Raw genomic sequence first — 72,089 nt, 5'->3', positions numbered from 1 at the left:
ACATCACGTTTCCTTTACTAATCCTGAGTTACATCCTGTATTATACTTCAGAGCTGCACTTATTATTCTGCCGTGTACATACATTACATCACGTTTCCTTTACTAATCCTGAGTTACATCCTGTATTATACTTCAGAGCTGCACTCACTAGTCTGCTGGTGGTGCAGCTATGTACTTACATTACCATATTTTGTGTCCTGCTGTGATATTTTTAGGTTTGTATTATCATTTGCAGTTGGAGTCAGCTGGGGTCACACATAAATATTATTGTCTATAGGATTTCATGTGTTTACGGACACAAACCAGCAACTGAAGCTGCAGAGAATCTGCTCTGCAGGCCTTGAGGAGAGACAAATGCAGGCTCCTTAAAGGAGGAGTCCGGCGCACACTTTTATCATTTTATCCGTTCCGGGCTGCAAAATAAAAGAAAACAAGTTTTCTCTTACCTGCCAACGAGCCCCCGTAGCTGCGGTACAGGTGTTCGGTCCCCGAGCTGTATTCTTCTTACTTCCTGTTAGCCCGGCACGTCACACGGAGCTTCAGCCTATCACCAGCCGAGGCGGGACATCGCTGCGGCCGGTGATAGGCTGAAGCTCCGTGTGACGTGCCGGGCTAACAGGAAGTAAGAAGAATACAGCCCGGGGACTGAACACCTGTACCGGAGCTCTGGGGGCTCGTTGGCAGGTAAGAGAAAGCTTGTTTTCTTTTATTTTGCAGCCCGGACCGGATAAAATAATAAAAGTGCGCGCCGGACTACTCCTTTAACCCCTTAAGGACTCAGGGTTTTTCCGTTTTTGCACTTTCATTTTTTCCTCCTTACCTTTTAAAAATCATAACCCTTTCAATTTTCCACCTAAAAATCCATATTATGGCTTATTTTTTGCGTCGCCAATTCTACTTTGCAGTGACATTAGTCATTTTACCCAAAAATGCACGGCGAAACGGAAAAAAAATCATTGTGCGACAAAATCGGAAAAAAAACGCCATTTTGTAACTTTTGGGGGCTTTCGTTTCTACGCAGTGCATATTTCGGTAACAATTACACCTTATCATTATTCTGTAGGTCCATACGGTTAAAATAACACCCTACTTATATAGGTTTGATTTTGTCGCACTTCTGGAAAAAATCATAACTACATGCAGGAAAATTTATACGTTTAAAAATGTCATCTTCTGACCCCTATAACTTTTTTATTTTTCCACGTATGGGGTGGTATGAGGACTCATTTTTTGCGCCGTGATCTGAAGTTTTTATCGGTATGATTTTTGTTTTGATCGGACTTTTTGATCACTTTTTATTCATTTTTTAATGTTATAAAAAGTGACCAAAATACGCTTTTTTGGAATTTGGAATTTTTTTGCGCGTACGCCATTGACCGTACGGCTTAATTAATGATATATTTTTATAGTTCGGACATTTACGCATGCGGCGATACCACATATGTTTATTTTTTATTTTTTTTACACTGTTTTATTTTTTTTATGGGAAAAGGGGGATGATTCAAACTTTTATTAGGGAAGGGGTTAAATGACCTTTATTAACACTTTTTTTTTACATTTTTTCTGCAGTGTTATAGGTCCCATAGGGACCTATAACACTGCACACACTGATCTCCTATGCTGATCACTGGCGTGCATTAACACGCCTGTGATCAGCATTATCGGCGCTTGACTGCTCCTGCCTGGATCTCAGGCACGGAGCAGTCATTCGTCGATCGGACACCGGGGAGGCAGGTAAGAGCCCTCCCGGTGTCCGATCAGCTGTTCGGGACACCGCGATTTCACCGCGGCGGTCCCGAACAGCCCGACTGAGCAGCCGGGTCACTTTCACTTTCACTTTAGAAGCGGCGGTCAGCTTTGACCGCCGCTTCTAAAGGGTTAATACCGCACATCACCGCGATCGGCGATGTGTGGTATTAGCCGCGGGTCCCGGCTGTTGATTAGCGCCGGGACCGACGCGATATGATGCGGGATCGCGGCGCGATCCCGCTTCATATCGCGGGAGCCGGCGCAGGACGTAAATATACGTCCTGCGTCGTTAAGTGGTTAAGTGAATGTTTCCAGTCAAGAAGTCATGTGACAGGGGCAGATTACCCCAATATTCCTGTTATCTGATACCACTACACATGATTTCCAGAGACGCCTAATCCATGGTCTCTTGCTACTTGTCACTGGGCGATTACAGTGACCCCTCGACCTACGATGGCCCCGACATACGATAATTTCAACATGTGATGGCCTCTCAGAGGCCATCGCATGTTGAAGGCAGCATCAACATACGATGCTTTTTTATGTCGGGGCCATCGCATAAACGGCTATCCGGCAGTGCAGACTGCTTCAGCAGCCACCGGATAGCCGTTTACGGTGCCCCGTGAGCTCCGGTGATGTCTCTTACCTGTCCTCGGGGCTCCGGCGCGTCCTCTTCGGGATCCCCTGCATCGTCGGCGCTCTCCATCGACGTCATCACATCGCCGCGCATGCCGTCCCGTCATCCAATAGGAGCGTAGCGACGTTATGACGGCGACGGAGAGAGCGGTTGCTGGGGAAGTGTCGGGGACACCCTGGGGAAGCGGCGACAGCGATGGATGGCGACATCCCGGGCATGAGCGGTGACGGTCCGGAACGGCGGGGACAGGTGAGTACAACTTTCTCTAACAGTGTTCTACAACCTGCGGACCTCCAGATGTTGCAGCTGTCGGGGCATGCTGGGTGTTGTAGTTTTGCAACATCTGGAGGTCCGCAGGTTGTAGACCACTGTCCTATACTTTACATTGCACGGATCCCTCAACATACAATGATTTCAACAAACGATGGTCCGTTTGGAATGGATTACCATAGTATGTTGAGGGATCACTGTATTCATGTGACATCCGTATTGAAAAAGTATGTGTATTTTGCATTTGAAAAGGAATGGATAAAAATGTTGGATAAACGCAATCCCTGTGGTGTGTGTTCTTTGCTGAGTCTGAAGATGGTCCTGTACTAGGGTGTGGAGCACCTAGATTGAACACACAGGAGCCACCTAGTTTGTTCAATTTCCAGTGATCTGAAAGCTTGTTGGATAGTTAAACCCTGGGCAAGATCATCAACTCCAATGGGGATGCTGGACAGTCTATATTCTAAGCTGCCTAAAGAAGGAGTGGGGGAATTTTTGCAGATAATTCATTGCTGGGAGTGATCAAAAGCATCTGAAGACAATCTGCAGAAGGCTATGACAGAGACAGTTTCCAGAACAAGGGGGGAGAAAATTATCTTGTGGAGCTTCTACCGGTGCAGCAACATTTACCTGGGATTATACTCAGCCATAAGATCACTCAGCTCTGCAGCATACAGCAAATACATATGCATCACATATAACTAGAAGGCAGCAACTCATATGTCAACTACTGAAAGCATATAAGTCTGGAAGCACTGGTCTTGGTTAGCACTTATACCAGGGAGTACAAGTCTCGGGTAGCACTTATACCAGGGAGTACCAGTCTGGGTAGCACTTATACCAGGGAGTACCAGTCTCGGGTAGCACTTATACCAGGGAGTACCAGTCTGGGTAGCACTAATAACAGGGAGTACCAGTCTGGGTAGCACTTATACCAGGGAGTACCAGTCTGGGTAGCACTTATACCAGGGAGTACCAGTCTCGGGTAGCACTTATACCAGGGAGTACCAGTCTGGGTAGCACTAATACCAGGGAGTACCAGTCTGGGTAGCACTTATACCAGGGAGTACCAGTCTCGGGTAGCACTTATACCAGGGAGTACCAGTCTCGGGTAGCACTTATACCAGGGAGTATCAGTCTGGGTAGCACTAATACCAGGGAGTACCAGTCTCGGGTAGCACTTATACCACAGAGTACCAGTCTCGGGTAGCACTTATACCAGGGAGTTCCAGTCTCCGGTAGCACTTATACCAGGGAGTACCAGTCTCCGGTAGCACTGATATAAGGCAGGATTTACATAGGCTCAGTAGTTAATGCCTTTTACTTAAAGATTTAAATAATGTCTGTGAGATGGTAAGGGAATAGCGGCCCCAACAACCCAGATAGGTCATAAATTCTCTGTAATGTAGAACATATGTGAAGTATAGACAGAAATGCTGGTCATGAACAGGTTGTCTCATTAGCAAAATACCATACTTACAACAGGCAGATAAAGGGTTAAGCCTGTTTCTCCTAGGTAATTATGGGGGTGATGGACAGTTGACCCCTTCACATACCTGAGCTGCAGCCACGTGGGGAGGAAATGCTGATAAGGAATAATGAGGCCACACACTTGGTTCTGCATCTCCTCCTGTCTTCTCTAGACCTTTCTTAGTGCAAACCTACAGAGAACTCTTTTCTTACAGAACAAACCCATAAGGAACAGTAGGGGGCTCATATATTGATGAGTGCACCCACTGCTACTTATATGGATTTTCATGGGAAACATAGAGCTTCTGTGAACAAGGAAAAGTCAGGTCCATTATGCAGCGTTGTCATCGTCCCCCCACTCTTGCTAACAGCCAGTCCTAGCCGAGAGATCCCCTCAATAACCTCCCTATGCCTAAAAGGGTCACAGCAAAAAGAGCTGAAGGCTCTTCCCTGGCTTTTTCTGCTACCCTGTAACCTGTATCCAGGGGCAAAAAGCTGCAAAACTTGAAATGGGGCCCCAACATGAAAACCATCAGCTTCAAGTTCAGAGTATGGAAAGTTTATTCCAACATAGCATCCAAAAGAGGCCGCAACATTTTGTCCCTTACGGAGACTGTGGGTATTTGGCATGATCAGCAAATAGCTTGATAAAGACCCTCAATTTCTGTAAGGGTCGAAACGTTGTGGCTAACTTTGTAAGCTGTGTTGGAATATACGTTACACATTGGAATGGAGAATGGACTCTTCTGATTATTTATGCTGGATGAGAGTCTGTCTGGCTTGTCTGTGTGTCTGTGGAAAAATATCGGGATAATGTATGACATCACAGTACAGGATAATGCCTAAGGTAATGACACAAAAGTAAACTAATGTACACAGCAATGCCACAGTATTGCAACAATATGCACCTTTATTTCACAGTATAAGGATTATCCGCATAATGTAAGTATGAAGAAATTATCTTCATAATGATGTCATTGCACTTTTCTGCGACTTTTCATTTAAAACAATTTAGAAACATAACCAGGTGGTGTACTACCTTAGAAGAGTTTTTACAGTGGTTAGTGATCTATGAAGTGCAATTTTTTTGAACATGAGATCTTTTACACACTTCGGGTATGTTCACGTGGCGGAATTTCCAAAATTCCCCAGAAATTCCGTTCAGCAAAGCTTGCTTTGGATTTCCGGCGGATTTGCGGAGAAAATTCAGTGTTCTCAAGCCCCACTTATTTCAATGGAATTCCGCCAAACATAAGACTGGTCTTATACTGTATGTGAACATATCAAAAATATAACTCTATGCATACTACAAGTATTGGTCCACTTGTTGCGAACAAACTCAATCTCTATTCCACGACCTGTGGTTCAATCTGTGACTATGAATAATTTGTGACTAAATTGTGAATACATCATTAAAGGGGTTATCCAGGAAAAAACTTTTTTTTTTATATATCAACTGGCTCCAGAAAGTTAAACAGATTTCTAAATCTTAATCCTTTCAGTACTTATGAGCTGCTGAAGTTGAGTTGGTCTTTTCTGTCTATGTGCTCTCTGATGACACCTGTCTCAGGAACTGTCCAGGGTAGAAGCAAATCCCCATAGCAAACCTCTTCTACTCTGTGCAGTTCCTGAGATAAGCAGAGATGTCAGCAGAGAGCACTGTTGCACTGCCAAACAGAAAAGAACAACTCAACTTCAGCAGCTGATAATTATTGGAAGGATTAAGATTTTTTTTTTTATAGAAGTAATTTACAAATCTGTTTAACTTTCTGGAGCCAGTTGATATAAAAAAAGTTTTTCATAAATACCCCCTTTATTAAATTTCTATATGTGAAACATAAATCTTCTGACATCTGACAGGAAACTTCTGACATGCGGATGAGACACTGGACCCTGGGTTAGAAGGTCTGGTGATTCCGGAAGGACCCAGGGATCCGACAGTGACAGCTCTCTCAGCGCCGAAAACCAGGCCCTGCTTGGCCAAAAGGGAGCTAACAAGATTACTTGGGTTTTCTCCATTCTTATTTTCTTGATTATACTGGGAAGCAACTGAAGAGGAGGGAATATGTATACTAGTTCCCATTTCCAGGGTGAGTTAGAGCGTCCACTGCCCAAGGTCTGTCCTTCCGATTTAAAGAGCAAAATTCCCATATTTTTGTGTTTAAAGCCCCTTTCAAATGCACAGCAGACATGGAGACAATCTGCATAAGCGACTCGCTTCTTGTAGTGCCCTGGCAGTTTATAACCGACACTGAAGTTGAATTTTCTGAAAAAATCTTTATGTTTTCTCAGTACAGCTGGTTTTGTGCCTCCTTTAGAGCATAGTAGACTGCCAGAAGTTCTTTTGCGTTTAAAGAAAGGAAAGACTCTTGAGGATCCCAACGACCCTGAAAACTTAATTCTCCAGTATGCGTCCCCCATCCCCAAGGGCTTGTGTCTGTTGTGAGAATTTTTGTACTTTCTAGGACCCAGTCAAGGCCTTTGCTCAGATTGCTTTCTATTAACCACCAGAGAAGCGAGTCTTTGGTTTTGTAAGACAGGAGAAACATTATGTCTAGACTTTCTACTGCACCATTCCAACAGCTGAGTAAATTTTCTTGTAGAGCCATTGAGTGGAATTGGATAGCTGCAGTAAATAGGCCCAACAAAGACATCCCTTTTCTTATGGAAATGGACTGGCTAGTCAATACTTCCCTCACTGTGTTTTTGATTTTTTGAATTTTCTGGTCCGGAAGAAAAGACTTTTGTTGCTGAGAATCTAGGATTATACCTAGAAAGAGTTTTTTGTTTTCTGGGACCAGGGATGACTTTCCCCAATTTATAATCCAACCTAACTTTTTTTAGGATGGTAATAGTGTGATTTAAAAATTCTGTGACTTGTCTTTCCAAAAGGAAATTGTATAAGTATGGGAAAAATAAGCCTACCCCTTCTCGGATGTGTGCTGCCATCTCGGATATTATTTTGGTGAAAACTCTGGGGGCTACGGCTATTTCAAACGGCAAGGCCCTGAATTGTAGGCGAGTCAGTCCTGTTTCTAATTTTACTTCTGGTAATCTGGATGTATTGGGACATGTAGATACCCTTCTGTTAGGTATATAGAGACCATAAAGCAGTCTTTTGTTACGATCACCGGCCCCGCCATCAGACCTGAAGCAGATGTTCGCTCTGGGGCCTGATGAGAGCGGGGTGCTGCGTGCGAGATCGCGGGGGTCCCCAGCGGCGGGACCCCGCACGATCAGGCAACTTATCCCCTATCCTTTAGATAGGGGATAAGTTGTCAGCACGGTAGTACCCCTTTTAGCCACAAACCTCTGCGGGCAGAATTAGGCTGGGTTCACATCACGTATTTGCCATAATGTTTTCAATCCGTTTTTCTAAAGAAAACCGTATGGCAAAAAAATGGATGGAACAGTGTGGGAAAAAGTAAACCGTATGTGTTTTTAAACTGTACACTGTTTTTAAAAGTGCATACAGTTCCGTCCGTTTTTATTTAAAAAAAAAAAAAACATACGTTTTTGATAATTTTGTCCATTTTTAATGGGAGGGGTGTTGGGTGGGGACTTTTTAAAGAATTCTGTATCTCCAGTCTAATTAAATCTTGCATAGAAGATAATAGCGAGGGGACTTCAGCTGGAAAAACTTTGGCCACACATGACGGACAAGTCATCTTTTCATAGCCCCGATGTATCCTTGTTCTACGTGTATTACATTCAAGGTGTTTTTATTTCTTTGTCTATTTTCTATGTACATCACCCTAACATTAAATAAGACCAAACTAGGTATTACAAAAAAAGATCCCCAAAGTGAAATTGATACACTCACTCAGGAAACGCTGGCTACCGTGGAGAGGGTTTTTGCTGGAGTTTCAGCAGGGTCTCGTCTGGTGTTCTCCTTGGAGCTCATGCTTGCAGGCTGCTACTGCTGGCTGGCTTCCACTACAGCGGATGCTGTCCTGTGCGGCTGTGGTCTAAATACTATCAGACCTCACTTCCGCACTGAGAAACGCCGGCGTCTGACGTCACTTCACGTCTCCTGACCCTGTGACGTATATATCCGGTGCCGGCTCTTCCTCCCGCGTCACCCGTTACACAATGGAGACACATGCAGAAGGAACAGGAAGACTTCCTCTGTTACTCCGTCACCTGCCCGGACCCGCATGAGACCCCAGACACCAGCGCTGATCAGCAGGTAAGGGGCAGGCCAAGTGGAGCCAGACTATAATTCCCAGACTAGGGAGACTGATCAGGACTGCCCATACCCCGAGAATACGGGGATTTAGTATAGCTCCGGCGTGATCTCAGCATTTTATCTTACACCAGACGGGCTTCCTTAGGAACAGCAAACACACTGAGGCCGAGGAGGAGGGTTCTTCTTCTTATACTCAGGTGGTGCTTTCATGGCGACCGGGAAAAATAATATCACTAATGGATATCCAATTACAAGAAGGGAAAAAACATCAGTTGCTCATTTAGACCCGTTGGTGTCATCGTCTCCAACTGAACTATCCACCTACACTCCTTTTGGGCCAGGATTTTCTTTACATTGCCAAATCTTATTTCTAGATTAATTTTTTTCTCTACCTCTTACTTTTAGGTGTGTTGGATCACAGTAATGTTCTGCCTTAAAGTGACGAGGTAAGGTAGCAACCTACCCATGGAGTGGGATTCCCAAAGGGGTTCTTGGTTTTTGCCACATAGTGGCTACTTACCAAAATGTCTTTTAGACTTTTTCCTTTTTTGCTGTGAATGGTGCTCTCTCCGTAGTAATAGGGCCAAGATATGGTCCGTTTTCAGTATATTCCAATTTTTTTGGAATGCTGTCTGATCCCACTGACAGCTATAAGTTGTTATAAATCTTGTGACATTTCCCTGTTCCCTGTATCTTTTCTTTCCTTGCAATAATTCACTTCTTTGTTCTCTTTTTGCTCTCCTGTATGCATATTTTATATTTCGATTGCTATACCCCCTCTTTTTAAATCTTTCCCTCAAGTCGCGACTCTGATTTTCAAATTTTTCCTATGTCGAGCACATCCTCCTCATTCTTAAAAATTGACCAGAGGGAATTGCCCTGGCATGTAATAGAGAGTTGGCTGTTTTCTTTCTGAAAACGTCTGTGGAAAGGCTTCCATCCTGCTGTTTTTCCAATGTTATATGCAAATTTTACTGTTTGCTTGCTGTATTCTTACGTTAATTTCACGTTAATCTTGTTGTCATTTAATGACACCATAAATTGTTCCAACTCGGACACAGACCCCTGCCAAATAAACAAAATATCATCAATAAATCTCAAACAGCACTGCACATGGTCTACCCCCAATCCATCAGCGAAGCAATGTCCAAGAGACAGCAGTATGCACCCACTCATCCCACGGCGCAGAAGCTGAATGTGCTCCTGACCAAGTTGCTGGTGCTGCAGTCCCTCCCTTTTCAAGTGGTAGACTCTGCACCTTTCAGAGAACTGATGAACTGATGGTTTGTTCCAAGCCGTCTTTTCTTTGCGAAAAAGGCAGTACCAGCCCTGCACAATTTTGTGGAACAGAAGGTGGGCCAGTCCTTGAGCCTATCAGTGTGTACCAAAGTGCACGGCAGCGTCGACGTGTGGAGCTGTAACTACAGTCAGGGACAATACATGTCCTTTACAGCCCACTGGGTGAATGTGGTTCCTGCACAGCCACACCAGCAACTTGGGCAGGTCACGCCACTTCTGCCTCCACGTTCTCAGGCCATTGGTCCTGCGACAGTGTCGGACTCTGTCTCCTCATCCTCCACCGTGTCCTCAGCCTCCACTGCACGGACAAGTCTCAGTGCCCCTCCAGTATACCATGTGTACAGGACACAGCGGTGTCACGCTGTTCTTCACATGGTTTGCTTTGGCAAACGGAGACACACAGGGGAGGAACTGCTAAAAGTAATTTGTCAATAAATCGAATCATGGCTTTCTCCATGAAAACTGGAAATGGGTGACTGACAATGGGAAGAACATCTTGTCTGCACTGCGTCAAGGAAGCCTGAGCCATGTGCCCCGCATGGCACACGTGTTCAATCTGGTTGTCAAGCGGTTCCTAAAGTGTTCCTCCCATCTGCAAGACATCCTAAAAATGGGAAAGAAACTTTGCATTCACTTCTTGAGCTGCAGCTTCAGAACGGCATCCCCAAACATAGTCTGATTTGCGACGTTTCCACAAGTTGGAATTCCGCCCTCCAACAGAGGCCATCAGCAGAGAAACAGAGAAAGGCCATCAGCAATTTCTTGATGATCTAAGCAGATAGGGGTACTCTCCTGTGTAACTTCGATCAGTGGCAGCTCATATGTGACACCTGCCGTTGTCTCAGGCTCTTTGAGGAAGCCACATTATTAGTCAGTCGCCAGGATTACAGGATGAACAACATCATTCCACAGCTTAATTTCCTACAACAGATGATGGCTGGTCAGGGCTCTGGAGACGTGGCGCCTACATCTCACAGCCACATGAGCCTTGTGGGGGCAGAACTGGAAGAGGAGGGGGAGGAGGAGGGTGGGACAGTGGAGCAATGTGTAACGAAATGGGTGGTTTTTATAGTGGAGGAGAGGAGGAGCAGGAGCAGCCTGTGGAGCTACAGGGTGATGAAAAAGACGAGACAGAGGACACAGACACACCGTGGCAGTATGCAGTGGAGATGGAGGCAGGGAGTCCCTCCGAGTCACTTGCACAAATGGCATGATGCATGCTCGCTTGCGTAGTGACCGCCAAATTGTCACCATTCGGCAGCGGGATGACTTCTTGCTCTCCATCTTGATGGATCCTCGCTACCGGCACAAAATGGGGGCCTTTTTTTACACCCACTGAGAGGGAGGACAAACTGACCTACTACAGAGACATCCTACATAGTCAGTTGGCCAATGCCTATCTGCGCCATTGTCCATCCTCTCGCAGGTCTGACTCGGGGGCCCTCTGCACCCATGTTCCACTGCCATGGCTGCTGGGGAGGGGTGGGGTGGCAGAAGCAGTACCAGCTCCATCAGCAGCAGCCTAGAGTCTACAGTCGCTGATGAGTAGCTTTCTTCACTCGCATAGTGAAGCAACTCATTAGCAGCAGGTTGACTTGAGCAGGACCTGAACCAGCAGGTGTGGTGGCATACTTTGACATGACGCTGCCAACACACATTGAAGATCTTCTGGGCAGCCAAACTGGATTTGTGGCCGCAACTAGCAGAGTTTGCCCTGGAAACACTGTCCAGCCCGGCCAGTAATGTGCCATCAGAGTGGGTGTTTAGTGTGGCGGGGGCCATTGTAACCCCAAGGAGAACTTGTCTGCCCACCAAAAGTGTGGAGAGACTGACCTTTGTCAGGCTGAAGCAGGCTTGGATCAGCCAGTATTTCTACCCACCAATGCCTGATGCATCAGAGTAGATTGACCATGGTGCCACACCAGGACTTCACAAATATGGATACTGCAGAAAATATTTAAGGTGCTGCTCCCCAGTTACAGACATTCCTCCACATCAGACCACAAGTAAATATTGAGGATATGCATTAGCTAAAACTTAAGTTTTAATAATATTCTTAGGATAAAATATATGGACCCCAAATTTTTTTTTAATCAAACAAATGGAAAAGTCTGCAAAAAACACCATGTGCCACCTACACCACGAAGTATTGATGTGATGCAAAAACCTCTAAAAGGTGGAAGGGAACAAAGTATGGTCCATTGTACTTGCCCTAAAAAGAGCAGCCCCACACAGGAACCTCTCTCTATTTCCACCTGAAAATCCTGCTATTTCCCAGGGTTTTTAGGTGGAAACAGAGAGAGGTTCCTGTAAGGCCTTGGCAAGTGTTACTTGCCTTAAAAAGGGTGGTCCCTTTTTAAGGCAAGTAACACTTGCCAAGGCCTTACAGGGTCAGTGTTTACCACCAACATTTACACCAATGGACCACATGTTGTTCCACCTTTTAGAGGCAAGTGTTACTCACCCTAAAAAGGGCAGCCCCACACAGGAACCTCTCCCTATTTCCACCTAAAAACCCTAGGAAATGGCAGGGTTTTTAGGTGGAAATAGCAAGAGGTTCCTGTGTGGGGCGAGTAACACTTGCCAAGAAGGGAATTTATAGGGCGAGAGTAGGGTCCTACAGGGTCAGTTTTTAACCCCACCAGTTACAATGGACCATACGTTGTCCCGTTCCACCTTTTAGAGGTTTTTGCATCACATCAAACTTGGTAGTGTAGGTGGCACATGGTGTTTTTTACACACCTTTCCTTTTGTTTGATTTAAAAAAAATTTGGGTCCATATATTTTATCCTAAGAATATTATTAAAACTTAGGTTTTAGCTAATGGATATCCTCAATACTTACTTGTGCACACCAACACTTTGACAATAGAGAACGGTTTCTTCTGCCTACCTGCCTCATCTACAATTCTGATCCTGCCACCCACCGCCCCACTCTGTCACCGAGTCACTTCTAGGACTCCTGATGCTGCTGCTGTCGCCATCTCCAGGCCTTGTCATTCTGCCGCCATTTGGTCTCCTCATGCTTCTGGCACCTCCAGGCTGTGTCATTCTGCCACTATATGGTCTCCTCATGCTGCTGGCACATAAAATAAAAATGTTAAAATCTTCAATTTTTAAAAATATCTTTAATCTTTTCAATTGTGAGGCCCTATGGTCTCGTCAGGCTGCTGACACCTCTAGGTTCTTGTCATTGTGCCGCCATGTGATCTCCTTGTTATATTGATCTTCTAGTTCGACAGTTTTTTTTTCAAAGTAAACGCTTCAGGCACAAGGAACACTCAGTCAATTATACACTATTGGAGCTGGAATTACTGCTGCTGCTGGCACCAGACTTGTCCTCCAATGGGTCTACAAAAAGGATTTCAAGTTTGCTCATTCCAATTACCATGCTCTGTCATTGTGCCGCTGTGCAGCAGTGATTCTAATAGCGATGCCTGTAATCTGCATGTCATACTGAATAACAGTATTATATCACTACCTCAGCACACTCTCTATGCATGTTACGACAAGGCAAAGTGTTCGACACCCCTATTGAGGCTCTCTGTACCCCGGAAATAGCAGTTTTTAATAGCGATTCGGTGCAAATAAAGTTGGATCGAACCAATTTTTTGGGGGGGAAAATTAGGCCAATCGGGCAAACCAAAATTTTCAAAAATTCAATCATCTCTAATCGTCATATACAGTCATGGACATAAATGTTGGCACCCCAGAAATGTTTTAAGAACATTAAGTATTTCTCACAGAAAAGGATTCCAGTAACATGTTTTGCTATACACATGTGTATTGTGTATCCATTTGTGTGTATTGGAACTAAACCAAAAATGTCACATCAAACTCCAAAAATGGGCTGGACAAAATTATTGGCACCCTTTCAAAATTATGGAAAATAAGATTATTTCAAGCATGTGATGCAGCTCACCTGGGATAGTAACAGGTGTGGGCAATATGAAAAAAATCACACCTGAAAACAGATTAAAAGGAGAGAAGTTCACTTAGCTTTGCATTGTGTGTCTGTGTGTGCCACACTAAGCATGGACAACAGAAAGAGGAGAAGAGAACTGTCTGAGGACTTGAGAACAAAAATTGTGGAAAAATAATAACAATCTTAAGATTACAAGTTGTTACGCCGAGCGCTCCGGGTCCCTGCTCCTCCCCGGAGCGCTCGCGGCGTTCCTCTCTCTGCAGCGCCCCGGTCAGACCCGCTGACCGGGAGCGCTGCACTGACACTGCCGGCGGGGATGCGATTCGCATAGCGGGACGCGCCCGCTCGCGAATCGCATCCCAAGTCTCTCACCTGTCCCGGTCCCCAGCTGTCTCGTCCTGGCGCGCGGCTCCGCTCCTTAGGGCGCGCGCGCGCCAGCTCTCTAAGATTTAAAGGGCCAGTGCACCAATGATTGGTGCCTGGCCCAATCTGTCTAATTAGCCTCCACCTGCTCCCTGTCTATTTAACCTCACTTCCCCTTCACTTCCTTGCCGGATCTTGTTGCCTTGTGCCAGAGAAAGCGTTTACAGTGTTTGCCTTACCAGTGTACCTGACCTCTTGCTGTTGCTATTGACTACGAACCTTGCCGCCTACCCCGACCTTCTGCTATGTCTGACCTTGCCTCTGCCTAGTCCTTCTGTCCCACGCCTTCTCAGCAGTCAGCGAGGTTGAGCCGTTGCCGGTGGATACGACCTGGTTGCTACCGCCGCAGCAAGACCATCCCGCTTTGCGGCGGGCTCTGGTGAATACCAGTAGCAACCTAGAACTGGTCCACCGACAAGGTCCACGCCAATCCCTCGCTGACACAGAGGATCCACATCCAGCCTGCCGAATCCTAACACAAGTCCATCTCCAGAGCTCTAGATTTGCCTTTGCCCACAGTGCGCAACATTATCAAGACGTTTGCATCCCATGGCACTGTAGCTAATCTCCCTGGGCATGGACGTAAGAGAAAAATTTATGAAAGGTGTCAACGCAGGATAGTCTGGATGGTGGATAAGCAACCTCAAACAAGTTCCAAAGATATTCAAGCTGTCCGGCAGGCTCAGGGAGCATCAGTGTCCGCGCGAGATATCCGTCAACATTTAAAAGAAATGAAACGCTATGGCAGGAGATCAGGAGGACCCCACTGCTGACACAGAGACTAAAAAAGCAAGACTACATTTTTCCAAAATGAACTTGAGTAAGCCAAAGTCCTTCTGAGAAAATGTCTTGTGGACAGATGAGAGCAAGATAGAGCTTTTTGGTAAAGTACATCATTCTACTGTTTACCGAAAAAGGAATGAGGCCTACAAAGAAAATAACACAGTGCCTACAGTGAAATATGGTGGAGGTTCAATGATGTTTTGGGGTTGTTTTGCTGCCTCTGGCACTGGGTGCCTTGAATGTGTGCAAAGCATCATGAAATCTGAGGATTACCAACGGATTTTGGGTCGCACTGTACAGCCCAGTGTCAGAAAGCTGGGTTTGCGTCCGAGATCTTGGGTCTTCCAACAGGACAATGACCCAAAACATACGTCATAAAGCACCCATAAATGGATGGCAACAAAGCGCTGGAGAGTTCTGAAGTGTCCAGCAATGAGTCCAGATCTAAATCCCATTGAACACCTGTGGAGAGATCTTAAAATTGCTGTTGGGAAAAGGCGCCTTCCAATAAGAGATACCTGGAGCAGTTTGCAAAGGAAAAGTGGTCCAACATTCCAGCTGAGTGGTGTAAGAAGCTTATTGATGGTTATAGGAAGCAACTGATTTCAGTTATTTTTTCCAAAGGGTGTGCAACCAAATATTAAGTTAAGGGTGCCAATAATTTTGTCCAGCCCATTTTTGGAGTTTTGTGTGACATTATGTCCAATTTGCTTTTTTTCCCTCCCTTTTTTGGTTTAGTTCCAACACACACAAATGGAATAAACATGTGTATAGCAAAACGTGCTACTGCAATCCTTTTCTGTGAGAAATACTTCATTTTCTTAAAAAATTTCAGGGGTGCCAACATTTACGGCTATGGCTGTATTATCTCTGGAATTACCACAAGAATCCAAAGAAACAGGTTGGAGCGATTAAATGAAACCATAACTGATTAAATGAAACAATCACAGTTATATACGCAGTTTCAAAGTACCAGCCGTGTATACTTACACGTGCATGGCTTAATATTTTAGACAAGCATATTATACTAGCCCTCTGGGGTCAGGCCTGCACCACTGAAAGGGAGGACAAACTGACACACTACTCTGTCATTGTGCCGCTCTGCGGCCTACATAGGCTGCCGCCACCTCCAGACTGTGTCATTGTGCCACCATATGGTCTCCTCATACTGCAGCGACATCCAGGGTCTATCATAGTGTCTTGTTATGCTGCTGCCACCTCTAGGCTCTGTCATTGTGCCTCCATGTGATCTTGTCATATTGACAGTATTTTTTCAAAGTAAATGCTTCGGGCACCCATTACACTCAGTCACGAGCATGGGTGGTGGGGGGGGGGGGGGGTAGTTGCGCTGAGAAGCAGGGGCTGGGACAGGCGGTAGCTGGCCTTGTGGTGGAAAGCCAGCTTGATTTTAAGATACAAGTAAGAGCTTTTTCACTGCAGCAACTTATAGCAGTATGTGCCTACTCATCCAAGGGGGCAGAAGCTGAATGTGCTCCTGTCCAAGTTGCTGGTACTGCAGTCCCTCCCATTTCAAGTGGACACTCAGTCATGAGCATGGGGGTGCGCTGAGAGGCAGAAGCTGGGACAGACGGTATTTGGCCTCACGGTGGACCGCTAGCTCTATTTTAAGATACAAGTACGAACTTTTTCACTGCAGCAACTTATACACTGCAGCAATTATACACTATTGGAGCTGGAATTACTGTGGCTGCTGGCACCAGACTTTCCTCCAATGGGTCTACAAAAAGGATTTAAAGTTTTCTCATTCCAGTTACCAGGCTCTGTCATTGTGCCGCTGTGCGGTAGTGATTCTAATAGAAACGCCTGTAATCTGCATGTCATACTGAATAACATTATTATTTCACTAACACAGCACACTCCATATGCGTCTTACAACAAGGCAAAGTGTTCTACACCCCTATTGAGGCTCCCTGTAGCCCGGAAATAGCTGTTTTTACTTGCGATTCATCGCAAATAAATTCGTATCGAGCAACATTTTTTCGGAATATTCGGCAAATTGGCCGAATCGAATTTTTAAAAAAATTCACTCATCTCTAGTAGTCACAGCCCCGCCCCTGTATGACATCACCGATATCATTTCATAGTCATATAATGACACTGTGATCAGACATGAGATCCACACCTTATACTACAGTAGCAGCTATACATCTAATACTGCTGACAACCAGCCTCTATATCATGTCTGAGAGGTCACAGCCCCGCCCTCTGTATGACATCACTGATATAGCCTGAGAGGGGTCACGGATCAGGATAAGAAGACTCCATCAGTGGAGCAGATGAGGAGCCATGGATGGCTGCAGGAGACAGACCCTTGTCTCATGGTATTTTTAGAGATGAACTTTGGGTTAATCCTCCCCTATTTGGTGACGTCAGGAGATCAGACGCTTTTCCACTCCACAGTTTATAATCTCTGTAAACTGTTAATAGAAAAGGGTCAGTGACATCCTGATCAAGGAATGGAATAAAAGGACCGTGGGTAGACCGCATTACATGCTGGAATCATATGCCGGACAAGAAACTTGTAAGGTGGATGGAACAAGTCTAGGCCGACATCGTCTGCCCTCCTACTGGCTGTTAGTGCCTTATGTATCTGTAGTTTCTGTATGGCCAACGTGCATGTTGGTGGAGCCTGTGATCTGAACACCCAAAGCTTTTATTATAAGTGTACTGCCATTTCTACTGTGACTATACTGCCATTCCTACCATGACTATACTGCTGTTTCTATGGTGACTATGCTGCAATTTCTATGGTGACTATACAGCCATTTCTACAATGAATGTGCTGCCATTTCTATGGTAACTATGCTGTCATATCTATGGTGTCTATACTGCCATTTCTAAAGTGAATGTGCTGCCATTTCTGTGACTAGTGACTGTGCTGCTATTGCTGTGACTAGTGACTGTGCTGCTATAGCTGTGTCTGTGCTGTTGTTTCTGTAGTGGCTGAGCTGCCATCTATTGTGTCTGTGCTTCATAGGTGGACATACCAGTGTCATGAAAATAGACATGTGGTGCAACTCACTAGTGAAACATGTAACCATATATTTGTGAGCAACATACAAGTGTATACAGCTCTTCCCTATTACAACACCTTAAGGAGTAGTGGTCATTCATCTGCAACATGTAAGGAATGTAAGGGAGGACATGGCTCTCAGCCCCCTACATAACCCAGCTCTACAAAACTGAAATACTCTGGGTCTCTATAGATAAATTATCTAAGTCAAAATGCTCTTAAATCATTACGTACAAGCCAGCTGTGTAACCACTGATCAAAGACATTATAGCCACTAGACATCCAAATGTATCCACTGATCCAAGCCCCTGGGTTATAGCCAGCCAAGACAACCAAGTGTACAACCCAGTGATCCAGGATCCTGTATTTTAACTACTAAGCCATCCACCTTACTCACTAAGTCAGGTCACTGCCTTACAGCCACAAGGCAAACTAGTGTACCCACTGATCCAGGATTCTGTATTATAGTTACCAAGACATCCCCTGTTATCGCTGATCTAGGATTCCATAAAATGGCTACAAAGAAATATACTATAACCACAGATCCATGTTTCTATGATAAGACTACCAAGATATCCATTGTAACCACAGATCCATGTTCCTATGATAAGGCTACCAAGATATCCATTGTAACCATAGATCCATGTTCCTATGATAAGCTACCAAGATATCCATTGTAACCACAGATCCATGTTCCTATGATAAGACTACCAAGATATCCATTGTAACCACAGATCCATGTTCCTATGATAAGGCTACCAAGGTATCCATTGTAACCACAGATCCATGTTCCTATGATAAGGCTACCAAGATATCCATTGTAACCACAGATCCATGTTCCTATGATAAGGCTACCAAGATATCCATTGTAACCACAGATCCATTTTCCTATGATTAGGCTACCAAGATATCCATTGTAACCACAGATCCATGTTCCTATGATAAGCTACCAAAATATCCATTGTAACCACAGATCCATGTTTCTATGATAAGGCTACCAAGATATCCATTGTAACCACAGATCCATGTTCCTATGATAAGCTACCAAGATATCCATTGTAACCACAGATCCATGTTTCTATGATAAGGCTACCAAGATATCCATTGTAACCACAGATCCATGTTCCTATGATAAGCTACCAAGATATCCATTGTAACCACAGATCCATGTTTCTATGATAAGGCTACCAAGATATACATTGTAACCACAGATCCATGTTCCTATGATGAGGCTACCAAGATATCCATTGTAACCACAGATCCATGTTCCTATGATGAGGCTACCAAGATATCCATTGTAACCACAGATCCATGTTCCTATGATAAGCTACCAAGATATCCATTGTAACCACAGATCCATGTTCCTGTGATAAGGCTACCAAGATATACATTGTAACCACAGATCCATGTTTCTATGATAAGGCTACCAAGATATTCATTGTAACCACAGATCCATGTTTCTATGATTAGGCTACCAAGATATCCATTGTAACCATAGATCCATGTTCCTATGATGAGGCTACCAAGATATCCATTGTAACCACAGATCCATGTTCCTATGATAAGACTACCAAGATATCCATTGTAACCACAGATCCATGTTTCTATGATTAGGCTACCAAGATATCCATTGTAACCACAGATCCATGTTTCTATGATTAGGCTACCAAGATATCCATTGTAACCACAGATCCATGTTTCTATAATTAGGCTACCAAGATATCCATTGTAACCACAGATCCATGTTTCTAGGATTAGGCTACCAAGATATCCATTGTAACCACAGATCCATGTTTCTAGGATTAGGCTACCAAGATATCCATTGTAACCACAGATCCATGTTTCTAGGATTAGGCTACCAAGATATCCATTGTAACCACTGATCCAGAATTCAAAGAATTCAATGATAACTCTACCAAGACACAGTAACCACTGATCCAGGTCCCTGTGTCATAGCCACCAGGACACCCAGTATAAGCATTTATTCAGGGTTGTGTTATGTCCCCAAAATATGTATGTCCTAAACTAGACCATTTAAACTACACTCTTGTACCTTCACCCTGGAAAACCTCCAACTTCCTCCTGTCACTTCATGGGACTCATGGTCACCCACCTGCCACTTTATTCCACTTATGTCTACTTTCCTCCCACTTCATTACACTCATGTGCAACATTCAGCCACCTCATTACACATACATCCACCCTATTTTCACTTTGCTTCACTTATGTGCACCCTATTGTCCCTTCATTGCACTTATGTCCAGCCTTCTCCCACTTCATTCCACGCATGTCTACCTTCCTACTACTTCATTTCACTCACTTTCATCTTCCATACCCTTCAATCGTCTCATGTCCACCCTTCATCAACTTCATTCCACGCATGTCCTCATTCTTGTCACTTTATTCCACTCATATGCACCCTCTTGCTGCTTAATTCTGCTCATATGCACTTTCCTACCACTTCATTGCACTCATGTCCACCTTCTGGTCACTCATGTCCACCCTCACTCCCTGCACCTTCCTGAAATTTCTTGTATCGGAGAACCTATTTTCATTTAGCACATGCGATTAGATCCTATAGATACGTTCATATATCCCTTATCCCTTCCTCAACAGGAGTCATCCCTTTTTGGATAGGGCAGTCATCCCCCTACACCACTTTTCCCCATCAGAGAACACTACCTCCACACAATTCATCACAATCATTTGTATGATGGGCACTGGGGGCAGACTGGACACATCTGTGGAGGATTTGCCTTGGTGAATGGCAACTTTCGAGAGATAGTTTGAGCAGAGGCTGCAGCTGCTGCTGTGTAACCAGCCCCTGATGTCAGCCCATCACCTCCTCCCTCCCCACAGAGGATATAAGTGCTGGCTGCCCCTCATCCTGCCAACACAATGATAGCTTCACTGTTCCTCGCCATCTCCCTCACAGTCTTCATCTGGGCAGCTTTCCTTCGGAGACGCAGGTGAGACCACAGTATCCCCCCCAAAGGGTATAGTGATAATGCTTCCTGTATATATATATATATATATATATATATATATATATATATATTTGTATGTGAATGTGTGTACAGTATGTGCGTATGAATGTGTGTGTATATATATATATATATATATATATATATATATATATATACTTATTAATGCTTATATTGTACATGAGTCTATCGTCGTCGGACTAAAATTTCTTGCACCTAGAGGAAATTATTTTGGGGGCCCATTCTGATTTTTGTAAATTCATTTTAAAGTACCATCGCTTAACCAGAGTTTAACCCCTTCGTTGGGCCTAACTGGTAGACGTTTTCTTCATTTGTTTTCATTGTCACATTCTAAGAGCTATATTGCTTTTTTAAATGGACACATTGCCATAAGAGGACTTGTCTTTTGCAGGACAAAAGTTTTACTTTAATGGCATCATTTGGGGGTTCATATAATTTTATTACATTTTTTGGAAGGAGAGATATTGAAAAAAAATGCTATTTCATCTTTATTTTTCTTAAATACTGTAAACATAAACATTTTTGGAATTGCCATATGTGGAAATGTCTGAACAATTAAATTATAGCATTAATGAAACTGTACAGTTAATAGCGTAAACATAAAAAATACCAAACACTAGAAATGCAGATTTTGGTCACTTATATACCATAAAAAATTTAAAAAAGATTAAGCAGTACCATCCAAACAATGGTACCGGTAAAAATTACAGATCACAGTGCCATAAATGAGCCCTCATTCCGCTCTGTATACAGAAAAATAAAAGTGTTATAGGGGTTAGAATAGGGCAATTTTTAGGCATACTGACTTGCTTACAAAAATGTAAAAACATTTTAAGATAGTAAAATACGGTAGTATAAAAAAAAATTAACTCCTCAAAAGTTTCAAAATTGCTTTTTTTATTTAAATTTCACCCCAAAATGAATTTTTTGCTGTCCTCACCAAAAAATGTTATGGTAAAATGAATAATGTCATTACAAAGTACAATAGGTCATGCATAAACATGCTCGCATGTGGTCCTGTAGGTGACAATTTAAAGCATTATGGATTCGAAAAGGTGAGGAGGGAAAAAATGAAAATTGGCCCTGTCATTAAGACCAAAAAGACTGCATCATTAAAGGGTTAAACTCCTTGGATGTTCATTTTTTGATACCACAGACTACGTCAAGTTCTCTCTCCAGGGTCCCGTTTTCTCTCTCCAGGGTCTCTCTCCAGGGTCCCGTTTTCCTTACATTGTCTGAGATCGTATTGTGTGATTGCCTAAAGATATGGGGGGAGATTTATCAAAACCTGTGCAAAGGGAAACTTGCCCAGTTGCCCATAGCAACCAATCAGCTTGCTGCTTTCATTTTTATGAAGGCCTGTGAAAAATGAAAGAAGCCATCTGATTGGTTGCTATGGGCAACTGGGCAAGTTTTCCTCTGCACAGGTTTTGATAAATCTCCCCCATGGTGAACTGAACAATGTTAAAGATATACATGTATGACTGCATAAATGTCAGAATGAATATATCACATTAGCAACACTGTGCGAATAAAAACATAAAATAAATACCTGTCTGTATGAGTGCTGGCTAGACATAGGCTTTCTTACCTAAACTCCAAAACATAAATATTGGGCTGGGATTTCACATTGGCACAAGACCTGTACTGAAGCAGTAGAAAGTAGAAGGTCCCACTGCCAACCTACCTGCCAGTCCAATAGAATCTAGGCCATATACTAATAAGCACTCCGGTTTTTTTAAGTTTTTTTTTTTTTATGGGATTGCCGATATCATCATGCACATTCACCATCACTAGTCCTGCAAAGCCATCTGTTTCATTCTAACACAGCTGCATCCTGGTGTTTTTAATACTGTAACTGGGTCATGTGATCACCAGGCTGACCCGAACACAAAAAAAAACTGTGTTTAAAGGGTTATTCCATGAAAAAACTTTGGAGCTGGCTCCAGAAAGTTAAACAGATTTGTAAGTTACTTTTATAAAATAAAACAAAAACAAAAAAAAATCTTAATCCAGTACTTATCAGCTGCTGGAGTTGAGTTGTTATTTTCTGTCTGACCACAGTGCTCTCTGCTGACACCTCTGTCAGTGAACCTCTGTCAGGAACTGTCCAGAGTAGCAGCAAATCCCCGTAGCAAACCTCTCCTGCTCTGGACAGTTCCTGAGACAGACAGAGGTGTCAGCAGAGAGCACTGTGGTCAGACAGAAAAGAACAACTAAACTTCAGCAGCTGATAAGTACTGGTAGGATTAAGATTTTTTTTAAATAAAAGTAATTTACATATCTGTTTAACTTTCTGGAGCCAGCTGATAGGGGAAAAAATGTTTTTTTCATGGAATACCCCTTTTATGAAGTGTTTCCCAACCTGTGTGCCACCAGCTGTTGCAAAACTACAATGTCCAGCAAGCCCAGAAAGCCTTTTTGAGTCTGGGTGAGCAACAACCTGAGTTATTAGTCATTTACAAAAAGCTGAGTGTTTCTGTTTTACTAAAGAAAACTTATCTGTTTGTTCCCTTTTGGGATTTTATTGTGTTGCCAGTGGAAAAAATTTGACCAGTTCTATAATAGGGCACTGCAGGCATGTGCCCACAGGCGACATGCCACAAGATTTTCATTATTTTTTTTTTTTTACACTAGACGTCCTGCCTGTAGTTGTATCAATGGGTCACACAGACAGACCTATCAATACAGTGCTATATATCAAATTATAAGAACCAAGAATAACAAAGCACTCACCGAACAGTAGATGTCTTCTGTTTTCTTTACAGATGGGGGGGGGGGGGGGGGGGGGGAGCGTGCACAAGTCCTAACAATGGCTTCCAGTACTCTGATACCCCCAGACTTATGGTAGGGCACAATAGTGTGACCAATCAGCAGTGGTGCAGAAAATTCATACCAGGTTGTGTCAAATGTCAGAAGCAAAATGTAACTCACCATTAGATGCCATTGAATGATTGGAGCTAGAGATGAGCGAACTTACAGTAAATTCGATTCGTCACGAAGTTCTCGGCTCGGCAGTTGATGACTTATCCTGCATAAATTAGTTCAGCCTTCAGCTCCGGTGGGCTGGAAAAGGTGGATACAGTCCTAGGAAAGAGTCTCCTAGGACTGTATCCACCTTTTCCAGCCCACAGGAGCACCTGAAAGCTGAACTAATTTATGCAGGAAAAGTCATCAACTGCCAAGCCGAGAAGTTCGTGATGAATCGAATTTACTGTAAATTCGCTCATCTCTAATTGGAGCAGTAGTTTTGCAGGATGGTTAAAGTAAAATATGCAAAAAACACAACAGGAACTAAAATAAATATCTAACAGCAGCACCAGAGAACTCTCTATAGGCAGAACTATACAATATACTCAAAATACTGCCCAACATGAGCTGCATCTCTTCACATAACTGTAAAGAGTGTATCGCAATACATCCCTGGAGTTATGTTTTAGCACAGACAGAACATAAACAAACAAACAAACACACAGCCTTGCAACATTATTAAGCAATAGAACCAATCCTGAAAAAACTGCGAAAAACTACAGTAAATGGATCCACAGTGATCCCCGACCTACGATGGCCCGGACATATGATCATTTCAACATACGGTGGCCTCTCAGAGGTCATATTGAAGGCAGCATCAACATACGATGCTTTTGTATGTCGGGGCCATCACATAAACGGCTATCCGGCAGCGCAGACTGCTTCAGCTGCCACCGGATAACCGTTTACGGTGCCCCGTGTGGTCCACTGACAATCACTTACCTGTCCTCGGGGCTCCGGCGCGTCCTCTTCAGGATCCCCTGCATCGTTGGCGCTCTCCATCGACTTGATCACGTCCCATCCCGTCATCCAATAGAAGCAGCGTGCGTGGCGACATGATGGCGGCGACGGAGAGCGAGGATGCCGGGGAAGCAGAGGCCTTGCCGGAGCGTCAGGGACACCCCGGGGACGCGGCGACAGCGATGGAAGGCGACATCCAGGGCAGCGGTGACGGTCTGGAGCGGTGGGGACACGCGAGTATAACCTCCAATACCAGTGGTCTTCAACCTGCGGACCTCCAGATGTTGCAAAACTACAACTCCCAGCATGCCAGGACAGCCGTTGGCTGTCCGGGCATGCTGGGTGTTGTAGTTTTGCAACATCTGGAGGTCTGCAGGTTGTAGACCACTGTCCTATACTTTACATTGCACGGATCCCTCAACATACGATGGTTTCAACAAACGATGGTCCATTTGGAACGGATTAACATCGTATGTTGAGGGACCTCTGTATATAGAAGGAGGAAACACCTCAAGCAAAACACAACAAAAACCCAGTATGGACCCATACTCAAACTACTATCAGCAAGTGAAAAAACATAATAGTAAAAGAAGATGACATACAGATGAATTTCTGCAATGCACAACAATCTAATCCCATCTATCTGGAGAAGGCTTACAGTAGTATCATCACCACACACCACATTCTATCTACCTGGTTGATCCTACTAGGGGTATCATTATCATACACCAGATCCAGATCAGTCTTGTAGTAGTATCATCATCAGCACCACCACACACCATAGGTAAGCCTGTCATGCTAGTGACTGTTGAATGAGGGGGTCAGTAGTTCATTAAAGGGATACTCCGCTGAAAACCTTTTTTCTTTTAAATCAACTGGTGGCAGAAAGTTAAACATATTTGTAAATTACTTCTATTAAAAAATCTTAATCCTTCCTGTACTTATTAGCTGTTGAATACTACAGAGGAAATTCTTTTCTTTTTGGAATGCTCTCTGATGACATCACGAGCACAGTTCTGTCTGCTGACTTTATTATAATAAAAATAACGCTTTATTTATTGTTGTCCTTAGTGGGATTTGAACCCAAGTCCCCAGCACTGCAAGGCAGCAGTGCTAACCACTGAGCCACCATGCTGCCCTTAGCATACATCTGCTGTGGATGGTTGCTAAAATGGACAGAGATGTCAGCAGAGAGCACTGTGCTCGTGATGTCATCAGTGTTCCAAAAAGAAAGGAATTTCCTCTGTAGCATTCAGCAGCTAATAAGTACTGGAAGGATTAAGATTTTTTAATAGAAGTAATTTACAAATATGTTTAACTTTCTGCCACCAGTTGATTTAAAAGAAAAAAGGTTTTCACCGGAGTATCCCTTTAAAACAGTAGATGATTATTTATTGCTGCTTTTATCATTGCTGAGGTTGATATCTTCTGTATCCAGACAGAGTGGCGAGCCTCCCCTGGACTGTGGACTCATTCCATGGCTGGGACATGCGCTGGAGTTTGGGAGTGATGTGGTTAAATTCTTCACACGTATGAAGGCAAAACATGGGGACATATTCACCGTAAGTAACATTCAGGTAACCTGAACCTGACACTGACTCTCCTAAATCCTTCCTGTGTGTCCAGAGGATGGAAGTGGTGACAAGCAGGCATGAATGGGCACTGTGCTTATCCGAGTGCTACTGCATGATCTTTTAACATTCAATGAGGGTCTCAGCACCAGGACCCCCACCGATCAAAAATTCTGTCATTAACATATATTGCCCATATATGCTTGTTCTGGATTGTTTAAAGGGGTATTCTTGCACTTTTTATTTAGCGTATAGCCAATGATTACAATGACAGCTGTCCACCCACTCCTCTTGTAGATAGTCAACCCTTGTGGGCAGTGCCCTCTCTCCCTCTATATCAGTCTGCCATTTACTCTGTATCACATTCATTGTTATGTATTTTAACATTTACTTTATGTACTTTACTTTGGAATAAAGGGCGCTATAAAAATAAATATTAATAATGACTTTATGTAGGTAAAAGGAGTACAGTAAAGGGGTATTCTTGTATAAATTATTATTAAAAAAAAATTTAAAAAAATGCGTACTTACCTAGCCGCGGTTTTATGCTGGTCCCCCGCAGCTCCCATTAGATTGTCAACCAATCACTGGCCAAGATGGGAAACCGCTGCAACCAGTGATTGGCTGAGCTGGCAGGTCTTGCACTGAGCTCTTGAAAGCAGGAAAAAGACAAGGACGGGGGACTGATTGGAGCCTAACAGTAGTTGTGGCGGACCAGCAGAAAACTGGGGCTATGTAAGTATGCCTTTTTTTCTATTTTTATGGGCCCCAGCACCATGGTACATTTTAGCACCAGAATACCCCTTTAATGTACTCCTTTTACCTACATGAAGTCATTATAAACATTGGATATATGCTGAATATTGTACTCTAGAGCTGTACTCACTATTCTGCTGGTAGAGTCACTGGCACAGAGTTATCAAACTGTGTGAGAGAAAAAGTGGAGGGATTTTCCCACAACAACCAATCACAGTTGAGCTTTCACTTTACCAGAGCTGGTTAGCTGAGCTGTGATTGGTCGCTGTGGGAAAATTACTCCATTTTTTCTCTCACACAGTTTGATAAATCTGGGCCACTGTGTACATACATTACATTACTTATCCTGAGTTACATTCACTATTTTTTTTAATTAAGAAAATATATAACAAACATAAAACATTACAATAATAACCAACGGTAACATAATAAGACAAGCAACGTACACCTAACTGAACATAAAAACAAACTAACAATATAGGACAACAATATATTAATGCGTAACTTAAAAGAAAATATTGTCTTTACAGTATATACAAAGTGAGTCCATTATTAGTCTATAAACGTATTACCTGGTCCAGCATCATTCCCACCAAACACATTTCACTTTAATAACACCCACACTTATTATCCCACACCACCAGACATGTACAAAAAAATACTTAATATTACTTTTTAAGTATGCAAATGTGCAAATGTGTTAGACAGTTGTGAAAAAAAGTGTTCTTCTACACACATTTTCAGGGATTTTGTAAGAGTATAGTCAGGTGCGCCGGTGGAAACAATAATTTTTTTTTCATATCAACTGGCTCCAGAAAGTTAAACAGATTTGTAAATTACTTCTATTAAAAAATCTTAATCCTTACAGGACTTATCAGCTGCTGTATGCTCCACAGGAAGTTGTGTTATTCTTTTTTTGTCTGACCACAGTGCTTTCTGCTGACACCTCTGTCTGTGTCAAGAACTGTCCAGAGTAGGAGCAAATCCCCATAGCAAACCTATCCTGCTCTGGACAGTCCCTGGCATTGACAGAGGTGTCAGCAGAGAGCACTGTGCTCAGACAAAAAAAAGAACAACTCAACTACCTCTGTAGCATACAGCAGCTGATAAGTACTGAAAGGATTAAGATCATTTAATAGAAGTAATTTACAAATCTGTTTAACTTTCTGGCACCATTACCAGTATCATTACTAGAGATGAGCGAATTTTTGAAAAATTTTATTTAGCCGATTAGCCTAATTTCCGAAAAAAATTGGTTCGATCCAAATTTGTTTGCAGCAAATTGCTATTAAAAGTGGCTATTTCCAGGCTACAGAGAGCCTCAATAGGGGTGTAGAACACTTTGCCTTGCTGTAACACACATAGTGAAATAATACTGTTATTCAGTATGACATGCAGATTACAGGCGTCGCTATTAGAATCACTGCCACAGAGTGGCACAATGACAGAGTGTCAGTTGAAAGTTTAAAGAGATTAATGAGCTTAATGTGCCACCAACAGCATGAGATCACAAGGTGGCAAAATGACAGAGCCTGGAGGTGGCAGCAGCATGAGGATACCATATAGTGGCAGAATGACACAGCCTGGAGGTGGCAACAGCATGAGGAGACCATATGGTAGCAAATTGACACAGCCTGGAGGTGGCGGCAGCATGAGGAGACAATATGGTGGCAGAATGACACAGCCTGGAGGTGGCGGCAGCATGAGGAAACCATATAGTGGCAAATTGACACAGCCTGGAGGTGGCGGCAGCATGAGGAGACAATATGGTGGCAGAATGACAGCCTGGAGGTGGTGGCAGCATGAGGAAACCATATAGTGGCAGAATGACACAGCCTGGAGGTGGTGGCAGCATGAGGAGACCATATTGTGGCAGAATGACACAGCCTGGAGGTGGCATCAGCATGAGGAGACCATATGGTGGCAGAATGACACAGCCTGGATTTGGTGGCAGCATGAGGAGACCTTATGATGGCACAAGGACACAGCCGGGAGATGGCAGCAGCATCAGAGACCTGAAAGTGACCCGGTGACAGAGTGGGGCGGTGGGTGGCAATACCAGTACCCGCTGACGAAGGTGGGTGAAAGAAGGAGCACTTGGCATCAGATGTGTGGCATCAGGCGAGTGTCAGTGTCAGAATAGTATCTGAGGCAGGTAGGCAGAAGAAACCGGTCTCTTTTGTCAAAGTATTGGTGTGCACAAGTAAGTATTGAGGATATGCATTAGCTAAAACTTAACTTTTAATAATATTCTTAGGATAATATATATGGACCTCAATTTTTTTTTAAATCAAACAAAAGGAAAGTGTGCAAAAAACACCATGTGTCACCTACACCACCAAATATTGATGTGATGCAAAAACCTCTAAACGGTGAAAGGGAACAACACATGGTCCATTGTGACGGGGAAAAACTGACCCTGTAAGGCCCTCCTCTTGCCCTACTAATTTCCTTTTCTGGCAAGTGTTACTTGCCCTAAAAAGGGCAGCAGCACAAAGGAAACTCTTCCCATTTCCACCTAAAAACCCTGCCATTTCCCAGGGTTTTTAGGTGGAAATAGGGAGAGGTTCGTGTGTGGGGCCACCCTTTTTTAGGGCAAGTAACACTTGCCAAGAAGGGAATTAATAGGGCGAGAGTAGGGCCTTGAACCTGTTACAACAGACCCTACATTGTTTCCTTCCACCTTTTAGAGGTTTTTGCATCACATCAATACTTGGTGGTGTAGGTGGCACATTGTGTTTTTTGCACCTTTACTTTTGTTTGATTTAAAAATAAATTGGGGTCCATAAATGTTATCCTAAAAAAAGTTAAGTTCTAGCTAATGTATATCCTCAATACTTGGTCTGATACAGAATAATTTCTGCAACTGGGGAGCAGCACCTTAAATATGTTTTACACTATCCATATTTGTGAAGTGTTGGTGTGGCACCAAGGTTAATCTATTCTGATGCAACAGGCATTGTTGGGTGGAAATCCTGGCTGATCCATGCCTGATTCATCTTGACAAAGGTCAGACTCTCCACATTTTTTGGTGGACAGGTGAGTTCTCCTTGGGGATACTGTGGCTCCCACCACACTAAACACCCGATCTGGCCGGGTAGGACAGGTTTTCCAGGGATTCAAATAGAGAAAACAGACATGGTCGCACATCCACAACATGCACAATGATCTAATGCTTCTCATCAACATTTATTAAACTAACAGGTCATTAGAGTACTCTATGATCATGAAGTGCAAGTCCACTAGCCACGTCACAGCCACTTGTAAGTAGAGGATCCCTAACGTCCCTAGGATAAAATGGCATAGCACTGAGCAGTGACAACTACCGCCGCAACACCTGTGCCCACAGGGGGAATGACCCACTGACAAAGCAGCCCCAATAGCACTCAAACCAGTCCCAGGACCACACCTCCCCACAGACACGGCGCCAGCAATGGACGCCGCACAGCACCACACCAGTGTGAACAAGGTGTAAAAGCTCACTTGGTGGTGGTCCCAGGCAGACTGGGAGGCTGCCAGAAAGGAAGGGGGCCTGTGCAGCTTCCTGCTAATTCATATATGCCTGGGCTGAGGGGGAAGGGCAGAGTGCAGACCAAGTAAAAACAACAAAAAAGAGGGGGATAGAAAACACAATGTGAATTTAAATAGAGAAAACAGACATGGTAGCATTTGCAAAACATGCACAATGATCTAATGACTCTCAGCAACAATTATTAAACTAACAGGTTGTTAGTGTACTTTGTGATCATGAAGTGCAAGCCCACTAGCCACTTCATGGCCGCCTGTAAGTAGCGTATCCCTAACGTCCCTTGCATAAAATGTCATAGCACTGAGCGGAGACCACCAGTGCCTACAGGGGGAACGGCCCACTGGCAGAGCAACCCCAATGGCACTCAAACCAGTCCTAGGGCCGCGATTCCCCACAGACACGGTGCCGCGGCCCCAATGGACGCCGCACAGCACCACACCAGTGTAAAAAAGGTGTAAAAGCTCACTTGGTGGTGGTCGCCACTCAGTGCTGCGCAATTTTATGCTAGGGACCCACTACTTACAGGTGGCCATGACGTGGCTAGTGGGCTTGCACTTCATGATCATAAAGCACACTAACGACCTGTTAGTTTAATAGATATTGCTGATAAGCATTGGATCAAGGTGCATATTGTGGATGTGCGACCATGTCTGTTTTTTCTCAAGTTGAAGCCACAAATCCAGTTTGTCTGCCCAGAAGTCTAGCGGATCTTCAATGTGTGTTGGTAGGGTCATGTCAAAGTATGCCACCACCTGCTGGTTCAGGTCCTGCTCAAGGTCTACCTGCCAATGATGAGTTGCTTTACTATGCGGGTGAAGAAAGCTACTCATCAGCTACTGTAGACTCAGGCTGCTGCTGATGGAGCTGGTACTGCTCCTGCCACCCCACCCCTCCCCAGCAGCCATGGCAGTGGAACGTGAGCGCAGAGGGCCCCCCCCCCCCCCCGAGTCAGAATCAGCATGCATCGTGCCATTTGTGCAAGTGACTCGGAGGGACTACCTGCCTCCATCTCCATTGCACACTGCCATGGTGTGTCTGGGTCCTCTGTCTTCCTCATCATCCTGTAGCTCCTCTGGCTGCTCCTGCTCCTCCTCTCCTTTCAGGTGAATATAAAAACCACCCATTTAGCTACACATTGCACATTACACATGACAGACAGCTTCCTTCGACTGAGGTGGGGGAGCCTTGGCTGGCTGAAACAGGGAGCGGCGTGCCACTGGGTAATGCCCCCGCATCAGAGCCACGCTTCTCCCAGGCCGCTTGATGGTGATGCTGCATAAGTTGTCGCAGGGCCGTGGTGCCAATATTGGGACCCTGGTCACGTTTAACCTTCTGCCGACACATCGTGCATGTGGCCATGTTAACATACTCCGGATGCTTGATAAAAAAAAAACTGCCACACCGCCGAGTAGCTGATTTCCCCCCCCAACAGTCCGCACTAACTGACTGATACTGCCGCCGACTCCGGGAACCCCTGCTCCACTACCTCCCGGACAGGTAGGCTGCCGCCAAGCAGGTGGTCTACCTCGGGCACGTTTGTCTCCAGACTTCCCACTGCTGCAACCATACTGACTCCAACCCATACTACCACCTTGCTGGCTCAGCTGCTGCCTCACAGGCAACCTGCCACCCTCTTCCCTGATGGTGATGAAGCCCCTTCTGCACCTGGCTCCCAAGTGTGATCGGCTTCATCATCATCATCAAGTTGTGTCTGCACGTCACTGATATCATCCTGAAGTTCCTGAATGGTTTCTGTTTCAGGAGCCTGATTGCTCGCAACACCACCTCCCACTCTCCTCATCACTACTTTCCCGCCAAGCAGAGGAAGAGGCGGAGGTCTCCTCCAATTCTTGGCTGGGCAGTAGCTGCTGACTGTCCTCTAGTTGATCGCCCATGCTGTATAGTGGATCTGAGCCCACAGCATGCAATACTTCTCTGTGTGAGGGAACTGCATAGGACAGAGGCAGTTGGAGGACACAAACTGCTCCCAGGCCATGCCAACTGAGGGTTGAGTCTGAGGAACCCACCGACTATTGATTGGGGGTGTCAGATGTCACTTGGGATGACCGAGTTAACCAATCAATGACGGCTGCTGGTTTGCTGGTCGAGACACAACCGCTAGCTGATACCGGGAGATCACACCTCTGCTGCCACGCGCCCCTACTCTGCTGCAACCTCTGCCACTCCTCTGTGCACGTCCTGGCACTTCTGTGCCTGACATACTTGTACAACATCTGAGTGCGTATATATTACACTTATTATAGTAAAATACGCCCCAGTACAGTTACAACTGAATTAGGCGTTAAAAGCAGGTGTGTAGGTATTTCTGGCTTTTAACAATAACTGGCCCCTATGAGTTTCACAGGGATAAACATCAAAAGCGCTGAGTGCGTATATATTACACTTAGAATAAGAAAATTTGCCCCAGTACGGTTACACCTGAATTAGGCATTAAAAGCAGGTGTGTAGGTATTTATGGCCTTTAACAATAATTGGCCCCTATGAGTTTAACAGGAAAAAATGTAAAAGCGCTGAGTGCGTATATATTACACTTAGGATAGCAGAATATGCCTCAGTACAGTTACACCTGAATTAGGCATTAAAAGCAGGTGACTAGGTATTTTAGTGCTCACACTAACTGTCCCCTATTAGCTTTAGAGTAATACACCCCAGTACAGGCCAGCATAAAGTGTACTCTCTCTCTCTCTATACTTTACCCGTTTATCTGCCTGCCTGCAGTGATGTGGGCTTCAGGTGAATTGATTCACCGCTGAAAAGATCTTTTTTCTCAGTAACACACACAGACAGACACTGTCTGCTCTCTCAGGAAAAAATCCCAGCAATGCCTGCCTGCATCGATGGCTGCCGAATATATAGGGCTGTGGCATCACAGAGCTGGCTGGCTTCTGATAGGCTGCATGCTGCATGTGATTCAGGGTGATCCCACCTACCCGCCTTTCCAGAGTTCCTTGCCCCATGTCCTCACATGTGTAGCCACCATTTTAGGTCCCCTGGCCTGGACCGCACTAAATGGAGCTTAATGAACCGATTCGTTTTATGGAATGGCGGCGATATTCGAATTCGTTACAAATCAAATTTTTCAGGAAATTCCTAACAAATTTGGATTCGTTCGATTCAATTCGCTAATCTCTAACCAGTACCATTGTACTTTTTAATAACATCTTTGATTTTACCATAAAATGTATGGCATACTCAACTGACATGTTCTCTTTATTCTGTGGGTCAATGTGATTACAACGATACCCCTAGTTACATGCATTTCGATTACTGTACTGCTTTTAGACAAAAGAAGTATGTTTATAATTGACCTATTCTAAAATTCTTATTTTTCCGTATACGGGGCTTATGAGAGCTAATTTTTGCACTGTAATCTGTAGTTTTTATCAGTACCACTTTTGTTTATATGTAACTTTTTTACACATTTTATTCATTTTTTTTCTGTTATGTGATGTGACCAAAAATGAGCAATCTTGGACTGGTATTTTTTTTATATTTACACCGTTCATCGTACAAGATCCTTAACATTATATCTTAATAGTTAATTTCCGCATGCGGCAACACCAAATATGTTTTTTTTTTTTACTTTGTTTTATTTGTGAAATTGGGGGGGGGGAGGGGGAGAGTTGATTTTATTCATAAAAAAATAAAAACTTTCATTTAAAAATTTTTGTCCCCACAGGGGACTATTTATAGCAATCTTTTGATTGGCATGGCACTGATCAGTAATGTCTGCAATCTACTTGAAGACATTACTGATATGGATAACCCCAGTTGAGACAAAATGCGCGTTTCCTCCTCAGACCCTTATAGGGTTAAGCAGGACCTTTCAGACTTGTGAGGCTCAAAAGCTGGCAAAAGAATTGTCAGGAGAATTTTTGAGAACATCTTTCACCACAGACTTACTGCAGTTTGAGGAATGGTGTGTGGCTCTAAAGAAGATCCTCAAGAACTGTTTTCTCTCAATTTCTTCCAAGAAATAAGAATTTAGCTTTCAAAAGCCTCTTTCCAAATGGGGAGGGTGGTGGTGGTTGGGGGTGTATCTGCAGTATTCAGAAAACAAAAAAGACAGAAGAAAGCTTTCCTTTAAATAAAGTATATCTATCTTAGACCTAAAACCATATGTCTATGATATACTTGCGAGGCCTGGGGTGTATTGGATGGGCATATCCAACAGGCGAGCCTTAGTAGCTATACTATTTAACAGTACTCTGGGCTGTCTCTTGATATTCCCCTATCCTGGGGCTTCTTGACAGCACTGAAGTCCACCCTAAAGACTACCTGTCAACGTATAAAAAGTCAGGGTTTGGTCCTCATAAAAAGACTTTCCCTCCCCTAACTTTTGAGACCATGGACATTGTTCAGTTAGAGCTCTTGTCCCTTCATGAGGACTTCTACAGTCAAGCACTTCCTTATTTCTAACTCAATAACCCATCAGCATTCCATTAGTTATGGATCAGACATATTGCCCAATGTTGTGCAGACTGTCTCTACTAACATCACTAATTCTGGTATTCTGTAGTAAGTGCCTTATTACCAAACGTGCATAGTCTATGTTGCAGCTATTGGTACGGAGTGTGATGAGAAAGCCATGCGTCCTGTTTTCAATGCACAGAGTAACATATTGCATGTATACTGGCCTTGGCTGCCACTGGCTTCAGGCTTGTATAGGGCTGTGTGTATGTGGAATGGCTTTATGTGATGGAAAAATCCAGAGATGCAGGAAATAAGACAAGTCACTTGTGAGGAATGTGCCGAGCTTAAGATGAGATTAGTGAGGAGAAAAACACAGAAATCCGCCGAGGAAGCATGGGGTAATGGATATTATGAACTATAGTGATCACTCAAGATGGGGGAGGGGAAGGTGAATGAAAAGCTCACAATTCCAAACCCACTCTAATATATCCTATATAAACTGTAACCTTAATATATAATGACCCTATATCCTCACATAGCAGATCTCAACATTGTACTCTCACACAGTGGATCATTCCAATCATACATCTTATGCAGCAAACCTTCCCCATCATACTCTTTACACAGCAGAGCATAACCATTATGCCCCTCACACAGCAGACTATCACCATTATGCCCCTCACACAGCAGACTATCACCATTATGGCCCTCACACAGCAGACCCTCACACAGCGGACCATCACCATTATGCCCCTCACACAGCAGAGCATAACCATTATGGCCCTCACACAGCAGACCCTCACACAGCGGACCATCACAATTATGCCCCTCACACAGCAGAGCATCACCATTATGCCCCTTACACAGCAGAGTATCACCATTATGCCCCTCACACAGCAGACCCTCACCATTATGCCCCTCACACAGCAGAGCATCATCATTATGCCCCTCACACAGCAGACTATCACCATTATGCCCATCACACAGCAGACCCTCACCATTATGCCCCTCACACAGCAGAGCATCACCATTATGCCCCTCAGACAGCAGACCTTCACCATTATGCCCCTCACACAGCAGACCCTCACCATTATGCCCCTCACACAGCAGACCCTCACCATTATGCCCCTCACACAGCAGAGCATCACCATTATGCCCCTCACACAGCAGAGCATCACCATTATGCCCCTCACACAGCAGACCCTCACCATTATGCCCCTCACACAGCAGAGCATCACCATTATGCCCCTCACACAGCAGACCCTCACCATTATGCCCCTCACACAGCAGACCCTCACCATTATGCCCCTCACACAGCAGACCCTCACCATTATGCCCCTCACACAGCAGAGCATCACCATTATGCCCCTCACACAGCAGACCCTCACCATTATGCCCCTCACACAGCAGAGCATCACCATTATGCCCCTCACACAGGAGACCCTCACCATTATGCCCCTCACACAGCAGAGCATCACCATTATGCCCCTCACACAGGAGACCCTCACCATTATGTCCCTCAGACAGCAGACCCTCACCATTATGCCCCTCACACAGCAGACCCTCACCATTATGCCCCTCACACAGCAGACTTTCACAATAGTTTCTTGTTGTTCCTCTCAGGTCCAGGTTGCTGGGAGGTTTCTGACAGTGCTGCTCGACCCATATTCCTATGATGGTGTCCTCCTACAGTCCTCCGACAAACTCGATTTTGGGAAATATGCAAAAATATTAATGGAAAGGATGTTTGATGTCCAGCTCCCTGATCATGATACTGGTGCGGAGATGAGAATCTTACAAACGTAAGGATTATGAGACTGATGGAAGAAGGTTTAACCTCTGCATGAATAATAGGGGCTTCTTGTTCTATAGATCTGTATCGTGAGATGCCGTTACAGGAAAATGGCTTGAATAATTTCTGTCTCTAAAAAAAATGGTGTCATGTTGTAGGTGGGTTCAAAATAGCAAGTACAGCATTTGCAGCATACATTCAAGGTATATGTTTTCCACTCTCTGGTGGTAAGTACATCCACTGCCTCAATTCATTGCATATATATATATATATATATATATATATATATATATATATATTAGGGATCGACCGATTATCGTTTTGGCTGATACTATCGGCAGATATTCATGATTTTGGACATTATCGGTATCGGCAATTACCTTGCTGATAATCCGATAATGCCCCACCCCATGCAACGCCCCCCCCCCACCGCACCGCTCACCACCGCAAAGCGCCGCACCCCCCACCGCACCGGCCAGAGACGGCCGCCGCCGCTGCCCCATTGCCTTCCCCATCCCCGGTTTTATAATTATCTGTTCCCGGGGCCCGGGCTCCGCGCTACTTCTGGCTCCTGCGGCGTCCTGTGTTACGCTGTGCGCTGCGCAATGACGAGTGACATCCTCAACGCAACGTCACCGTCAGTGCGCACAGTGACAGCTCAGGAGGATGCCGCAGGAGTCAGAAGTAGCGCGGACCCCAGGAACAGGTAATTATAAAACTGGGAATGGGGGAGGCAATGGGGCAGCGGCGGTCTCTGGCCGAGGCGGTGCGGTGGGGGGTGCGGTGGTGGGGCGGGGGCTATCGCGTTGGCGGTGATAGGACTCAGGAGGACCCGAGGACAGGCAGGGTGAAAGAAGCGGGTGGCGGCGGTGGTCTCTGGCACCGCAAAATGCCCTGCAGTTCATTGCAGTGCCCGCTTTAAATCAATGATCTCCAGCGGTGTCGCCGGACGGGGGGGGGGGGGGGGTGATAAATAGCTGATAACTTATACCAGAATATCGGTATAAGTTATCGGCTTTCGGCCCTAACCTCCACAGAGTATCGGTATCGGTAATGGCCCTGAAAAATCGATATCGGTCGATCCCTAATATATATATATATATATATATATATATATATATATATATATATATATATATACACACACACACATATTCCACATTCCTCAAACCTGATGGTTTGATTATACTTGTGTATACCCGGGCGCAGTTAAAGGTCCACATCATGTATATAGCTACTCCCTGCTGTAAAAGTAAAACTGTGTCCACCATACAGACAGTGACTGTGCCTACACTCTCATCTACAATAATGATTAACTGTAGCTGTGCTTTGCTCTTTTCTAGGCACCTACAACACCAGAATCTACAGCAGCTAACCAGCGTCATGTTCTACCATCTTTCCTCTGTTTTAAGCAGTGTGCCAGGGACTACATGGAGGGAGGAGGGACTGTTACACTTCAGCTATGGTGTGATGTTACGGTATAGTAAAAGGTTCTAGTTTTTCCTGATATGGCTCAGTTAGAGGAAGCCGGTTTTAATGTGTTTTCCTTGTCTCACAGATCTGGGTATTTAACCCTCTTTGGCTCAGAATCCATTCCGTGCAGTAAAGATGATCTTAGACATTCACTGGATGTTTACAATGAATTCAGTAAAGTCGATCGGCTGCTGATGAAGAGTGCTCGCGTCCAATTGTCTGCTAGTAAGTCAGGAAAATGACACAAACCATAAGGGTGGCATAGGACAATGATCAGTCCATTCTTAGACATACCCTGCAGGTGATGTAAGACATTAGCCAGTCTTCCCCTGGACATGTCCTGCAGATGATGCTGAAAACTGGTCAGTATTCTCCGGACATACCATACAGGTGGTGCTGGACTCTGGTTAGCACTCCCCAGACATACCGTGCAGATAACACAGGACTCTGGTCATTACTCCCCAGACATACCGTGCAGATAACACAGGACTCTGGTCATTACTCCCCAGACATACCGTGCAGATAACACAGGACTCTGGTCATTACTCCCCAGACATACCGTGCAGATAACACAGGACTCTGGTCATTACTCCCCAGACATACCGTGCAGGTAACACAGGACTCTGGTCATTACTCCCCAGACATACCGTGTAGATAACACAGGACTCTGGTCATTACTCCCCAGACAAACCGTGCAGGTAACACAGGACACTGGTCATTACTCCCCAGACATACCGTGCAGGTAACACAGGACACTGGTCATTACTCCCCAGACATACCGTGCAGATAACACAGGACTCTGGTCATTACTCCCCAGACATACCGTGCAGATAACACAGGACTCTGGTCATTACTCCCCAGACATACCGTGCAGGTAACACAGGACTCTGGTCATTACTCCCCAGACATACCGTGCAGATAACACAGGACTCTGGTCATTATTCCCCAGACATACCGTGCAGATAACACAGGACACTGATCATTACTCCCCAGACGTACCCTATTGGTGACAAAGGACATTGGTCATTACTCCCCAGACATACCGTGCAGATAACACAGGACTCTGGTCATTATTCCCCAGACATACCGTGCAGATAACACAGGACTCTGGTCATTATTCCCCAGACATACCGTGCAGATAACACAGGACTCTGGTCATTATTCCCCAGACATACCGTGCAGGTAACACAAGACACTGGTCATTACTCCCCAGACATACCGTGCAGATAACACAGGACTCTGGTCATTATTCCCCAGACATACCGTGCAGATAACACAGGACTCTGGTCATTATTCCCCAGACATACCGTGCAGATAACACAGGACTCTGGTCATTATTCCCCAGACATACCGTGCAGATAACACAGGACTCTGGTCATTATTCCCCAGACATACCGTGCAGATAACACAGGACTCTGGTCATTACTCCCCAGACATACCGTGGAGATAACACAGGACTCTGGTCATTACTCCCCAGACATACCGTGCAGATAACACAGGACTCTGGTCATTATTCCCCAGACATACCGTGCAGATAACACAGGACTCTGGTCATTACTCCCCAGACATACCGTGCAGATAACACAGGACACTGGTCATTACTCCCCAGACATACCGTGCAGGTAACACAGGACTCTGGTCATTACTCCCCAGACATACCGTGCAGATAACACAGGACACTGGTCATTACTCCCCAGACATACCGTGCAGGTAACACAGGACTCTGGTCATTACTCCCTAGACATACCTTGCAGGTAACACAGGACTCTGGTCATTACTCCCCAGACATACCGTGCAGATAACACAGGACTCTGGTCATTATTCCCCAGACATACCTTGCAGATAACACAGGACACTGGTCATTATTCCCCAGACATACCGTGCAGGTAACACAGGACTCTGGTCATTACTCCCCAGACATACCGTGCAGGTAACACAGGACTCTGGTCATTACTCCCCAGACATACCGTGCAGATAACACAGGACACTGGTCATTACTCCCCAGACATACCGTGCAGATAACACAGGACACTGGTCATTACTCCCCAGACATACCGTGCAGATAACACAGGACACTGGTCATTACTCCCCAGACATACCGTGCAGATAACACAGGACACTGGTCATTACTCCCCAGACATACCGTGCAGGTAACACAGGACTCTGGTCATTACTCCCCAGACATACCGTGCAGATAACACAGGACTCTGGTCATTATTCCCCAGACATACCGTGCAGATAACACAGGACTCTGGTCATTACTCCCCAGACATACAGTGCAGGTAACACAGGACACTGGTCATTACTCCCCAGACATACCGTGCAGGTAACACAGGACTCTGGTCATTACTCCCCAGACATACCGTGCAGATAACACAGGACTCTGGTCATTACTCCCCAGACATACCGTGCAGGTAACACAGGACTCTGGTCATTACTCCCCAGACATACCGTGCAGATAACACAGGAACACTGGTCATTACTCCCCAGACATACCGTGCAGATAACACAGGACACTGGTCATTACTCCCCAGACATACCGTGCAGGTAACACAGGATTCTGGTCATTACTCCCCAGACGTACCGTGCAGATAACACAGGACTCTGGTCATTATTCCCCAGACATACCGTGCAGATAACACAGGACACTGGTCATTACTCCCCAGACATACCGTGCAGGTAACACAGGACTCTGGTCATTACTCCCCAGACATACCGTGCAGATAACACAGGACTCTGGTCATTATTCCCCAGACATACCGTGCAGATAACACAGGACTCTGGTCATTACTCCCCAGACATACAGTGCAGGTAACACAGGACACTGGTCATTACTCCCCAGACATACCGTGCAGGTAACACAGGACTCTGGTCATTACTCCCCAGACATACCCTACTGGTGACAAAGGACATTGGTCATTACTCCCCAGACATACCGTGCAGATAACACAGGACTCTGGTCATTATTCCCCAGACATACCGTGCAGATAACACAGGACTCTGGTCATTATTCCCCAGACATACCGTGCAGGTAACACAGGACACTGGTCATTACTCCCCAGACATACCGTGCAGGTAACACAGGACTCTTGTCATTACTCCCCAGACATACCCTACTGGTGACAAAGGACATTGGTCATTACTCCCCAGACATACCTTGCAGATAACACAGGACACTGGTCATTACTCCCCAGACATACCGTGCAGGTAACACAGGACTCTGGTCATTACTCCCCAGACATACCCTACTGGTGACAAAGGACATTGGTCATTACTCCCCAGACATACCTTGCAGATAACACAGGACACTGGTCATTACTCCCCAGACATACCGTGCAGATAACACAGGACACTGGTTATTACCCGACCTTTTATTAACAGGCTACAAAACACATCTTTTATTAATTCATGAATAAAATTAAAGCAGTGTTTGTGTTTATCACAGCAAGGTAAAATCTCAAGTGGTCAGAAAGACAGCAAAAATGTGAATTTATAAGGAGTAGGAGAGGCTCTTATAAACTAGTTTCCTGGGACCCAAGCTACTCAAATAACACCTATACCCACGGTGTAAAAAAATGCAATAAATAAAAAATAGAAATTGAGGCTCAGGGTCAATGAATATTGGATGATGATATGTTTATTATAATAATATATATGATAGTTAAAGTGTGTTCCGAACCTCACAGGGCCCTCGTGGGTTGGCAATTGTACAATAAAAATTCACAATATATATACAAAAATAATACGGCAATTTTCATAAATTTGTAATATGGCAAAATTCATAAAATTGTAAAAATTTATAAAAAATATAAGAGTGTCCACAGTATCTGATAAAACAGCCAAAATTATCCACAGTGTCTGATAAATCAGTCAAAATTATCCACAGTGTCCGATAAGCCAGACGAAAAAATAGAGATATTCTTGATAAATTGATCTAATAGTTCAGATGGTGGGTACCATGAAAATAAAGTGCATATTGATCTCTTAGTAGTTTTGTTCAAATGAATCCCCTTGTATGTGAATCATTTGTAATCAGATTTATAAATTCTGGCTCTTTATGCAAAGAGCCTGCTGCTAGAGACTGGGCAGTCTCAACGATATGCAGCGATGTCTGAAGTGAGCTTATAGGGAGGATACAATGTTGCTAGACAAGTGATACTATGTATGCATACAATTGTGTAAAGGGTTTAGTTCTCTTGAATGAAACACCTGCTGCTAGAGATTTTGTGGTCTCAAAATATGCAATGGTCTCAATATACATAGTATCTGATGTGGCGCTGGTGGTCCCGGCTTGGTAAAGATGATGGTCAGCTGTTAGAGACACGGCTTGTCTCAAAAGATACAGCAAATTGTAGAGGATGCGATCCTTGTAACGGCTCTGATAATTAGCCCGGTGTGCCGTATCCTCGTGGCTGGAGCATTGCGCATAAGTTTTATGCGCCAAAAATTGAAGGGTTCTGCCTCTGGGATATTGGCTGTATAGAGTGGCACTTAGAAGAGAAAGCTGGACGCGTTTCAAGTCCTCCATAGGACTTTTCCTCAGCAGCTTAAAGTAGAAGTGAGTTCCCAAAGTCCTTTAGTGGGGCTTTTATATGTATAGCTCCTCCCTTTATGGGAGGATATCACAACCACTTAGAAAAAATAGTAAGTTGGGATTCTGTGGAAAATGTGGTGGAAATCCATCTTTACATAAGACTAAAACATGTTTGTTATATAACATAGAAAACGTGTTGGGAATCCATCAGACTAAAACATGTTTGTTATATAACATAGAGAACGTGGTGGGAATCCATCAGACTAAAACATGTTTGTTGTATAACATAGAAAACGTGGTGGGAATCCATCAGACTAAAACATGTTTGTTGTATAACATAGAAAACGTGGTGGGAATCCATCAAACTAAAACATGTTTGTTATATAACATAGAAAACGTGGTCGGAATCCATCAGACTAAAACATGTTTGTTATATAACATAGAAAACGTGGTGGGAATCCATTTTCCACAGAATCTCAACTTACTATTTTTTCTAAGTGGTTGTGATATCCTCCCATAAAGGGAGGAGCTATACATATGAAAAACCCACTAAAGGACTTTGGGAACTCACTTCTACTTTTAGCTGCTGAGGAAAAGTCCTATGGAGGACTTGAAACGCGTCCAGCTTTCCCTTCTAAGTGCCCCTCCATACAGCCAATATCCCAGAGGCAGAACCCTTCAATTTTCGGCGCATCAAACCTATGCGCAACACTCCAGCCATGAGGATACGCCACACCGGGCTAATTATCAGAGCCGTTACAAGGATTGCCTCCTCTACAATTTGCTGTATCTTTTGAGACAAGCCGTGTCTCTAACAGTCGACCATCATCTGTACCAAGCCGGGACCACCAGCGCCACACAGGTACTATGTATACAGCTATGCTGTACTTTTGAAGCGCTGCAGTCCCCTGTTTATTTGCCCACCAAAACCCACTGCATATTTTGAGACTGCAAAATCTCTAGCAGCAGGTGTTTCATTCAAGAGAACTAAACCCTTTACACAATTGTATGCATACATAGTATCACTTGTCTAGCAACATTGTATCCTCCCTATAAGCTCACTTCAGACATCTCTGCATATCATTGAGACTGCCCAGTCTCTAGCAGCGGGCTCTTTGTGCAAAGAGCCAGAACTTATACATCGGATTGCAAACGATTCACATATAAGGGGATTCATTTGAACAAAACTACTAAGAGATTAATATGCACTTTATTTTCATGGTACCCATCATCTGAACTATTAGATCAATTTCTCAAGAATATCTCTATTTTTTCGGCTGGCTGATCGGACACTGTGGATAATTTTGACTGATTTATCGGACACTGTTGATAATTTTGGCTGTTTTATTGGATACTGTTGACACTCTTATATTTTTTATAAATTTTTTACAATTTTATGAATTTTACTAATTACCTGTTGATATTAGTTACAATTGCCGTATTATATTTGTATATCTATTGTGAATTTTTATTGTGTATTTGCCGACCCACAAGGGCCCTGTGAGGTTCGGCACACACTTTAACTATCATATATATTAGAGATGAGCGAACTTACAGTATATTTGATTCGTCACGAACTTCTCGGCTCGGCAGTTGATGACTTTTCCTGTATAAATTAGTTCAGCCTTCAGGTGCTCCGGTGGGCTGGAAAAGGTGGATACATTCCTAGGAAAGAGTCTCCTAGGACTGTATCCACCTTTTCCAGCCCACCGGAGCACCGGAAAGCTGAACTAATTTATGCAGGAAAAGTCATCAACTGCCGAGCCGAGAAGTTTGTGACGAATCGAATTTACTGTAAGTTCGCTCATCTCTAATATATATTTTATCATAATAAACATATCATCATCCAATATTCATTGACCCTGAGCCTCAATTTCCATTTTTTTAAATGTGAATTTAGCTTAAACAACTGACTGATGATGATGATGGTGTGTGGCTGTCATTATATTACAGAGGATCCCCTTTATAATAATAATTCCTTGCAAATGTTTTCTTTAGTGGGATTTGAACCCAGGCCCCAAGGCATCCCCTTTAATAATATATTCATATAAAACATCACAGCACAAGAGAGTTGGGTGGTTGGATATTGTACAGTGGGGTTCAAAAATATCTGTTACTAGAATAACCCCCATCATCCCAGAAGACCCACACCTGACTGGATCTGCACAGAGGCCTCTAACATACAAACATACTGAATCCATACTTGTCTTGTGCAGTGGAGAAGAAGGAGCTCAGGCCAGTAAAAGAGAAACTTTGGCAGCTGCTGGACATAGAAAAACTCTGCAGAAAACCTGGCAGAAGCAAATGGATAGAGAGCTATCAGCGCCACCTACAGGAACTTGGTGTACCTACAACTATGCAGTGCAGGGCTATGCTCCTCCAACTGTGGGCCACACAGGTAAGAGACATCACACCTGTTTATGCAAGAGGCTCGTGAATTAAATACACTCATTGACCAAAAAAATAAATAAAAAGATGCACTAGCTAGAAATGTCAGATTGTTTGCAAAACTCTGTGTGAGGTTATGTTGTAGGCAGATGTGTATATAGTTACAGATGTGGTCTCTGTATACACTGGGTCTTGTCACAAGAGGGCGTAATAGGGCACCCCTGGTTGGCCTATAAAATTCTCTTTTGTACTTTTGTAGCTTCTTTGCGAGGGATCATTAAAGGGGTACTCCCGTGGAAAACGTTTTTTTTTTTTTTTTTAAATCAACTGGTGCCAAAAAGTTAAACAGATTTGTAAATTACTTTTCTTTAAAAAAAATGTAATCCTTCCAGTATTAATTAGCGGCTTTATACTACAGAGGAAATGCTTTTCTTTTTTGGATTTCACGACCACAGTGCTCTCTGCTGACCTCTGCTGTCCATTTTAGGAACTGTCCAGAGCAGCATAAGTTTGCTATGGGGATTTTCTCCTGCTCTGGTCAGTTCCTAAAATGGACTGCAGGGTAAAAAAAACCCTAATAAAGCTAACCTCACCCCTGAAACCTGACTTTTATTCATAATGTCCATAAAAGATATGTATATGTGAGTAACTCAAAGTTGAATTGGAGTTATTGTGTGACAGCAATAATTGTTGTCTCCTTAGTTGATAAGTATAAACCCCATCTGATCTTCTATATGATATTAGGAGCATGAAGATCTCCTAAACTTATGACACACTAAAGCCTCAATGACATAACCAAGCCCCCCCCCCCCCCACTTGTTTCATTGCCACTGCAACGTCCCCAGGAAGGTTGGGCAATGGCTGCCAATACTGTTTTTTTTTTTTGACTTACCAAGATGGACGTTAAACTTCCTGTTCCCTTAAAGGGAACCAATCATCAGATTTTACCATCTATAACGCTTGGCAAAGCATTATATACGGTAAAATATTTATCCTCACCATCCCCGGGGTACACTCCTGCCCCCAGGGATTGTGAAGATATGAACTTATAAACTGCTCCCCTGGGCGGGGAGCTCCTCTCACCTACTCCTGTTACTTCGGCCGGCAGCGATGCCCCCCTTGGCTTGATTGACGGGCCGCGTCATCGCTCTGCTCTGTCTGTTCAGTGAGCAGAGCGATGATGCGGCGCATCACTCAAGTCGAGGGGGCGTCGCTGCCGGCCAAAGTAATGGACTAAGTGAGAGGAGCTCCCCGCCCAGGGGACTCCTTACAGGGCCGCCGGGGACTAGTTTAAAACTTCATATCTTCACCATACCTGGGGGCAGGAGCATCCCCCGGGGATGGTGAGGATAAAGATTTTACCCTATATAACACTTTGCCAAGCATTATATAGGGTAAGATCTGATGATTGGTTCCCTTGATAATCCTTATATCCTGGTGCTGTTTGTTTACATATTAAAGATTTTATCACAAAAAATATGTTAGGTGACATTATAGATCTGGAATTACCATTGGAGGAAGATAACCTGCTGATATAAGGATTGCTTACATTGAAGCTTATGGGACCAAAATTCCCATCATGGTAATTCATTGCCCAACCCTCCTGAGGACATTGCAGTAGCGACAAAACACGTAGAGGGGGCATGTTAATTACATATACATATCTTTTTACAGGAATTTTCAATAAAAGTCATGTTTTAGAGTTGAAGTTAAAGGGGTTCTCCACCATTAGGTGATTTTAGTATGTACCTGGCAGACAGTAATGGACATGCTTAGTAAGGATCAGCAATTGTCTTGGGGCTAAATGGCTATGTTGTGAGATTACCATAACACTGTGGCTAGCTGTTTGTGAACTGATATTTCCTGTTTTAGTTTACTTTTTTTTTTACTACAAATCCCATAATTCCATTTTCCTCCCTCCCACACATCAGCCACCCCACCCATTGAAACATAAATGAGCTGCATCCATTCAAAAGACCTGTGGTTTTCAATCAGGGTGCCATCAGCTGTTGCATTAGTTGCAGATTGATCCCTCCAGCCATTGAAGCAGACAGGCTCCCTGTCATCAGCTGACTAGTGAGTCAGGTCTCGGCCCAGTGGCGTTGCTAGGGTTGGTGTCACCCGGTGTGGTAGAAAATGGTGTCACCCCATACCTTCCCCCTCCCCCAAGTTTTTAGCCTGTTGTGACAGACACCACTGTTGTAGCGCATTGTGAGAAATTCCAGTATAATAATCAGATATACCAGTTGCCACAGAATAGGAAAGTGTTAAAGAAGTTTTCACCATTTAAATATACAGTTCCCAGAATTAATTAAAGGGGTACTCCACTGGAAAACATTTACTTTTATATCAACTGGTGCCAGAAAGTTAAACAGATTTTAAAATTACTTCTATTTAAAATCTTAATCCTTACAGTACTTATCAGCTGCTGTATGCTCCACAGGAAGTTGTGTAGTTCTTTCCAGTCTGACCACAGTGCTATTTGCTGACACCTCTGTCCATGTCAGGAACTGTCCAGAGCAGGATAGGTTTGCTATGGGGATTTGCTCCTACTATGGACAGTTCTTGACATGGACAAAGGTGTCAGCACAGAGCACTGTGGTCAGACAGAAAATAAATTAAAAAAGAAAAGAACTTCCTGTGAATCACTTATACACCAGCTAATAAGTACTGGAAGGATTAAGATTTTTAAATAGAAGTAATTTACAAATCTGTTTAACTTTGTAGCACCACTTGATAAAAAAAATGTTTTCCAGTAGAGTACCCCTTTGAGCAGTGGTGAGGTTATGCTGGGAGTTGTAGTTTCACTCACCATAACTGTAGAACTTACAAGTGACTACAGCTCTGATAAGACACAGAGAGGAGAATGTACAATGATATCAGTGACTACAGGTGACGTCTTCTCTATAGTCTTCCCTTATCTAATTCAGATGGTACATACCGCCTGGTCCAGCTAAAACTTCTGTCTGTAGAATGTGACGCCCAAACGTCTCCTCACTATGTCAACGCATTCTCATCCTCTATATGAAAACAAGTATTATTATAAACCTGCCAGACACTGTATCCTCTAAATATAATACTACTATACACTATACTCTTTGATTATAAACCTTCCATACACCATACCCACTGAATATAATACTACCACACACTGTACATTCTGAATATTATGCCAACACATACTGTACACTCTGAATATAAATCTGCCACATACTGTACCCCTGAATATAATACCACCACACACTGTACCCTCTGAATATAATACTACCACACACTGTACATTATGAATATAATACCATCACATACTGTACCCTCTGAATATAAATCTACCACATACTGTACCCCTGAATATAATACCGCCACACACTGTACCCTCTGAATATAATACTACCACACACTGTACATTCTGAATATAACACCATCACATACTGTACCCTCTGAATATAAATCTACCACATACTATACCCCTGAATATAATACCGCCACACACTGTACCCTCTGAATATAATACTACCACACACTGTACATTCTGAATATAACACCATCACATACTGTACCCTCTGAATATAAATCTACCACATACTGTACCCCTGAATATAATACTGCCACACACTGTACCCCTGAATATAATACTACCACCCACTGCGCCCTCTGAATATAATACTACCACAAACTGCGCCCTCTGAATTTAACGTTGCCATACAGTGCACCCTCTGAATATAATACCACAACCGCAGTAACACCCCTCAACATCCGTTAGCTGATGCTATTACCACGGGAGGGGGGTTTTGGTGGTGTTGCTAGTGGATGATGGGGGTGCTACTACTGGGGGGGTGTTGCTGGAGGATGATGAGGGTGCAACTGGCCATCCCCCCCTGGCAGTATCACCCCCATCATCCATCCGCAGGATCGTCCTCCTGGCAGGAGCACCGCCTTCATCCACCATCAGAATCTGCTGATGGAGGTGCTACTGCTGGCGGGGGGTGTTGCTGGTGGATGATGAGGGTGCTACTGCCAGTGGGGGAGCATTAGGCAGGCAGCAGTTCCCCCACTTTAGGTAGGCAGCAGTTCCTCCACATTAGGTAGCATATTTTCCCCACATTAGGCAGCATAGATTCCCCACATTTGGTACGTGCTCCTCCACATTAGGTAGCAATTTCCCCACATTAGGTAGCACAGATTCCCCACATTAGGTAGCAGTTTCCCCACATTAGGTAGCATAGACTCCCCCCATTCGGTAGAACAGATTCCCCACATTAGGTAGCATAGACTCCCCACATTTGGTAGCACAGATTCCCCACATTAGGTAGCAGTTTCCCCACACTAGGTAGCATAGACTCCCCACATTAGGTAGCATAGAATCCCCACATTAGGTAGCATAGACTCCGCACATTTGGTTGGTAGTAGTTACCCCACATTAGGCCACAGGTTCCCTTGCAGGTTCCTCACAATGGGTCAAAGTCTCCCCACATTAGATCGCTGTTTAAACCCCCCCCCCCCCCCCCCCCCACACACACACACACACAAAAAAAAATAACACATACAAAACAGACAGACACACACAGAGTCCCAGTCACACACACAGAGTCACACACACACAGAGTCACACAGTCACACACACACACAGAGTCACACACACACACAGTCACACACACAGAGTCACACAGTCACACACACACACACAGAGTCACACACACACAGAAAATAAGGCATACTTGGCACACCAGAAGGCCTCCTACATAATTCCAATACAAGAAATGATTGTGGGCAGGGGTGTAGCGCTCCTGGGTCCCCCTGCAACACACACACACAGTCACATACACACACAGTCACATACATACACACACACACACAGAGTCACACACAGACAGTCACACACAGACAGAGATAGCGACAGACAGACACACACACTCACCCATCCAGCGCAGCGCTCCTTCTCTCCTGGTGCCCTGCGATTGACGTCACTGACGTCCCATGTGGTGGTGCTGACGGACGGGTGCACAGCGGCGATAAAGGCCGGGGGGGGGGGCAGCTGACAAACGGGCGCACAGCGGCGATGAAGGGCGGGGGGGGGGGTGCTGTCGGACGGGTGCACAGCGCAGGTGAAGGGGGGGGATGGGGGGTGCTGCCGGTCGGGTACAGATGGGGGGTGTCGGTGAAGCTGGGAGGGGGGGGTGTCACCCCATTAGGTTGGTGTCACCCGGTGCGGGCCGCACCCCCCGCACCCGGGTCGCAACGCCACTGTCTCGGCCGCATTGCAACCTGGAAAAAACTGAGACAACAGTCATTTTGTATGCTGGTAAAATAAATAGTGGGGTGAAAATCACATAAGAATTGTGAGAAAACTGTCACACACAGGTACAGACACTATATTATGAAATACACTAACCCTAAACCCCATGTAGCATAGTCAAATAAAAAAAAATTCCTGGAAATTCCTTTAATATTATTGGTATTTTTTTGTTTTTTGACCCTGAGTGTTCTGTTCGTGGTCCAGGAATTTGTTGTATTTTGGATTTAGTAACTCCCAGTGACTCCATGTGATGTCTTCTCTTATCGTAGTAACACCCATTGACTATAGCTGACATCTTCTCGGATGGCATTTACATCCAGTGACTACAGATGACGTCTTCTCTGATTGTACCTATCAACAAACCCCGGAGGGGAACAGGGTGATAACAATATCAACAAATTTAGGGGACATCCCCCAAAGGGGTACCCTAAACTAGAAACCCCCCAAAAAACAATAAAATATAACCTTTATTAAACACTTAAAATGTAATGGTTAAATTATAGTAATTCACCTAAACACCACTAGGTGTCAGTATCACACAAGAAGAGATTTAAATACACAGCTAGTCAGGCACTTGTTTCCAATTGATGTTCATAATACTGCCAAACTAACTGTGTACCACTATATCTTTTGGGCCACTCGAGTGGCTAATGGATAATAAAGCTAAATCTGACAAAAAAAACGCTGCTGATTAAAATATCACATGAGCCTAAATCCTAAGGACTTTAGCTCTTCTCTGATTGTAGTTACATCTGGTGACTACAGGGCACCTGTCACCTATGGGAGAAACAAATAGTTACCTGCGTCATCAGGACTCCTGATGTGGTGTCCTCTAGTCCCCGACACCACCTGCTACTTCCTGCAGGCGGGACACTGCTGCACTCAGTGATTGGTTGAGCAGGCGCCACTGCTGTGGACAGCTCGCCTCAGAGGTCGCCAAAGCTGCGGGGGACTGGATGATGTCACAGTGGGACACGGCGTCTTTTGGCTATGTTCACACATCAGAATGTGCACCGTCCCATTGCGGGATATGCATTCAGTGCAAAGTCTGTAGGAAGAATGGACAGGTTCATTCTTCCTGCGGACACGGAAATCGGAATTTCCATGCCAGAAACATTTGGCGCGGAAATTCCACCGTGTGCACAGCACAGCAGAATTCAATTGAATACAATGAAACTCTGCTGCTGTGGAATCTTCGCGCGGAATTCCGAGGTGTGAACGTATGTGGCAGGAGCGTATGTGTTTTTTTATTTTAGTTTCGGGTCGCCCCCAGCAATCTCTGGATAACCGCTTTACCATAAACTTTGATTTTCCATTTAGAACTGGGAATTGCTTTTTCTTAATCATGACTGTTTGCATGTGATGAACATTGGTATTCTGATATCTTATTTTTATGCCAATAAATATTGTGTAAAGCGCTGAAAACAGCCGCTCAGCTGTTTTTTGGTTTTCTGACCACAAGCAGGATGGAGCCTGTTGGAGGCCCTCGATATCAAGATGGTTGCAGGTCACAAAGTTGGGACCCACATCTATCCTGTTGATATGCCATAATTTTTTTAGATGGAAATAGCCTTTTAAATGTCAGGAAATTATGTCAAAGGACAGACTTGAGAGGTCAACAGACATTTCACATAGTATGATATTGTCTACAGAGCTGCTGTAGCTAAGCCTATCATATGTGATACTGCCTGCTGAGCCTATATTTGTTCTTGGATATGTAACCTACAGTGATCTTTACAGCTCCCATATCAGTCATCACCCAGCTTTCTGTAGTCCCTGAATATAATATAAATTTTGACCCCCACCATTAAGCTGGCCAGCAGCTATCTCTCCCCATTATCGCCACATACACATGAATGCTCAGCTTTGCTCAACATGCATGCATTTTTAAACGGGAAGAGGGAAAACATGTCTGCTAGACTCCTATGGTGGCATTGGAATTCCGTGTGGACATAATGCTGCAGCAGAGCCCCATTAATTTCATACTCTGTTAACGTAGCAGAATTTCTGCACTGGAAACATATAGCGCGGAAAGTCTAATTCCAGTGTCCGCATCAAGAATAGAAATATCTATTCTCTCTGCGGACTCCTTATGGAAATGCATTGCTGTCTATGAGATGGCGCATTCCCGACCAGTCCTTGTGCTGGCAGTGCCAGCGCTCCACTGTCAAGGGAATGTCAACACTGAGATTTACCAGGCGGACATTTCCCTGTGTAAACATAGACAGTTGAAAACCAACAAGCCCAACGGCTCTTCCCTCTGACTATTTGCAGCTGACATCTGTGGCCAGCATCAGAAATCAATCTGATGATGGATGTTTACCTACCTAGCTGCCATCATTAATAGCGATTGCTTGCCAGTTATTTGACAGGTGCTGCTCCTGCCTGGCTTTTGATCGGCACTCCCAAGTTGCCATCATGGGGTGCAAACATTTGTCATGGCAGCCAAGTGCATTCTAAAGGCCTACATGGCTGTCATGTATGATCTATTACTACAGCCTGTCACATCAAGGCTAGCCGAATATCAGTATTTAATGTAATCTGTATAGTGCATTCATGGATCTTCTTCCTGTGATGCCTCTATTAGCACGAGAGGTGTTCATTTAAAGCATACCTGTCAGATCCCACAAGAATAAACCAAATTATAATATGTTACTCAGTTCCTAATCCTAACCATGTCCATCTCATTTTTATGCCTCTAACACCTATATTTAGTATAAAAATCCCTCTTTACAATAGCTCACAGTTTTAGAAATCCTCTCGGGGTAAGGGGGGCATGCCCATCCTTGTGGTGAAGGGAGGTGATTGGTGTGTCTGATCATGCAGCCTTGTCCATGACTCCTCTCTTGTCCATGATGAATAAATCCCCCTCCCATGGGCAAGGGGAAGAGAATAAGAAGATGGCGCTTATAAACTGCAAGCGAGTGCTGTTATTACTTTAGATGACAAGTTTGAGCATTGCGCATCAAAAATCAAAAGCCTAGGCCCCCGGATGCCTCGGTAACCCCCCCGTTACTGTGTAAGATCTGGGGACGTATCAAAAATATGCTTGGTATGTCGGGATGTTCGAAATTTACACCTTTGTGGCACAACCCTGGCTGCCTGAATTTCTCTCTTTCCAGAATGCAGGATTTTGGGAGAGGAGGGGAGTACATAGAGTGGAGCAATTGTGTGTGTGTGGCGTGTTTAAGGCCTATGGGGATCTCCAGAATGAGTTCGAGCTGCCGTGTTTCTCCTTCTATAAATATATACCCCTCTACGGTCTACTGTCAATGTGTACTGGGTCTCATAAGGTGTGGAGCGGAACCCTCGGGAATTGAACTGGGTATTCTTTGTATCCTATACCAAGCCAGAAAGCTTTTAGCTCAGTATTGGACACGGGCTAGTCCTCCTACGATTACTGATTTGATTGACCGGGTTTCGCTCATTGTTCGGTGGGAGAGAGTGACTTAAGAAAAACGGAAGGCCATCTGTTAGTTTTATGGAATATCGGGTCTTTGGGCGCGTGCATACAGATTTGACCCAGAAAACTCTTAGTGATATATATCCCCCTCCTAGTGGGGACCTGGGGATGGTGCCTCCCGGTCCATGGACTCTTCCCTCCTGTTTGTATCACGCCTGTCTGTGCTCCTATATGTCTTCTTTTGTGTTGATGATATTTTGTCTTATGAGGATAACCAAGCCCTGTCTCATAGCATGGAGGTTCTATAGTATTCTGCCTTTGATTTTCAAATAATCTTTTGGGGGTATTTGGTTGGGTAACCTTGGGACTTATCTTTGCTAAGCATTCTTCAAAACATCGCTCATGGACGTGGACTTGGGACTGTTTTGTTGGGGTAGTTATTGGGTAGGTGTTTTCTTTGTATAAAAATGTTAAACTTTTATAAAAAGATCTGATAAAAAAAACACAAAAAAAATGCCTGTGGCTGCAACAATTTAGGTGGGCAGACAATTCTTTAACTTTAAAATAAATCTTACGCCAGTCTCAATGCAGGGGCACTTGTCATGTGTAGCATGCATTCCCATGACTCCTCTTCTGCAAATGTAAATGGTGCAGGTGGAGTTTATGGAGTAGAGAGGAGGAGAATCTGTTTTTGTTACTGTGCCAAGTGTTAAGAGAAGGATATTTAAGAACCTCACATTTTTGTTGTTATGCTGTTTATATGTTATATTGCAAAAATAAATTTAAGATACATTTTTGGCTTATAGATGAAGAGGCCGAGTGCTTGCCATATGAATGGGCATGTATAGAAAAGACATTTGTAGAGGAGAGGAGTTAATAAGATAGCCATGCCCACCAAGGCATCCATGACCCTAGGATTAGCCATGCCCCTCCCTCTATAAAATATCGAGGTATGAAGTGCATCTGTGATTTACGTTATCATTGTTTTTAAGGGAAACACAGGTCCTGCTGCATTTTGGCTCCTTCTCTTTCTTCTAAAGAACCATGAGGCCATGGCGGCCGTTCAAGCGGAATTGGAAGACCTGCTAAGAGGCCATGAGATGAGACACGCCATACGCCAGGAGACACTGGACTGCGCCATTGTGCTCAGTGAGTAACCCCTCCCTTCTGATTTGTCAGCCCCACCCCCATAGTCTAAAGTCAGGGAAAACCTTTCATCATGGGCTCCAGTTGGTGCACTCTTCATTTCTAAAAAGCCCCCCTCTCAGGAGATTTATCTATGTGGAAGCCCTCCACTGGTAACTCATTTGTTCTCTGCTGAGATCTCATCATATGTAGTTACAAGCCCAAAGCCTGAGGCTGCACTACTGAGAGATTGTGTCCTCATCCACTAAGCGCAGTGTTGTCATTACTACACCATCTACATTGTGCCTTTTTGCATAGGGACAAGAATAAGAGGTTCCTACATGTCGGATCCTGATCACTGTCCATTGTCAATATTGCAATTATCAGCTGATAAATGAGCAAACCAGAGTCAATCCACTTTGTGTATTTTATGGGCAATTAATCTGCCTATATAAAGCTAAGTTTCTACTTGTTTTTTTTTTGAGAGATACCTCTTTTAATAAAATTTTGTAGGGTACCATTAAAAAAAAAAAAAAAGATACAGTAGTGATGGAAAAAATTTCTCTAACGAAATGTATCTTTTTCTAACAAAATTTTTATTAATTTTTAAACGGGATCAATTTATGTGTGCAGGCAGGGTACTAAAAATGTAGCCGACAATGATAAAAATGTAGTGTGTGTGTGTGTTTCACTTTTTTTTCTTAACATTTTTTAGGTAGTACTACTACTCCCAGCATGGAACATACTGTTCAATGATGGGAGTAGTAGTACCTGTACTAATTGACAGATCGCCCGTTGCGATCCTCCTGTATAATGTACAGATGCGGCGGCCGCTCTTCTATGGTCCCCTGCACTGCCGAAATAGACACCTATTCATATTTCCTGCAGAGCTGTGATTGGCCAGATGGTTCCAGCCAATCACAACTCTCTGTGGGAAATATGAACAGGTGCATATATGTCAGTGCAGGGGACCATAGAAGAGCGGCCGCCCGCATCTATACATCATACAGGAGGATCACAGCAGGTGTCAGGTGTGACATCTGCTGTGATCTTTCCTTAACTGCAGGTACTACTGCTCCCAACATAGAGCACACTCTGCTCCATGCTGGGAGCTGTAGTACCTGCATTAATAGACAGATCACAACAGGTGTCAAAAGTTACACTCGCTGCGATCTGTCTATTAATGCAGGTACTTTTAGCTCCCAGCATGAAGCAGAGTGTGCTCCATGTTGGGAGTAGTAGTACCTGCAGTTAAGGACAGATCACAGCAGGTGAAATCCTAACACCCGATGCAATTGTCCTATCTATTGCAGAGATGCGGAGCGGCTTTCTCCAGCACTCTGCATCTCTGCACTATACTCTAGCCAGTAATATGAATAGAACATCACTCATTCATATTTCCTGCTGAGAGCTGTGATTGGCTGCCACCATCCGACCAATCCCCACTCTGGGCAGAAAATATGAATGAGTGAGGTGAATTTCTATTCATATCACTGGGCGGCCCGGAGTACAGAGTATAGAGCCGCTCCGCATCTCTGCAATAGATAGGACGATGGCATCGGGTGTCATTACATGCACTGCACACACAGCTCATTACATGCACTGCAAACACACACACAGCTCATTACATGCACTGCACACACAGCTCATTACATGCACTGCAAACACACACACAGCTCATTACATGCACTGCACACACAGCTCTCTACATGTACTGCACACACACACAGCTCATTACATGCACTGCAAACACACACACACAGCTCATTACATGCACTGCGCACACACAGCTCTCTACATGTACTGCACACACACACAGCTCATTACATGCACTGCACACACAGCTCATTACATGCACTGCAAACACACACACACAGCTCATTACATGCACTGCACACACAGCTCTCTACATGTACTGCACACACACAGCTCATTACATGCACTGCAAACACACACAGCTCATTACATGCACTGCACACACAGCTCTCTACACGTACTGCACACACAGCTCATTACATGCACTGCACACACAGCTCATTACATGCACTGCAAACACACACACACACAGCTCATTACATGCACTGCACACACAGCTCTCTACATGTACTGCACACACACAGCACATTACATGCACTGCACACACAGCTCTCTACATGCACTGCTCACACAGCTCATTACATGCACTGACACACAGTTCTCTACATGCACTGCACACACAGCTCTCTACATGCACTGCACACACACAGCTCATTACATGCACTGCACACACAGCTCATTACATGCACTGCACACATCTCTCTACATGCACTTCACACACAGCTCATTACATGCACTGCACACACAGCTCATTATATGCACTGCACACACAGCTCATTACATGCACTGCACACACAGCTCATTATATGCACTGCACACCGCTCATTACATGCACTGCACACACAGGGGGACATGTATCAAAGATTTTACCCCTGTTTTGTGTGTGTTTGCGCAAGCCCTTTTTTTTTTTTGCGCATTTTTTTTGCACGTTTTGGTAGAGCATGTCCTCCAGATGTGGCCTAATCGGGGTACCTTGGAGTGACATCTATAGTACGCATGGATTTATTAACTGCGTGCTTTTCCTTTACACCAAAGATTTTGCCGCAAGAGCTGTTTTTTTTTTTTCCCAAATATAAGCCATCTTGGACTTAACGTAGCAAGATGCTCTAAATCATCGATTCTATTTTCCAAAGAGTGGATTGAGGAGATTACTACATTTACCCATTATTTATGAAGCTCGTTGCGCTTGATTGATAAATTTAACGCTTCTGCACATAATTTAGAATTTGGGAAAAGGGGTAAACTGCTTCTACCATACACAAATAATGATACATGTCCCCCACAGTTCATTACATGCACCGCACAAACAGCTCTACTACATGCACCGCACAAACAGTTCTACTACATGCACTGCACACACAGTTCTACTACATGCACTGCACACACAGCTCTACTACATGCACTGCACACACAGCTCTACTGCATGCACTGCACACACAGCTCTACTACATGCACCGCACAAACAGCTCTAATACATGCACTGCACACACAGCTCTACTACATGCACTGCACACATAGCTCTACTACATGCACTGCACAAACAGCTCTACTACATGCACTGCAAACACAGCTCTACTACATGCACTGCACACACAGCTCTCTACATGCACTGCACACACAGCTCTCTACATGAACTGCACACACAGCTCTACTACATGCACTGCACACACAGCTCTACTGCACACACAGCTCTCTACATGCACTGCACACACAGCTCTACTACATGCTCTGCACACACAGCTCTCTACATGCACTGCACACACAGCTCTCTACATGCACTGCACACGCAGCTCTCTACATGCACTGCACACACAGCTCATTACATGCACTTCACACACAGCTCATTACATGCACTGCACAAACAGCTCTACTACATGCACTGCACACACAGCTCTACTACATACACTGCACACACAGCTCTCTACATGCACTGCACAAACAGCTCTACTACATGCACTGCACACACAGCTCTCTACATGCACTGCACACACAGCTCTCTACATGCACTCCACACACATCTCTCTACATGCACTGCACAAACAGCTCTACTACATCCACTGCACACACAGCTCTCTACATGCACTGCAAACACAGCTCTCTACAGGCACTCTACACACAGCTCTCTACATGCACTCCACACACATCTCTCTACATGCACTGCACACACAGTTCATTACATGCACTGCAAACACAGCTCATTACATGCACTGCAAACACAGCTCTCTACATGCACTCTACACACAGCTCTCTACATGCACTCCACACACATCTCTCTACATGCACTGCACACACAGCTCATTATATGCACTGCACACACAGCTCTACTACATGCACTGCACAAACAGCTCTACTACATGCACTGCACACACAGCTATCTACATGCACTACACACACAACTCATTACATGCACTGCACACACAGCTCTTTACATGCACTGCACACACAGCTCTCTACATGCACTGCACACACAGCTCTCTACATGCACTGCACACACAGCTCTCTACATGCACTGCACACACAGCTCATTACATGCACTACACACAGTTCATTACATGCACTGCACAAACAGCTCTACTAAATGCACTGCACACGCAGCTCTACTACATGCACTGCACACACAGCTCATTACATGCACTGCACACACAGGTCATTACATGCACTGCACAAACAGCTCTACTACATGCACTGCACACACAGCTCTACTACATGCACTGCACACACAGCTCTCTACATGCACTGCACACACAGCTCTCTACATGCACTCCACACACATCTCTCTACATGCACTGCACAACAGCTCTACTACATGCACTGCACACACAGCTCTCTACATGCACTGCACACACAGCTCTACTACATGCACTGCACACACAGCTCTACTACATGCACTGCACAAACAGCTCTACTACATGCACTGCACACACAGCTCTCTACATGCACTGCACACACAGCTCTCTACATGCACTGCACACACAGCTCATTACATGCACTGCCCACACAGCTCATTACATGCACTGCACAAACAGCTCTACTACATGCACTGCACACGCAGCTCTACTACATGCACTGCACACACAGCTCTCTACATGCACTGCACACGCCGCTCTCTACATGCACTGCACACACAGCTCATTACATGCACTGCACACACAGGTCATTACATGCACTGTACAAACAGCTCTACTACATGCACTGCACAAACAGCTCTACTACATGCACTGCACACACAGCTCTCTACATGCACTGCACACACAGCTCTCTACATGCACTGCACAAACAGCTCTCTACATGCACTGCACACACAGCTCTCTACATGCACTGCACACGCAGCTCTCTACATGCACTGCACACACAGCTCTCCACATGCACTGCACAAACAGCTCTACTACATGCACTCCCCACACATCTCTCTACATGCACTGCACAACAGCTCTACTACATGCACTGCACACACAGCTCTCTACATGCACTGCACACAGAGCTCTACTACATGCACTGCACAAACAGCTCTACTACATGCACTGCACACACAGCTCTCTACATACACTGCACACACAGCTCTCTACATGCACTCCACACACATCTCTTTACATGCACTGCACAAACAGCTCTACTACAACCACTGCACACACAGCTCTCTACATGCACTGCAAACACAGCTCTCTACAGGCACTCTACACACAGCTCTCTACATGCACTCCACACACATCTCTCTACATGCACTGCACACACAGTTCATTACATGCACTGCAAACACAGCTCATTACATGCACTGCAAACACAGCTCTCTACATGCACTCTACACACAGCTCTCTACATGCACTCCACACACATCTCTCTACATGCACTGCACACACAGCTCATTATATGCACTGCACACACAGCTCATTACATGCACTGCACAAACAGCTCTACTACATGCACTGCACACACAGCTCTCTACATGCACTGCACACACAGCTCTCTACATGCACTGCACACACAGCTCTCTACATGCACTGCACACACAGCTCTACTACATGCACTGCACACACAGCTCTCTACATGCACTGCACAACCAGCTCTACTACATGCACTGCACACACAGCTCTCTACATGCACTGCACACACAGCTCTCTACATGCACTCCCCACACATCTCTCTACATGCACTGCACAAACAGCTCTACTACATGCACTGCGCACACACAGCTCTCTACATGCACTGCACAAAAAGCTCTACTACATCCACTGCACACACAGCTCTCTACATGCACTGCAAACACAGCTCTCTACAGGCACTCTACACACAGCTCTCTACATGCACTGCACAAACAGCTCTACTACATGCACTACATGCACTGCACACACAGCTCTCTACATGCACTGCACACACAACTCATTACATGCACTGCACACACAGCTCTCTACATGCACTGCACACACAGCTCTCTACATGCACTGCACACACAGCTCTCTACATGCACTGCACACACAGCTCTCTACATGCACTGCACACACAGCTCTCTACATGCACTGCACACACAGTTCATTACATGCACTGCACAAACAGCTCTACTACATGCACTGCACACACAGCTCTACTACATGCACTGCACACACAGCTCTCTACATGCACTGCACACACAGCTCTCTACATGCACTGCACACGCAGCTCTCTACATGCACTGCACACACAGCTCATTACATGCACTGCACACACAGGGCATTACATGCACTGCACTCACAGGTCATTACATGCACTGCACAAACAGCTCTACTACATGCACTGCACACACAGCTCTACTACATGCACTGCACAACCAGCTCTACTACATGCACTGCACACACAGCTCTCTACATGCACTCCACACACAGCTCTCTACATGCACTGCACACACAGTTCATTACATGCACTGCACAAACAGCTCTACTACATGCACTGCACACACAGCTCTACTACATGCACTGCACACACAGCTCTCTACATGCACTGCACACACAGCTCTCTACATGCACTGCACACGCAGCTCTCTACATGCACTGCACACACAGCTCTCTACATGCACTGCACACACAGCTCTCTACATGCACTGCACACACAGCTCTCTACATGCACTGCACACACAGCTCTCTACATGCACTGCACACACAGTTCATTACATGCACTGCACAAACAGCTCTACTACATGCACTGCACACACAGCTCTACTACATGCACTGCACACACAGCTCTCTACATGCACTGCACACACAGCTCTCTACATGCACTGCACACGCAGCTCTCTACATGCACTGCACACACAGCTCATTACATGCACTGCACACACAGGTCATTACATGCACTGCACACACAGGTCATTACATGCACTGCACAAACAGCTCTACTACATGCACTGCACACACAGCTCTACTACATGCACTGCACAACCAGCTCTACTACATGCACTGCACACACAGCTCTCTACATGAACTCCACACACAGCTCTCTACATGCACTGCACACACAGTTCATTACATGCACTGCACAAACAGCTCTACTACATGCACTGCACACACAGCTCTACTACATGCACTGCACACACAGCTCTCTACATGCACTGCACACACAGCTCTACTACATGCACTGCACACACAGCTCTACTACATGCACTGCACAAACAGCTCTACTACATGCACTGCACACACAGCTCTACTACATGCACTCCCCACACATCTCTCTACATGCACTGCACAACAGCTCTACTACATGCATTGCACACACAGCTCTCTACATGCACTGCACACACAGCTCTACTACATGCACTGCACACACAGCTCTCTACATGCACTGCACACACAGCTCTCTACATGCACTGCACACACAGCTCTCTACATGCACTGCACACACAGCTCATTACATGCACTGCACACACAGCTCATTACATGCACTGAACACACAGCTCATTACATGCACTGCACAAACAGCTCTACTACATGCACTGCACACACAGCTCTACATGCACTGCACACACAGCTCTACTACATGCACTGCGCACACAGCTCTCTACATGCACTGCACACACAGCTCTCTACATGCACTGCACAAACAGCTCTACTACATGCACTGCACACACAGCTCTCTACATGCACTGCACACACATCTCTCTACATGCACTGCACAAACAGCTCTACTACATGCACTGCGCACACACAGCTCTCTACATGCACTGCACAAAAAGCTCTACTACATCCACTGCACACACAGCTCTCTACATGCACTGCAAACACAGCTCTCTACAGGCACTCCACACACAGTTCTCTACATGCACTCCACACACATCTCTCTACATGCACTGCACACACAGTTCATTACATGCACAGCAAACACAGCTCATTACATGCACTGCAAACACAGCTCTCTACATGCACTCTACACACAGCTCTCTACATGCACTCCACACACATCTCTCTACATGCACTGCACACACAGCTCTCTACATGCACTCCACACACAGCTCATTACATGGACTGCACACACAGTTCATTACATGCACTGCACAAACAGCTCTACTACATGCACTGCACACACAGCTCTACTACATGCACTGCACACACAGCTCTCTACATGCACTGCACACACAGCTCTCTACATGCACTGCACACGCAGCTCTCTACATGCACTGCACACAGCTCATTACATGCACTGCACAAACAGCTCTCTACATGCACTGCACACACAGCTCTATTACATGCACTGCACACACAGCTCTCTACATGCACTGCACACACAGCTCTCTACATGCACTCCACACACATCTCTCTACATGCACTCCACAACAGCTCTACTACATGCACTGCACAAACAGCTCTCTACATGCACTGCACAAAAAGCTCTACTACATCCACTGCACACACAGCTCTCTACATGCACTCTACACACAGCTCTCTACATGCACTCCACACACATCTCTCTACATGCACTGCACACACAGCTCATTACATGCACTGCACACACAGCTCATTACATGCACTGCAGACACATCACTCTACATGCACTCTACACACAGCTCTCTACATGCACTCCACACACATCTCTCTACATGCACTGCACACACAGCTCATTATATGCACTGCACACACAGCTCATTACATGCACTGCACAAACAGCTCTACTACATGCACTGCACACACAGCTCTCTACATGCACTGCACACACAGCTCATTACATGCACTGCACACACAGCTCTCTACATGCACTGCACACACAGCTCTCTACATGCACTGCACACACAGCTCATTACATGCACTGCACACACAGTTCATTACATGCACTGCACAAACAGCTCTACTACATGCACTACACACACAGCTCTACTACATGCACTGCACACACAGCTCTCTACATGTACTGCACACACAGCTCTCTACATGCACTGCACACGCAGCTCTCTACATGCACTGCACACACAGCTCATTACATGCACTGCACACACAGCTCATTACATGCACTGCACACACAGCCCATTACATGCACTGCACAAACAGCTCTACTACATGCACTGCACACACAGCTCTACTACATGCACTGCACACACAGCTCTCTACATGCACTGCACACACAGCTCTCTACACGCACTGCACAAAAAGCTCTACCTACATGCACTGCGCACACACAGCTCTCTACATGCACTGCAAACACAGCTCTCTACATGCATTTTACACACAGCTCTCTACATGCACTCCACACACATCTCTCTACATGCACTCCACACACATCTCTCTACATGCACTGCACACACAGCTCATTACATGCACTGTGCACACAGCTCATTAAATGCACTGCACACAGCTCTCTACATGCACTGCACGCACATACACACACACACACACACACAGCTTATTACATGCACTGCACACACAGCTCTCTACATGCACTGCACACACAGCTCTCTACATGTACTGCACACACAGCTCATTACATGCACTGCACACACAGCTCATTACATGCACTGCACACACAGCTCTCTACATGCACTGCACACACACAGCTCATTACATGCACTGCACACAGCTTATTACATGCACTGCACACACAGCTCATTACATGCACTGCACACACAGCTCTCTACATGCACTGCACACACACAGCTCATTACATGCACTGCACACACACAGCTCATTACATGCACTGCACACACAGCTCTGTACATGCACTGCACACACACACACAGCTGTCACGCCCCCTCCCATAGGCTTGCATTGAGAGGGCGGAGCGTGATGGCACACGGGGGCGGGGCCGTGACGTCACAATGCTCCAGCCCCCGTGATCGCCAGTAATCAGACCCGGAGCGAACATGCTCCCGGGACTGATTGTAACAGGGTTCTGCGTGCAAGATCACGGGGGACCCCTGCGATCAGGAATCTTATCCCCTATTCTTTGGATAGGGGATAATATGGCTTAGCGACGGAGTACCCCTTTAATATCCCTCAAAAAATATGTACTCTCCATAGGTGCCATTTGGCTACACCTGTGGTAAAATATAAATTTTTATAACTATTGGAATGTTGGAATGAAAATAAAAATAAATATAAAACCACATCTTGAAGGTCTAAGATGAACAGGTCATATTTGCATGTTATTTTAGGGTGGGCCCCAGAGTCAATTCTGCTGATGAGCCCTAAGCACCACAGTCCAACACTGCATTGTGCACGCTGTGACACATCTGCTGATTTGTGGCATGATCTCCCATTATGATAAAAACTATGAGTGGCACAGGAAATGGACTTTGGCAATAAATCTATTAAAATTTGGTGAAGCCATTATTGGGAAATCCTTCAATCATTACCCAGCTGAAAATGCCAGCTGGATGCCTGGCCATGATAGACAACCCATATGGCCGCAGGACCCATGTGGCCACATAACAGTGAGCTGCTAGTGCCCCTGGTATGACTACGAGATGTAACAACAGTTGTATACAATGGCTCCCAATCATCATACCAGCAATTGGGAAGTGTTTTCCTCAACAGAAAAGGCTGGATTGAATTGCTTACCACTAGGCCTCCATACTTGAACCTGGACATAGTCGGTACCAGTCCATTCATGCATCCCTTCACAAAATCTGCCAACTGGGCAAAATGTCCTACGAGTGCATTGTAGAAACATGTCTAGCTGTCAACGATCTCTCGCCAAGAGCCTCTAAGGGCTTTTTTATAGGGCAGCCGGGGAAGCACTTATATTACCTCTTGTCCCGTTTAAATATCTGCTTGGTGTATTTTTTTTTTGTCAATGATTGTATATATGAGCAATGCATACTATTTAGGTGAGCCATAATAAGCCAAATAAAATCAGTTCTAAACAGTGTTAACCCTTTACAGACAAAGGTGCATGTGTACTTTTTCCAGACAGCGCCTTAGAGGAGTGCCTGCGCCTGACTGCAGCCCCCTTTATCACACGGGAAGTGCAGGCTGAGCTACCCTTAAAGCTGGCAGATGGCCGAGAATACACCCTTAGGAAGGGGGACAGACTTTGCCTCTTCCCCTATATCAGTCCACAGATGGACCCGGAGATCCACATGGAGCCACAGGTAAATGCTGCACAACCTACAAATTCCACAGACAGACGGAGCAGCTTTGCTGATCACCGAACATCTTCCACAAAAGTTGGTGCCCATCTACACCCACTACCCACATATACTCATGGCCATTCCTTCTAAATATCCTGACCTGTGCAAGAGATTTGGACCAGTGGCACCAGTTTACCCTGTCTCCCTGGTTCTACAAGATATTTACACAGTTGCAGTGGGGGAACAGGGGGCAGATAGAACTAACATCACCACTTAAGTCTATAATAGGTTAGGAAGTGCTGAGGTAACTGCTGCTTTCTTTTTGCAGATGTTCCAGTATGACAGATTCCTCAAGATGGACACTACTCAAAAGACCCACAAGACTGGCAGGAGACTTACACACGTCAGCATGCCCTGGGGAGCTGGCAGTAACATATGTGTTGGGAGGTTCCATGCAATTAACAGCATTAAACTGTAAGGCTAAATTCACATGGATATGCAGCTTTACCACATTATAGTAGAAGGCATATTGGCACAAGAAATCTTATCCACATGCTGCATTTTTACACAAAAATGTCTCTCCATTAAAATCCACATGTAACACACATTTAGCTGCAGATTCTTGAAAACTGAAAATCTCAGCCTTAGGGAATATGTGATAATATTATATGCACACTATGGCAGCTTGTATCTGTCTACCTCTTACTTATGTGTTATACAAATCCAGAAATAGCATTGGACCAAAGCCTTTTGCTCAATGAATCGCAGCTGGAGGGGGGTCTCTACTTTTCACTGTTGAGCATCATACTGTTATTTTAAAAACTGCCTTCAATAACAGTGGCCGTAATGGTTATAAAGACAAAGAAACTACCAGTGTGAGGTGAAGAAGTCATGGAGAAAACTAGAAGCAGCACCCCCGTTAAGAATACTACAATTATTAAGAGTATCACCTTTACAAAGAACACCACGCTCATTAAGCGCACCACCCTCACCAGAGGGTGCTGGTCTACCTGTTTTCTTACATTTTGGTATTGAGGGGTTCTGTGTCTGATAATTTTGTGAAGGAGTGTTTTATGAGTTTTCCTGCACGTCAGCCTTTCCCCTCCATCATACATGTGACAAGTAGCCGTGGGGACCTGCACTAACACCTCTTTTCTCCTTTATCAGGTTTGTCTGGCTAATGCTTCTCAATTTCGAATTTGAACTGAAAAACCCAACAGAACCATTACCCGAGATTGACCGAAGCCGATATGGATTTGGTGTTGTCCAACCAGAAGGAGACGTGGTCGTTCGATACAGAAAGAAATATGAGCAAATATCTACTGAGTAACCAGAACATGAGACTTTTCAAGTCAAGATAGCTGATATTGAACCAACATTGACCCACAATCCTTCAGAACACAGCAATTTTTATGGTCAAAAAATGTTTTGATTGGCGGCAGCGCTATTAGGGTCTTACTAACAGTCAGATTTATTAATATTTGTTTATATGTGTGGGAGCTCAGATGATATATGCGCACCCTTGAAAACCGTAACTTGGAACGCAGTATGTCCAGCTGTCACGGAGCAAGCAATCAGAAGAAACAAGCGGGTATTACCTCTCAGATGTCTGTGTTTCTGTTGCAATCCTGTTCCCCCGGTGTGCTGGGTTCTTTGCAGATAATTTGGGCGTGTGTGAAGGTCTGTGCAGTTGCAGGGAGATCTGCCCCGGCCGGTGGCATCTCTAGCTGCGTGCTGCAAGTGAATAAAGTTTTAGTCCCATAACTACAAGTGACGTGTCACGATGCCGGCTGGCAGGAGGTGGATCCTCTGTGCCAGAGAGGGATGGCGAGGACCGTGCTAGTGGACCGGTTCTAAGACACTACTGGTTTTCACCAGAGCCCGCCGCAAAGCGGGATGGTCTTGCTGCGGCGGTAGTGACCAGGTCGTATCCACTAGCAACGGCTCACCTCTCTGGCTGCTGAAGATAGGCGCGGTACAAGGGAGTAGGCAGAAGCAAGGTCGGACGTAGCAGAAGGTCGGGGCAGGCAGCAAGGATCGTAGTCAGGGGCAACGGCAGGAGGTCTGGAACACAGGCTAGGAACACACAAGGAACGCTTTCACTGGCACGATGGCAACAAGATCCGGCAAGGAAGTGCAGGGGAAGTGAGGTGATATAGGGAAGTGCACAGGTGAAGACACTAATTGGAATCACTGCGCCAATCAGCGGCGCAGTGGCCCTTTAAATCGCAGAGACCCGGCGCGCGCGCACCCTAGGGAGCGGGGCCGCGCGCGCCGGGACAGGACCGAGGGAGAGCGAGTCAGGTACGGGAGCCGGGGTGCGCATCGCGAGCGGGCGCTACCCGCATCGCGAATCGCATCCCGGCTGGAAGCGGAATCGCAGCGCCCCGGGTCAGTGGATCTGACCGGAGCGCTGCAGCGGGGAGAGTGTAGCGAGCGCTCCGGGGAGGAGCGGGGACCCGGAGCGCTCGGCGTAACAGTACCCCCCCCCTTGGGTCTCCCCCTCTTCTTAGAGCCTGAGAACCTGAGGAGCAGACTTTTGTCTAGGATGTTGTCCTCAGGTTCCCAGGATCTCTCTTCAGGACCACAACCTTCCCAGTCCACTAAAAAAAAAGTTTTCCCTCTGACCTTTTTAGAAGCTAAGATTTCTTTGACAGAGAAGATGTCCGAGGAGCCGGAAACAGGAGTGGGAGGAACAGATTTGGGAGAAAAACGGTTGAGGATGAGTGGTTTAAGAAGAGAGACGTGAAAGGCATTAGGGATACGAAGAGAAGGAGGAAGAAGAAGTTTGTAAGAGACAGGATTAATTTGACACAAAATTTTGAAAGGACCAAGATAGCGTGGTCCCAACTTGTAGCTAGGGACACGGAAGCGGACATATTTAGCGGAGAGCCATACCTTGTCTCCAGGGGAAAAAACGGGAGGAGCTCTTCTTTTCTTATCCGCAAACTTCTTCATGCGTGATGAAGCCTGTAAGAGAGAATTTTGGGTCTCTCTCCATATGATGGAAAGGTCACGAGAAATTTCATCCACAGCGGGCAGACCAGAGGGCAAGGGGGTAGGGAGGGGGGGAAGAGGGTGACGGCCGTACACCACGAAAAATGGGGATTTGGAGGAAGATTCAGAGACTCTGAAGTTATACGAGAATTCGGCCCATGGAAGGAGATCTGCCCAGTCATCCTGGCGGGAGGAAACAAAATGTCGCAAATAATCACCCAAGACCTGGTTAATTCTTTCTACTTGTCCATTGGACTGGGGATGATATGCAGAAGAAAAATTTAATTTAATCTTGAGTTGTTTACAGAGAGCCCTCCAGAATTTAGACACGAATTGGACGCCTCTATCCGAGACGATCTGCGTAGGCAACCCGTGAAGACGAAAAATGTGTACAAAAAATTGTTTAGCCAACTGAGGCGCTGAAGGAAGACCAGGAAGAGGGATGAAATGTGCCATTTTGGAGAATCGATCAACGACCACCCAAATAACAGTGTTGCCACGGGAAGGGGGTAAATCAGTAATAAAATCCATACCAATCAGAGACCAAGGCTGTTCGGGGACAGGCAGGGGATGAAGAAAACCAGCGGGCTTCTGGCGAGGAGTCTTATCCCGGGCACAGATAGTGCAGGCTCGCACAAAGTCCACAACATCCGTCTCCAGGGTCGGCCACCAATAGAAGCGGGAGATGAGTTGCACAGATTTCTTGATGCCCACATGACCTGCGAGATGGGAGGAGTGACCCCATTTGAGGATTCCGAGGCGTTGGCGTGGAGAAACAAAGGTCTTTCCTGGAGGAGTTTGCCTGATGGAGGCAGGGGAAGTGGAGATCAGGCAGTCAGGTGGAATGATGTGTTGCGGAGAAAGTTCAACTTCTGAGGCATCCGAGGAACGAGAGAGAGCATCGGCCCTAATGTTCTTATCGGCAGGACGAAAGTGAATCTCAAAATTAAATCGGGCAAAGAACAGAGACCACCGGGCCTGGCGAGGATTCAGCCGTTGGGCAGACTGGAGGTAGGAGAGGTTCTTGTGGTCGGTGTAAATAATAACTGGAAATCTTGATCCCTCCAGCAGATGCCTCCATTCCTCAAGTGCTAATTTAATGGCTAGAAGCTCTCGATCCCCGATGGAGTAGTTCCTCTCCGCCGGAGAGAAGGTCCTAGAAAAAAAACCACAAGTGACAGCATGCCTGGAAGAATTTTTTTGTAGAAGAACAGCTCCAGCTCCCACTGAGGAGGCATCAACCTCCAATAGGAAGGGTTTGGAAGGGTCAGGTCTGGAGAGCACGGGAGCTGAAGAAAAGGCAGACTTGAGTCGTTTAAAGGCGTCTTCCGCTTGAGGAGGCCAAGACTTGGGATCGGCATTTTTTTTGGTTAAAGCCACGATAGGAGCCACAACGGTAGAAAAATGTGGAATAAATTGCCTGTAATAATTGGCGAACCCCAAAAAGCGTTGGATAGCACGGAGTCCGGAGGGGCGTGGCCAATCTAAGACGGCAGAGAGTTTGTCTGGATCCATTTGTAGTCCCTGGCCAGAGACCAAATATCCTAGAAAAGGAAGAGATTGGCATTCAAACAGACATTTCTCAATTTTGGCATAGAGTTGATTGTCACGAAGTCTCTGAAGAACCATACGGACATGCTGGCGGTGTTCTTCTAGATTGGCGGAAAAAATTAGGATATCGTCCAGATATACAACAACACAGGAGTATAACAGATCACGAAAAATTTCATTAACAAAGTCTTGGAAGACAGCAGGGGCGTTGCACAGGCCAAAGGGCATGACCAGATACTCAAAGTGTCCATCTCTGGTATTAAATGCCGTTTTCCACTCATCCCCCTCTCTGATGCGGATGAGGTTATAGGCGCCTCTTAAGTCCAATTTAGTAAAGATGTGGGCACCTTGGAGGCGATCAAAGAGTTCAGAGATGAGGGGTAGGGGGTAGCGGTTCTTAACCGTGATTTTATTAAGACCGCGGTAGTCAATGCAAGGACGTAGGGAGCCATCTTTTTTGGACACAAAGAAAAATCCGGCTCCGGCAGGAGAGGAGGATTTACGGATAAAGCCCTTTTTTAAATTTTCCTGGACGTATTCAGACATGGCAAGAGTCTCTGGGGCAGAGAGAGGATAAATTCTGCCCCGGGGTGGAGTAGTGCCCGGGAGGAGGTCGATAGGACAATCATAAGGCCTGTGAGGAGGTAGAGTCTCAGCTTGTTTTTTGCAGAAAACATCCGCGAAGTCCATATAGGCCTTAGGGAGACCGGTTACTGGAGGAACCACAGAGTCACGGCAAGGGTTACTGGGAACCGGTTTTAGACAGTCCTTGGAACAAGAGGGCCCCCAACTCTTGATCTCCCCAGTGGACCAATCCAGGGTTGGAGAATGAAGTTGAAGCCAGGGAAGTCCAAGGAGAATTTCCGAGGTGCAATTGGGGAGGACCAAAAGTTCAATCCTCTCATGATGAGATCCGATGCTCATAAGAAGGGGCTCCGTGCGGAAACGTATGGTACAGTCCAATCTTTCATTGTTTACACAATTGATGTAAAGGGGTCTGGCGAGACTGGTCACTGGGATGTTGAATCTGTTGACGAGAGAGGCCAAAATAAAATTTCCTGCAGATCCAGAGTCCAAGAAGGCCACAGTAGAGAAGGAGAAGGCAGAGGCAGACATCCGCACAGGCACAGTAAGACGTGGAGAAGCAGAGTAGACATCAAGGACTGTCTCACCTTTGTGCGGAGTCAGCGTACGTCTTTCCAGGCGGGGAGGACGGATAGGACAATCCCTCAGGAAGTGTTCGGTACTAGCACAGTACAGGCAGAGGTTCTCCATGCGGCATCGTGTCCTCTCTTGAGGTGTCAGGCGAGACCGGTCGACCTGCATAGCCTCCACGGCGGGAGGCACAGGAACAGATTGCAGGGGACCAGAGGAGAGAGGAGCCGAGGAGAAGAAACGTCTCGTGCGAACAGAGTCCATATCTTGGCGGAGCTCCTGACGCCTTTCGGAAAAACGCATGTCAATGCGAGTGGCTAGGTGAATAAGTTCATGTAGATTAGCAGGAATTTCTCGTGCGGCCAGAACATCTTTAATGTTGCTGGATAGGCCTTTTTTAAAGGTCGCGCAGAGG

The 72,089-nt window shown here is 45.2% G+C and overlaps 1 protein-coding gene across 5 annotated transcripts; it reads left to right on the top strand.

Annotated features, from left to right (window-relative positions):
* Window positions 1-20,536: 20,536 nt before the first annotated feature.
* PTGIS (prostaglandin I2 synthase) lies at window positions 20,537-68,374 on the top strand. 5 transcript variants are annotated; one of them, XM_056547408.1, is made up of 10 exons: window positions 20,537-20,747; window positions 25,993-26,131; window positions 36,468-36,646; window positions 37,980-38,114; window positions 38,195-38,334; window positions 44,860-45,041; window positions 54,720-54,876; window positions 65,811-65,992; window positions 66,300-66,445; window positions 67,139-68,374. In XM_056547408.1, the coding sequence occupies exons 1-10, from the start codon at window positions 20,677-20,679 to the stop codon at window positions 67,299-67,301; spliced, it is 1,494 nt and encodes a 497-aa protein (XP_056403383.1). In that variant the 5' UTR covers window positions 20,537-20,676; the 3' UTR covers window positions 67,302-68,374. The 5 variants fall into 5 exon arrangements, with proteins under 5 accessions (XP_056403383.1, XP_056403384.1, XP_056403386.1 ...); XM_056547409.1 differs by having other exon boundaries at window positions 20,547-20,747; window positions 25,993-26,116; window positions 67,139-68,372; XM_056547411.1 differs by lacking the exon at window positions 20,537-20,747 and adding an exon at window positions 21,670-21,838.
* The last annotated feature ends 3,715 nt before the right edge of the window (window positions 68,375-72,089 follow it).

Source organism: Hyla sarda, chromosome 12, assembly GCF_029499605.1.
Source record: "Hyla sarda isolate aHylSar1 chromosome 12, aHylSar1.hap1, whole genome shotgun sequence".
Lineage (NCBI taxonomy): Eukaryota > Metazoa > Chordata > Amphibia > Anura > Hylidae > Hyla > Hyla sarda.
Note: the sequence above shows the minus strand (reverse complement) of the source record. Positions and strands in the feature narration are given on the sequence as shown.

Bases quoted from the DNA above. Each gene is read 5' to 3' on its own strand.
- PTGIS (XM_056547408.1), top strand. From the start codon at position 20,677: ATGATAGCTTCACTGTTCCTCGCCATCTCCCTCACAGTCTTCATCTGG. The intron at 38,335-44,859 runs GTAAGTCAGGAA...TGTCTTGTGCAG, and splicing joins TCGCGTCCAATTGTCTGCTA to TGGAGAAGAAGGAGCTCAGG. The intron at 65,993-66,299 runs GTAAATGCTGCA...TTCTTTTTGCAG, and splicing joins AGATCCACATGGAGCCACAG to ATGTTCCAGTATGACAGATT.